This window comes from Lactuca virosa, chromosome 2, assembly GCF_052849685.1.
Source record: "Lactuca virosa cultivar CGN04683 chromosome 2, Lactuca_virosa_CGN04683_v6, whole genome shotgun sequence".
In the NCBI taxonomy this organism is placed as follows: domain Eukaryota; kingdom Viridiplantae; phylum Streptophyta; class Magnoliopsida; order Asterales; family Asteraceae; genus Lactuca; species Lactuca virosa.
Window position 1 is genome coordinate 146,263,373 of NC_136427.1, and position 72,089 is coordinate 146,335,461.

General features: G+C 40.9%; 1 protein-coding gene and 1 non-coding gene across 2 annotated transcripts; both read left to right on the forward strand.

Moving 5' to 3' along the window:
• The first annotated feature begins 38,907 nt into the window (after nucleotides 1–38,907).
• Nucleotides 38,908–43,483, forward strand: LOC145159563 (AUGMIN subunit 4-like). Its single transcript, XM_079078569.1, has 15 exons — nucleotides 38,908–39,081; nucleotides 39,172–39,340; nucleotides 39,421–39,468; nucleotides 39,650–39,766; nucleotides 39,830–40,069; nucleotides 40,172–40,268; nucleotides 40,837–40,885; nucleotides 40,956–41,049; nucleotides 41,146–41,217; nucleotides 41,302–41,360; nucleotides 41,433–41,501; nucleotides 41,576–41,627; nucleotides 41,753–41,830; nucleotides 41,895–41,976; nucleotides 43,134–43,483. The coding sequence occupies exons 2-14, from the start codon at nucleotides 39,212–39,214 to the stop codon at nucleotides 41,961–41,963; spliced, it is 1,173 nt and encodes a 390-aa protein (XP_078934695.1). The 5' UTR covers nucleotides 38,908–39,081; nucleotides 39,172–39,211; the 3' UTR covers nucleotides 41,964–41,976; nucleotides 43,134–43,483.
• Nucleotides 43,484–44,170: 687 nt separating this feature from the next.
• On the forward strand, nucleotides 44,171–44,273 carry LOC145161889 (U6 spliceosomal RNA). The gene has a single exon (XR_013738749.1). It is a non-coding gene; the product is annotated as a U6 spliceosomal RNA (small nuclear RNA).
• The last annotated feature ends 27,816 nt before the right edge of the window (nucleotides 44,274–72,089 follow it).

The window sequence follows — 72,089 nt, forward strand, 5'->3', positions numbered from 1 at the left end:
AACATATCATTCTTTTCAACGGTGAGGCCTTTAGCAGAACTCGGTCACTAACACGTAATTCCAAGGGTTTGCGTCGCTTATCTATGTAGCTCTTTTGTCGGTTTCGAGATGCTTCCAGCCTTTCCCGAATTTGTACTAAGTCATAAGTGATAACGTCTCCTCGGAGCGCTACATAGGGCCTGCTTTAGTGTTTCTCGTTTGATTAGATCGGTAGGGAGCATATGGGTTCGGTTTACGCGACTAGACTTATTCGGATGGTAGAACCTTCACTCGCACTCCTGGGTAGCCTTGTCCCGAAGTTCCTGGTAGGACTCGTACCTGGTCCATCTATCTTTAACTTGCGCATATAGGTCGTATGTAATTAAGGTTGGTAAGACGGTTGGATGGGTGACTCTGCCCCAAGTCCACAACCAGACAAGGAATAGGAAATAGGACGGAAACACACATCCAATGTCTGTAGAATCTTAATTATATATTATCCTCGCGTATACCCTTAGTAGTGATAGACTAACCGTATTCGTCCCAAGCTTCTGTGCTTGAACCTTATTTGCTGCATGCATGACATTCCCGAAGGGTCTTCTGGAAATACTTGTGGAAAGGTTTCGGAAGGTATAATACTCCTCTAGTGAGTGTTTTGGGGTTTCACAGCGAGAGATGACCCAGAGGTCCGCATCGAATTTGTGTTTATGAAAGACGAGGGTTTCGATATTCAGTGGGTTAGGTGAAGGGTCTTTTTGTAGCCGTTTAATCGGGAAGGTGAGGACTATACCAATCGAAATCGAATGACGACAACCGATTCTTTTAAGTAAAACATGTGTTAAGTTGTATTCGTTAGAGTGATAGTGCATCCTGTGTTTTTTTTCAGTGTGTTCCGTTTTGATCGATGTTATTGTTACTACAAATGATTCATACCACAGCAGCTAGCACTGGTAGTAAGTGTGTTCTAATAGCTAGTAATGATACTTTATATCATGATCCCCGACAGGTCACTCTATGATCGAGTGGTATATGCAAGTCGTATGTAATTTGGTATTGATGAAATCGTCGAGTGAGTGGCTCTACCCTAACCCCACTACTAGACATGGAACAGGAGTCAGGACAGAATTATTCGCTTTAAGTTCGTAGTATTTTGATTATAATTAACCCTGATGTATACATCAAGTCATCGCAGCTCACTGGTAATGATCCTAAGGTCATATATGAGTGTCTTTGATTTGATTGAACGAGAGAGTATTTTAACTACTTTTTGAAAGATGGTAATTTTAGCAAACATACCAAATTCATTACAGACATATGGTACTTAAACATTTTTGTTGTTGGAAACATTACAAAAGTCCTAATAAGGTTCCTTGTTGCTCCTGCTGGTTTGTTTGTCACGCTCCTCCTGCTCCCCCGTCATTCCTCTCAGTTGGACAGTCTCTCTTGAAGTGTCCCATTTCACCGCGTAGGTGGCATACCGGACTTACACTGGTATTGGTGATTGAAGCGATGTGCGGGGTCTGGGTCCTGTAGAAGCAGGCAGTATGTCCGTTCTTGTTGCAGTTTCTACAGTGCGGCACCCGACAAACCTCATTGTGATGGTAGCCACACTTGTTACACTTTGGAAGTGTTCCCATATATTGTATGACCGGTGCTTGAGTAACAGACGATGTGGCTAGTGTCGAGGCATGAGTCGTGACTGCTGTTGTAATTACAGGGACAACCACGGATTGTTGTCTTGTAGGCGTTTTTGAGATAGGTTGCGCTTCTTTTTGTCCCAAAACTCTCGTTTCTTGCTCTTAGGTTTGTGGCCTGATGCGCCTTCATTGTTGGACACCCGTTGGTGTTCTTGACTTTTACTGCGGTTAGCATTACCGACACCGCCTTTGTCACCGTTGGCGTTGTTAGCATTGAGTTGCGCCATGACGTCTGTCACAGCTGTCGTGACTACAGCTTGAAAAGTAGCAGAGTCTATCTGTAGGATTGTTGCCTTGCTTGTTGGCTGGTTACCTTCTTGTGAATACATAACCCTGTTGCATGGGGAGAAACGATTTCGTGAGTGGGGATGATTATCTCTATTTATATCCTTACCATTTATATACACATATATAAATTTCGCACTTTACTGAACTATTCTCTACGTTTCTGCTAACGTTCCTGAGACGGAGTTATGGTAGTGGGTAGAAGTAGGTTTTGTACGGGCGTTAAGTTTTACCCATCCTAGGATTATGTTTGTCCAAACACACTTAGCTGAGGAATTATGATGGGATCCGGTGCATTAGTGCTGGTATGATAGTACCCTATAGGCCTACGAAAAAGGCACCTTTCAACTATGAGGTTTAAAAAGGTGAGATGATAATGAGTCTTGAATAAGGGCTTATACGTCGTGAGTTATCTCAAATATTTTATCTTAGTTCTAAGTGTATCGTGTTCCGATTTTTATGGTGTTCTGAAAACGATTCATAATAAGAGTCTATATGTAATAAACTTATGAATTTTTAGTAGTATTGCTCCCAATGAAATAATACGCATGCCCATTTCATTGGTATGATTCTAGTATATTTAGTTTTTAGGGAAAGGTTTTGAGCCTGATGCAGGTCTACACCACATCATTGCAAGGAAAAGTTTGGACCGCAAATAAATCTCTCGACTAGTGTAATCACTAACTCGCAGGGTCGGGCCTACACATGGAGGGGAGTAGCACTAACACATACTCATAGACCTAATCTAAAAGGTCTTGTGAGTAAAATGAACTCCGCTCACGACAATACGTCCCCAGTGGTGCTTGAAACGAAGCCGATGCGTCCTGTAGTTCTGCCAACCTATGCTCGGCTGCGACCACTCTCTCTTCGAGAGTCGACTGTCTATCCTGACGCTCTCTTGCCTTCGCCTGAGTGGCGACAAGGTCCTTAATGAGTCGGACTCTTAAATAGCAGTCTCCTTCTAAGTCTCGAGTTTGTGAGATGGTAGCGTCTGTAGTAGCACGCAGTTCCCGAACTCGATTCGCAGTCTCCCTGTTTTGGTCCCCGATGGTTGAGGTTACTGCAACCTTGTTGGTCCCCAAATGGCAATTGTTGTTGCTGATGGCGGCTCCACCCCTCGATCAATGCTGCCCAACGGGACACAACTTCGATGTAGTCGAAACGGTTCGCGAGAGCCCTGGCTATGTAAGGAGAGTTGTCGACCTCTGGCTCCACTTCCGACTCTTTTCCTAATCACCCATTAACTCTCCGAGTTTGGAAAGTAGGGGTCTCCTGGTAAGTAAAATCCTGCCATGATGTCCATGCGAGAATAGGGGTGAGGTAAAATCATATTCCTAGAAATACTTATAGGGGTTTGATCCTCCTTAGTTACTTCTATAATGACATGGTGCATACCCGTTACATATAACAAAAGATATGATAGAACTTCGAATAAGTGATCATACTCCAAAACCACAACCAAACAAGGAACATGAAGTAAAGTGATGATCACAGATTCTAAGTCTATGATATCTAAGTTATATATAACTTTAGCGTATCCACTTAGTGATTGTAGATCTACTAGCAAGAATCTGTTTAGTTTTCACATAAGTTATAGTACCACAAAATACTCGTATAGTATTTTAAATGTTATGTTTGGTTCTTAACGATTTTCTGGTATGGGTGTTGGTAAGTTGATAGACTTGTTGTCTACTATGACTATCCCCCGGCACATACTAGTCACTTCTCGGACGAATATAGTTGATCAGGCTATATTCCTCCCAGACTTGATTGCATATCCCAGGGCATATTCACATTGCACAACTCCTCTATTTTTAACTTTTGTGTTTTCCTTAGACGTGACACTATACCGGTATGCATGTATGTACTTATACTTTTAACAAGAAACTATTTATTTCTAAAAGTATAGTTATTTGAAAATGTTTAATCAGAGACTTTAGTCCCAATGCATTTATAGTTTGTATATCTTATGTGGTTCGATATACTTAGTTCACTATAAACAATGCTCTGATACAAATTTGTCACACCCCCAAACCAAGGATGTCGGAAACGTCCGGGGGTGGAGGACTTCATGTATAGTATCACAACAACGAGTAAAATAGTGTTCAAAGTAAATACAACCATCATAAATATAATTGAAAAAGTTACACCATAGTATGTGTTTACATGTTTCAAATCAATTACACTATGATGACAAAATGAAATGTTTGACGATTTAACGTCCCATCCTCAAAAGCTGTTGATTTCCTGTTTCACTGATTTCCTGAGAATACAAGTAGTTTTGAAAGAGTGTCAACAATTAAGTTGGTGAGTTCATAAGAGTTTTATTTGAGAAAGAAGCCGTTTTCCTTGTAAAAGCGATAGAGTATGGTTCCAGAAAATTCAATATTTTCTTTATTAAGTGTGAAATGAACGCTCCTATGTTATGCAATAATGTACCCTAGAAAGACCTGTAGATTCCTTCTATAATCACCCAGTGTATATAAGTTATATAAAATTTAAATTAAATAAACCGTCGAATATAATGGGTCTGCCCTAGGTCCACAACCAAACAAGGAACAGGAAATAAGGTGGGCCCACCAATTCTAAGTCGATTGCGACTAAATTTTTATATAACTCTAACATGTACACTTAGAAAATTATAGTTGAAGTATAACAATTCTAGATGAAACGTAGTTTTAATATCATGAAAGCCATTTAGAGTAAACCTGGTACTTTGTCATGTATACTTCAAGAAAAATCCCTTATTTTCCTTATAAAAAGTTATGTAGCCTTAAATCCCAATACCGAGAATATGTGTGTGTGTTTTGTACTTATAAAGTTGATAATAGTAATATGTTTCCAAAGAAAATCTAATATTTTCCTTATAAAATTCATGTAGTCCTAAATCCCAAGACCGAGAATATGTGTGTGTTTTGTACTTATAACGTGTTTGTAGTTTTAAATATATAAAACCCCTTTTTAAAGTAGAATTTTCCCTGTAAACTTGAAAGATTGTTAACTCCCTATGTGAGTCGTTATAACCATACTATAACGAGAATTAACCTGCAACAACGTTTTTCAGACGTCAAGATCCTATGACTCTTGTCACCCGTAGACCTGCAGGTCCGGCTGTAGCTAGCAGCGAGGTGTGGGGTGTCAATCCCAATATAGATCTATACACAATTATCACGCTCTCCCTACAAGAGACTATGGTTATAACTTACAGGAATTTTAACCCGTACTCTATGAGTACAATGGAAGAATTGTCTCACAACTTACGTTAACTAGTTTACATATAGTTTGAGTATAAAACCTCTTCCGTGATGGAAGTGAAATCACCATTTATAAAATAAATTAGTGATATGAAATCCATAGACTATTACTTTTATAGTTTATCATGTAGTATATGAAAAACCCATTTGTTTTGAGAGTAAAACCTTTTTCATGTAGTATGCTTTTATCGTAAAATCTATAAACTATACTTATTGTAGTTTATTATACGTGTTCTGATGCGACATCGACCTCCGGCAAGTCTTCTGGTCTTCTGCTGCGGCGGAGATCTGACATCACAGTGCAAACTCGTTAGAGCCGACCCAGGGACTGTGCCCCGGGAGCGGACTCCGACGGTCAAGTTAGATCAGCTAGAAGATATGAGATGGTCCTCCATAGCTGGAGAGAACCATCTTGGTGCTAGTGGTGGTGTATGGTGGATGACGGCGGCGGGTGGCGGCTGAGCCACCCGGCCGTAGTATAGTGGCGGCTGAGCCCCCAGGGAAGGATCCAGTGGCGGCTGAACCACTTGGGGAAGAGTCCCCCTTCAAGGAGGAGGCACTATTCTATTTATAGTGGACAATTAGGTCAAGGGGAATTGGGGCAGGCCTTGGGCCAGCCCAATTCAGGCCCAACTAGCAAGGAGTTGGGCAAGGCCGCCCGGAGGCGCCGGGCGGGGCTGGCGGGTGCGCACCAGGAAGGGATGGTAAGGGAGTGCCAGGCGAGGGAGCGCCTGGCCGGGCCGGCAGGAGAGTCCCCAGCAGGGCTGGCAAGGGAGTCCCCAGCAAGGCTCGCAAGGGAACGCCAGGCAGGGCCGGCGGGAGAGTCCCCAGCAAGGCTGGCAAGGGAGCGCCAGGCGGGGCTGGCGCACCGGAGCTGTCTAGGCCATGCTAGTGGACCATATATCATCAAGTCCCCCTAGTCTGATGTTATTGGTGCACGGCCAATGACATCGGACTGGACTAAGTCGTATAAACCAACAGGAGAGTCCCCAGCGAGGCTGGCAAGGGAGTCCCCGACAAGGTTGGCAGGAGCGCGCCAGGCCAGGCTGGCGCGCTAGAGCAGTCTGGGCCATGCTAATGGACCATATATCATCAAGTCCCCCCAGTCTGATGCGATTGGGTTGCTGACAATCGAATCGGACTAGATAAAGCACCAAAGCATTTAAATAATAAAAAGAAATGACCGAACCTCGCCCACGAGAGTCGTGGGGTTGTGCGAAGAGCCAAACATTGCATGTGCAGCTTGATCTGACTTGATACTCCTTCGTTGAGAGGAGTGAAAGGCTGCTAAAGAGTGTTACGCGACATTGATGTCAATAAAATGTCGGGTCGGGGTAGCTAAGAAGCGTAACCTCGCCATACAGTCCCTGAGACTGTTATCCGACGTGATTGTTGTGGTAGCCATGCGAGATGGGATGTCACCAGTAACCATCTACATAGTCTGCATCAATAACCGTCTTGAGGGTCTTTCTTGCTCGGGCTACACCTAGCTGGATTCCCCCCCCCCCGTCTGATGTGGGTAACGTAGGTAGCCGTGTCAGACTATGTTGTCAAACCAATAAACCGTAAGGTTGTTGACCATAATATAAGTGGAAGGGATTCCGAGAGCTGTGTGATTAGGTTGCTAGCGAGGGTAACATAGCGAGACTATTGTCGATAGCTAGACAACAGAATTCTTGAGGAACAGGTAGTGAGGCCATAGGTAAGAAACATGCAGTGAGACTGTTGCCGAGAGCCAGGCAGCAAAGGTGCTAAGGGATAAGCGGTGAGGCCAGAGGTATGGGTTGCGCAGCAAGACCGTTTCCGAGGGCCAGGAAACAGAGGTGCTTTGGGATACGCGACGAGGCTACAGGTAGGGTTGCACAGCAAGACCGTTTCCGAGAGCCAGGAAATAGAGGTGCTTTGGGGTACACGACGAGGCTACAGGTAAAGTTGCATAGCAAGACCGTTTCCGGGAGCCAGGAAGCAGACATGCTGTAAGGTAGTAGGCATCAGGGCCGATGCCGGGATGACCTCCTTGCTGGAGAGTAACCTCACTATAGCAGGTTGTAATGTGGATAACACTTCATCGATCGTCCGAGCACAAAGAGAACCATGATGACTGTGAGAGAGGAAGCACCAAGATCATGGTGTTAGTCATGGAATAAGCTTGTGATGCGCGACTTATGAGAATAGCTCGGGCTTAGCAGCCAGCGAACATGGAGATGTCATGCTGGAAAGCATCGTATAACAGATCGGGTTTGGCTGCTAACGATCGTAGATAGATCACGCAAGAGAGCATCGCGTGGAATGGATCAGGCTTGGATCCCAGCGATCGTAGATAAATCACGCGGGAGAGCATCGCCCGGAATGGATCGGGCTTGGCTGCCGGCGATCGTAGATAAATCACGCGGGAGAGCATAGCGCGGAATGGATCGGGCTTGGCTGCCGGCGATCGTAGATAAATCATGCGGGAGAGCATCGCGTGGAATGGTCGGAGCATGTTGCTATAATGGAGTCGGGCTAAGAAGCCAGGCGACTCGAGGCAAAGGTACTGAACCTCGCATGAGGAGCCTGCCGCTATAATGGATTCGGGCTGATAAGCCAGGCGACTCGGGGCGAGGGTACTGAACCTCGCGTGCGGAGCTTGCCGCTATAATGGAGTCGGGCCGAGAAGCCAGGCGACTCGGGGCGAGGATACTGAACCTCGCATGCAGAGCTTGTTGGATTAATGTCTAAGTCCATAACTATATTTGGTATGTACTTGACCCGACCCGGCATGGTCCATTTGGGTTGCACTTCACCGACACAATTTATATGGATAGTCTTTTGAGAATAGTATATTTATGATTTATATTAATATATTATAAGTTCTAATATATTAATATATAATCATATTATTTAATTAGTATTGATCAAGAATTAATTTATAATTAATTAAGTGATCAAAAGGAACTAATTAAATATGGACTCTTATATATATATATATATATATATATATATATATATATATATATATATATATATATATATATATATATATATATATATATATATATAGTGGGCCAAGTTCATTTAGGTTGGGCTAAGTCTTCATGGATAATCCATGGAGCTTTAACCCATGGATCCTAGGAAATGAAAGGTCATGGGTATTAGGGTTTAACCCTAATCCTCCATAATATATAAAGGGGTCCTTGGCTCACAAAATTGGCACAAGTGTGTGAAAATAAGAGTGGGCCGATTTTAGTGTGCATACATATTCTCTCAAGTTCTTCCAAGGTGTTTTGGTGATTTGTGATTCCATTTGAGGCTTCCACACTATTGGGGCTAAGCTCTTAAAGCTTGAAGACAACAAGCTACATCAAAATGTATGTCATCTAACTAGAACTTTGTAGTATATGTGCTTCATAATATGCTAGTTAGGATGAAACCTTGGAATAGTTAATATTTGCATGTATAATAGAGAAAACATAGATCCAAGGTTTATAGGGTTGCATGTACACCATAGGAGTGTTAGAATGCTCAAAACCCAACAGTGGTACCAGAGCCTGGTTGTTTTCTGTTATATTGATGCAAATGTTTTATTTTCAAGTTGGAAAAAAAAGGAAAAAAAACATGACGTTTGTCAAATTTTAAGATAATTACTTGTTTTTGTGAAAAACTAATTATTTGTAAAATTTGAATCATTTGCTATATGAGTTGAATTAGGTCAAATTTAGTAAAAGATAAAATGATATGATTATTTTATTAGTTTTAAAAGTTTGATCTAAAGAGTTTTTTGAAACCTCCATAAGTTATGGATATCAAAAGGTTTTTAAAAAAATTGATTCAAAGTTTTTTATGGAGTTACAAAACTTGGTCTTAATGTTTTAAAGAATTCCATAACTTGTTCTTAAGTTATGGAACATGAAAAGTTTCATCATAAAACAAGTATTTAACTCCATAAGTTATGGAATCCAAAAGTTTTCAAGAGTTACAAAACTTGCCCTCAAGTTTTGGAATTTGGAAAAAGTTTTTTATGATAAAAAAAGAATTGAATTCTAAAACTCTTGGGTTCATAACTTAAACAATTAATTAAGTGGTTTTAATTTTGAATTTAATAATTGGAATTATGATATTTTTATTGAATAATTCAATTAACTCTTATGGACTTTATTAATAGATAATTAAAGTGTTTAATTAAAAGAGAATTAATAATTCCATAATGACATGGTTTAAATTTAATTAAATTAAGAATATAGTTTAATTAATAGATTAAACCACCAAGTATTTTAAATGTCTAAAATACACCCTTATACTATTATAATATTAAAAGTTTAATATATTATATGTATAAGAGCAAGTCGTCTTACCATTAGTAGGCCTCATTCACGAAGCCGGTCTATAAGGGAGGTATAAGGTTACTGCCTATAAAATGGCAGTTTAATGGGTGTCCACTCTCACTCACCGCTTCCTTGACCGGTGGAGGGTCGTTAGCCGAACAGGTAGGACAAGGACTATAATTCTCCCTTCATTATAAGTATAATGATAAATACTAAGTAACTAAACACTTATAAATTCTCAATCTTAGTTACTTAGGAAAATGTGAATAAGGTGCTAATCCATGAAATTACACTTTGCACTTTGTTTAAGCTGTTAGTGGAGCGTGTGTGGTTAACCGGCACACTAACCTGGACTTAACAAGGTAGGCAAATGGTAACTTAATGTTTATCATAGTATCGTTGGAGCGTGTGTGGTTAACCGGCACATCGATTGAGGGGTAAATATTAAGGGTACCAAGTATATTTGCATGGTTACTTCACACCTTGTTTTGTGATCCTCGACATCCCAGTCACAAAACCTGAAGGGCACACTCGAGATTGAAACATTACATTGAAAAGTTCAATGAATCTCAAAAGAATCTAGGAGTTTCAAAACCTAATAATACATTTCGTTTATCTTGGTGGAAATTGGTGAATCGTCATTCACCTACCTTCAAATATTGTATAGCTTGGATTACGACATCCCTCTTCCAAGTTATAAAATAGTTTGTTGGGTCCTAGCCTTAATATATCATATTTGGGTGTTATATTAAGGACTTAAATCAACTTTACGTGAATTTCTCCCATTGTTGATGTCTGGTTTAGACAACAATGATCTTCCCAAACCAAGCTTTCCTAATGAATATGACTTCCCGAGTTTGGCTCATGGAAGTCATACTTCTCTTCCTCCACCTCCTCCAATTATTCTCCATAACCTACAAGTTCAAGGTTACTCAAGCCCTAATGGCAAGCAAGGTCTATGTGTGATCACATCTTAGAGATGAAGTCACATATTGACAAGCCGGGAGAGTTAGGTGTCAAAGTCTTGAGAAAGTTGGATGTTCAATCACTTTCTAAGTCACATAGTGAGTTCCTTTGGGACTACTATGAAACAGACTATGACATGAACCTTAATGATCATATCTATTTGCTTGGTGCTGCTGAATTAGCAATGATTTGGAACGATAGTAAAGCAAATTTGATTAGAAGATCAACTTCCCAAAAACTTTATGGACAGTGACAATGGTGACACTGGAAATCCAGAAAAAGCATTCTCTTTCCAATGGAAAGGGATTGGCCATAGTCAACCCGGTTGACCAAATGGTAAAGAGAAAGGCTAAGTCTGAGATAGTCCCATTACCAAAGGGTCCATATGTTTATTTTGCCAAAGGAAGGGGCGTTGATTGCAAAGCTGCCAAATTTACCTAAGGATGTTAAAGTCAATAAGTTTGACTCTACATCAGGTAGAGCCCATTATCTAACTCTGTTAAGTTCTATTATGAGATCCTCATTACATGATGTGACTGGGTCACATGTTGATGTTTTAAGAATCAAAGAATAGAGAGAAATCTTAAAGGAAGTATATGTTGATTCTGATCGCGAAGGTGGATTTCGATCGCATCAGAATTTTGAGCAGTTGCTTAAGAAGTTATGATATATTGCTAAGGAATAGATAACAATAATTTTCCATGTGGATTGTAAGGATAAGTTTTTCCGCAAAGTTTTAAAATAAAAGAAAATTGTTTAATTTTATTTATTTGAAGTATCCTTACAATGACATTTGTGGAAAATTATTGCTTATATGATTCCACTTACAGCAATATTGGAAAATGGATTTGATTCTTTCATTTGTGGTATTGTCTAAATTTACCAAATCAGGAAAGTTCCTCATCACCCAAGTTTCAATTGGACCGAAACTTGGAATCATGCAAGTTGAATAGTATGATAAATGAGAACTTTCAAGCATTGAAAAATCAAGACTAATTACTTGTTCACATGGATGTGTGAGTCAAGTGAAGGACTAAAGGGATCGAGTACACATTCTTGTGCACTGGTCTTGTCCACCACAAAGCTCGTTAAGACTATTTGATTTACTAAAGTTTAGTACATATGGTTATACTTACAAGTTTAAGTATAATTCTGAAACATTGGAAAAGTCTCAATGTATGGCAGAAAGATAAAAGTTTCTCAAATCTGAAAAGATGGGAGAGTACTTTAGTATCATGTTTGTGATCATCTTAATGATTTAGAAATCATATCACAATTAGTCCTCTAAAGGTCATCTTAGTGCATTCTTATGACTAAGAAGAGGAGTCATGAATTGTTGAAATGGTTAGATCAGGAAGATGAGTCATACTTCGTTCCAAAACAATTCTTAGAGTCATACTCCAAGATTGTAACTTGAGTGACATATCTTAAAGAAAGGTTTAAAACACTTGTCAAATGTAAGAGTAAAAGTGTCCTACTCTTGTACATTTGAAATTGGTAAGTTGTGATGTTTTGGATTAAACAAAGACCAACTAAGGCCAATTGTGTGAAGTGTTTGTCTTGATAAAGAATCGGCACTATCTCTTGAATATTTGGAAAGATAGTCTTATATGTCAAGAGGATAGTGGGAGTCTTAAAGATCCTAAAAAGAATTTCAAGAAATAATCAAGAATAAAACCTGAGGTTCTTCACTAGCACACGACATGAGGTTTATAACCTATCGTGTTGACATATTTTGTGCCCATTCCAGTTAAAGTTGGCTTTGCATAGGAGTTCTGAAAGTTCTCAATTGGTTGCATAACAACTTGGAAGCAATGGCAGGCCCTGTACTTCCAGGTGGCAAGAAATTAAGATTGCATAAGTTCAGTCCATATGAGTTTGGATTTGTCATTATCCTTGTCTTGTGACTATGGTTTTGACGATTCACATGGATAAGAACACATACACCATAAAATCTAAGGGTCATAAGGTTTCTCTCCGATTCATGAAAATGATGGTGAGGAAACACTTCCACCAAGTAGATTTGAAGCAGATGGCAAAAGGTCTAAACAATTGAGACTATGATTACGGCATCCCATTTCATAGTTCTAAAATTTTTTAGACACACATGCATGCTATCTAAGGAAAGGTGTATGATTTTGATAAAGTTTTATCAAAGCATCTCGTATCAGAAATCTGAACTTTGGTAAGAAAGGCAATAAAGTATTGATTTCTAGAAGTCCAGCTGATTTCTGAGTACATGTCAAAGCTAGTGGGAGCATAAGTGTTATGCTAATAATCATCATGTTAGTGGGAGCATGATAATTATTGTTAGTGTTTCAAGTTAACAATGTTAATTATAGAAAACAAAAGTTTCAATTCGTGAGGCTGAAGGGATTGAAAAAGTTGTTTTGCTATAATTAAGGGAGATGATATACTTCATTTCAGTTCTAAAGGCTTAGATTGAGACCTTAATCATCTTTAGTCAAGAATATATATATGAATTTCATGTTGGATTGGTTCAACTTAAGGAAATTCTATATATTGCGTTCTCAAAATTCGATTATGATTACGGCATCCCTCTTCATAGTCAAATTTTGAAAACATGGCAAATAAAAATATTGTAGCAAAAGACTGGTCTAGAATCATGTCTTTATGTGATACATCATGAATCGTGTACCATTTGCTTTGGGTACAGGATCGATTGCATGTGCTATAATATTTGTCATTTCTAAATTCTTCCAAATGCCTAGAGGCATTAAGAAGGGAAAAGGTCTAGAATTGGATATGACTAAAATGATTAAGCAATTGTCGAGGACAATCTGAGGTTTACCAAAGATTGGTTGCTCAGGGACAGTTGGAAGTATAGTGTTAATTTTGGAAGGGCCATATTGACATATTCTGAAAAGAGGCATCTCTTATTCAGAAGTGATAGTCAAAATGAGAATATGGAGTTGTCTCCATAGGTGGAAGTTATCTGTGTAAGATTAGAAAACTTAATGCAAGAAGCATGTCCAAAGCAATGTACTTTGAATATGAGACTTAGTTTCCATGGAGTTGATCTCCATTGGAATACCTTATAATGACTGTTGACAAGTCTTTGTGACTTTGTACATATTCATTACAGGAGGGTCAGTGCATATAAGTTTAAAATCTAAACAGATTTCGATAAATGATAGGAATTTGAAATTCTCACTTTTTTCGATAAGGATTTGGGAGTGTGAAATTAGAATCATTGAAATTATGTTCAATTGGTTTATTTCACAAAGTAAGGATCATAGACAAACATAGAGTGCATACTTGGTGTATGGCAAAGCTATTGTTTAAGAAAAACATAGTGTACATGCTTGGAGCATGGGACAACTAGTGTTTTTAATTCAAGTATAAAGTTGATAAAACCGAAACAATGAATAATGAGTAATCAGTATGGTGATAAATAAAAGTGTTTATTTATATTCATAGGGTTTGATACCATATTTGATTCATTTATTCTTGTGTTTCACTTTGCATGTTTTGACTTCCAGAATAACTAAGTCCAAGTTGGTGGACAAAGTGGTGCTACAACACTCATGAGTGCTCATAAGTTCTGAGTATTGGATTCAACCCACGCTCATTTGAATCACTTCATGGATTTTATCACGAGTGATCATGAGACGATAATATCTTATATTCTTAAAACCTAGAGATATGAGTTGTTACTATGAGTTGGTTATAAATTGATTGCACGAAAACGTATTGGTAACTCGATGTTATAAAACGTGCCTTTGTGTATGATTCAACAAGTAGTAGAACAAGCCATATGAGTCAAAGTTTATCCATTCCTTTTACCTTTGGGATAAAAGCGATATCTGTGGGCCCCTCGATGATTTAGAGATGACACATGTGAGTGCTTGGCCAAGCCAGGACTGATTTGATTTGTTCAATCAGTCAGTCATCATAAATCGGAAATCGGGAAACAACAAATGGACAGAGAGAATGATTATAATCCATGTCTCAGTCCATATGATATCTAGAATGGAGGAATATATGATCCCTTATCTAATGGACAAGTCATTGACAAGGTCAGAGTTCGACAACGGCTTTAAGAGCTACGATTGCCAGTTAGGTTTTGAAGTCATACTCAATAACAGTTTTAGACTTATCCAAGTGGGAGACTGTTGGATTAATGTCTAAGTCCATAACTATATTTGGTATGTACTTGACCCGACCCGGCATGGTCCATTTGGGTTGCACTTCACCGACACAATTTATATGGATAGTCTTTTGAGAATAGTATATTTACGATTTATATTAATATATTATAAGTTCTAATATATTAATATATAATCATATTATTTAATTAGTATTGATCAAGAATTAATTTATAATTAATTAAGTGATCAAAAGGAACTAATTAAATATATATATATATATATATATATATGTGTGTGTGTGTGTAGTGGGCCAAGTTCATTTAGGTTGGGCTAAGTCTTCATAGATAGTCCATGGAGCTTTAACCCATGGATCCTAGGAAATGAAAGGTCATGGGTATTAGGGTTTAACCCTAATCCTCCATAATATATAAAGGGGTCCTTGGCTCACAAAATTGGCACAAGTGTGTGAAAATAAGAGTGGGCCGATTTTAGTGTGCATACATATTCTCTCAAGTTCTTCCAAGGTGTTTTGGTGATTTGTGATTCCATTTGAGGCTTCCACACTATTGGGGCTAAGCTCTTAAAGCTTGAAGACATCAAGCTACATCAAAAGGTATGTCATCTAACTAGAACTTTGTAGTATATGTGCTTCATAATATGCTAGTTAGGATGAAACCTTGGAATAGTTAATATTTGCATGTATAATAGAGAAAACATAGATCCAAGGTTTATAGGGTTGCATGTACACCATAGGAGTGTTAGAATGCTCAAAACCCAACAGAGCTTGCCGCTATAATGGAGTCGGGCTGAGAAGCCAGGCGACTTGAGGCGAGGGTACTGAACCTCGCATGCGGAGCTTGCCGCTATAATCGAGTCGGGCTGAGAAGCCAGGCGACTCGAGGCGAGGGTACTGAACCTCGCATGCAGAGCTTTGCCGCTATAATGGAGTCGGGCCGAGAAGCCAGGCGAGTCGGGGCGAGGGTACTGAACCTCGCATGCGAAGCTTGCCGCTATAATGGAGTCGGGCTGAGAAGCCAGGCGACTCGAGGCGAGAGTACTGAACCTCGCATGATTGGGCGTAGCACCTTGCAGTCTATGCATCTAGCTCATGTGATCAGTCTGGGTTAAAGTGGAATAGTACCTGATGATTTGCTGCATCGCTGGTCGTACTAATAATTGATGCCTCGGTGCCTTGGCTGTTTGCGGAGAGCTATGTGGCGATGCTACTTAGAGCTTGATAAATGAGCATCACGACCACTGAGGATTGGGCAACGAGATTGTCGAGAGCTGGACTACGAGGCTGCTTTTTCAATCCGGAATACCAATGTCACCTCGGGGATACACCATCATTCATGGTGTCAGTTCTTTATGTACTTTAACTCTGCCTCTTCGGAATGAAAATCACTTCTGTATAGTGTCATGCCCACCCTACTCCCCTCCCCCCCCCCCTTTTTCTTTCTTAGAGGAGGCGAGGAATGAAAACGATGGATGCATAGTTGCAGGAAATTGGTCGACACAGCTACTGAGAAAAGCTAAGCGACCCAAGTACTAACAAAAACTGGGCAGCGCGACTGGCGGGAGTCGGTCAACATGAATGGTGAGGGTGAGTAGCAAGACTACCTGCAGTTGGTCAACACGACTGCTGATAGCCGAGCAACACGGTTGCTGAGGATTGTTTCGAAATACTTCACGAATAGTAGGAGCTACTACTTTTTCCCTCTTTTTGTTCTTCTTTTTTATTTATTTATTGGACCTACTTAGGAATAATCAACCCAATTATTTGTTGGACCACTTGATTGAAATCCATAGAAGTCCAAGTTGAATATTACAACCCATTTGTAATTAATCTGCACAAGACAAATGTTTAAGAGCCCAATATTTCAATTATTGGCCCATGTGAATTTTTCTTCCTTTTGAGACGTACACAAAGCACCATGGGCCCAAAATGCTTTATGATCCGTTTTGAGGGAAAAACCCTTCAGCCGCGTCTCGCTCTCATACTGTCAAAATGGAGCCGCCAAAGAGAGGACACCTTTGACTCGCCATTGAAGACTCCTTGTTGGAGGGTGTCGTTTGTAGAGAGGGTCGGAGGCAGCACCAATCGTCGGTGGCGCTTTGGATCAGGTCGTCGGCATATGCTGTTGAAGGTACCTCATCGGGGCCAGCGAAGTCGTGCCTTTGGAGGTGGGTATTTTCTCGTCGGAAGACGATGGCTGTAGTCCCTAGCGGGGTCGACGGACTTGATCGGCGACGCTGATTAGCTAGGTCGACAGGCTGTAGCGTGGCGGTGATGGTTTTAGTGGTTCCCCCCCTGGAGGGCGTCTGCCGTGGAAGATTGACGGTGGTCTTGGGGTTCTCGTCAGGCGTCGTCATGGATGATCTGGGATTGCCGGTGATGATGACGCTATTTCGAGGGTTCTTTAGCAGCATCAGAGGTTCACAGGTGGATGTCGGAGTTGGAGATGAAGGCTAACGTCAGGGATTCTTTCGGTTAGCTGGGTGTGACCGACGATGGCGTCGGGTAGCGCTTCCGGTGAGAGCTAGTCCGGCCAGAAGAGATGGCAGTGGTAGCTGGTTTTCTTGAGGAAGGAGATGGTCCAGGTGAGTCCTATGTGGATATATTTGGTGTGTTTTTCCTTTCTCTGAATATTGTATATACTGTATATACTATCCCTCCTCTTCCTTTTTTTTTGTTTTCCAACTTGAGGTGATAGGGATGAAGACTGTCGTCGGGGGCACCTCAACGGGGTTAGAAGCTACCGGTAGGTCGAGATGATGGTTGCAGGCAGCGATTAATCAACGCAAGTAGCTTTGGTTGATGGGTTTGTGATCTGCTAGCTAGGAAGCGCAGGAGGAGATCAACAGATGGTGACGGAACAGCAGGTTGTTGGAGACGTCCTGAGTTCATCGATTGACGGTGGTTTAGTTCCAGCGAGAGAAGCTCGGGTTTCGGGAAGTCTTTGGCTGCCTGGGAAAATGTGCTGACCCGGTGGGTCCCGACTGTTTTGTTTTTTCTGTATATAAGGGATTGGACCAGATGGGGTCCAGCTTTGTTTCTGACTTTTGTAGACAGCTCTGTCATTTGTCTTGTCATTAGTCTGGCATTAGTCTGGTGCACTGTGCACCTTTACCCCCCTTTTTTTTGTTACTGTCGGCAGTAGATAGACACGACATACACCATTTTTGATGTATTTGAGTGATTTGTCATGAATGTGAGCTGTAAAGATGATTTTCTCTGTATACACACTTTTTTTTGTATGCATTTTTCTTATCACTTTTGTAGGAGCCACTTTCCGTCTCTTTGTTTTCTCTTTTCTTTATATATATATATATATATATATATATATATATATATATATATATATATATATATATATATATATATATATATATATGTATATATAACCATTAATTAAAATGGTAAAACTATGAAGTGAAAATAACTTTTACTAGTTACAGCACAACTTAAAGAAATTTGTACATTTAGATTGATTACTAAAATTAACCTTTGATAATATGACATCTGAAAGATGGTAAAAACTCATAAGAATTCTCTTCCTTTTCAAAACTACCGAAGATAGATGGAAAGGCATAAATTAAATGAAGTTTCTGAAAAGCTATGACCTGAGGGTGGGTTAAGACCCATCAAAACTTCTCTTCCCTTCTCTTTTTCCTTTTAAATTGCCTTGTAAAATATACAAGCCCTACAGTTATGTGTACAAATAACTGTTACAGGGATGGGATAGCACAAAGAATCATAGCTAAAGACGATTTTTGATAATATGTGAACTGAATATGAAACAAAAACTCTTAAAAACTTCTTTTCTTCCCACTTGCTGGACAAATCCCATATTAAAAGTGAAAAAACAGATCTGAGGTGGGATGTTGCTCATAAAACTTCTTTTTCTTCAGCTTGCTCAACAAGCTATCAAGATATGAGCAAAGAGCAGATCTGGAGGAAATTTTCGTTTTTCTCCTCTAAACTTCTAAAGAAAAAACACCAAAAATATAAAAAGTGGTGTAAAAATTCGAGTTTTATCCTGATTTTATGAACTGAAAAATGTGAGTGACAACTCATAAAACTTCTTTTCTTCTAAAACAAACCCCCAAGATATAAACAAAAAACAGATCTAAGAAAGTTTTTGCTTTTTTGGGAAGTATTTGAGTGAAGAAAATCATGTAGATCCATAGATCTGAACTAAACACGAAATGGATCTAACAAAGTTTTGTCCTCACTAAACCTTCTTTACTCTTTAGCTTGCTCAACAGATCTGAAAATATTTTGTTTTCCATCTCTAAGCTTCTTAGAGGAAGCATCAGATAAACAACTTGAATGAAGTTGTACATGAGAAATCCAAAACCGATTTTCTTGAGAATGAACAAACAAAAGAAATAAAGACTTGTAAAATGTTGTTTGTTCTTCAACTTGGTGAATAAAATTCGAAAATATGAACAAAGATGGGGAAAAACTCATAGAAATCTCTTTTCTCCCCAACTTTCTGAATAATCCAACAAAGATGGATCTGATAAAATCTTTTAACTTGAGAATTGCTCAAACAAACTAAAACAAGGCATATTTAGATATCTGAGCAAGAACAAGGTAGATCTAATGATCTGAGCAAAAAAACTCAACAGATCTTGAGATCTAAGCTTCAAGATAAAACAGATCTACAGATCTGAACTGAAAATGGAGTAGATCTTGGCAAGAGCCAAACGGATCTGAACAAATGGTCTTAAATATGAACGGATCTGGTCAAACCTGAGCTGAAGCACAGCAGATCTGAACAGATCTAGGCAAGAACAAGATGATTTCTGCTCGTTCGAGTCCGGGATGGCGCCAAATGATACGACATCGACCTCCGACGATTCCTCTAGTCTTCTGCTGCGGCGGAGATCTGACATCACAGTGCAAACTCGTTAGAGCCGACCCAGGGACTGTGCCCCGGGAGCGGACTCCGACGGTCAAGTTATATCAGCTAGAAGATCTGAGATGGTCCTCCATAGCTGGAGAGAACCATCTTGGTGCTAGTGGTGGTGTATGGTGGCTGACGGCGGCGGGTGGCGGCTGAGCTACCCGGCCGGAGTATAGTGGCGGCTGAGCCCCCAGGGAAGGATCCAGTGGCGGCTGAACCACTTGGGGAAGAGTCCCCCTTCAAGGAGGAGGCACTATTCTATTTATAGTGGACAATTAGGTCAAGGGGAATTGGGGCAGGCCTTGGGCCAGCCCAATTCAGGCCCAACTAGCAAGGAGCTGGGCAAGGCCGCCCGGAGGCGCCGGGCGGGGCTGGCGGGCGCGCCCCAGGCAGGGCTGGCGGGTGCGCACCAGGAAGGGATGGTAAGGGAGTGCCAGGCGAGGGAGCGCCTGGCCGGGCCGGCAGGAGAGTCCCCAGCAGGTCTGGCAAGGGAGTCCCCAGCAAGGCTCGCAAGGAAACGCCAGGCAGAGCCGGCGGGAGAGTCCCCAGCAAGGCTGGCAAGGGAGCGCCATGCAGGGCTGGCGCGCCGGAGCTGTCTAGGCCATGCTAGTGGACCATATATCATCATGTTCGAAATTAATGGAAAACCTTATCATGAATGACTACCTTTTGTTTATAATGATGAACTAACAAGAAATACATTCAACATTTAGAAACTTATTGTTATGCACTTTGCTCAACATACTACAAAGTGTTGTTAATATTGTAGGCTATGTAACTAGTTTTTAACCTTTCTACAGTGTTTTAAAAACATCATAGAAAAATCATACGAAGTCGAAAACTAAATCTGTAAACTCTGAGAGTTTAGAACATGTGTATAGTTTATTCATAATTTTTATTATGATTTTTAGAATTCTATAACTTGTGTCAAAATGTTCATATTCACAGACTGGTCCGAATTCGTTTCTGAAATGATAGGCAGTTTTGTAAAAATCACCATAAATTGTAGAAACATCATATGGAGATGTGCAAGTAGTCATTTTAAAGGTATGAACCTGAAATATTTTCATATTAAACAGTTTTGAAAGATATTAAGTTTAATATGGTCAAAACAGTCCGTGAATAAGACTCAATTTTTCTGATGAAAGCTGTTGTTTGAGTTTAGTTAAGTTTTTGGTATTTTTAACTTGTATTCCACCCTAAAACTTGAAGAAAACATGAAAATGTAGGGGTATGAACTCACCTTGAGTGATCCCTTAGGATAGATGATGAAGAGAATAAGTTTCCAAGTCAATAACACTTGGGAGTTGCTTGAAGATTTGAAGATTCTATGAACAAATATGATGATTTGGGTGAAAGAGTGTAATATAATCAAGTGAAATATGAAATTACTTACCCAAAAGTGAAGTAGAATGCTCAAGAAAAGCCTTGAATTTCGAGTTTAGAGAGAAAAAGTGAGAGAGGGAGAAATGGGTTTGTCTTTTGGTGGAAGAGTGAGTAATGTGGGAGTAGTGATGAAGATCTTCAGCCCTTGAATTAAGATCTTTGCTGGAGAAAGAGGGTGAAAGGACAAATAGTTGACTATGTGGGAAGGAATAGTGACTGAGTATGGTCATAAAGTGGGTATGGGAGGTTGCTTGTGTCATAACTTTATGGTAAAGTCAACACTCTACCTTAAAATCTAACCCAATAGATTTTATTCTTGGACAAGGATTTCCCCCCAAAATATGATTAATTTATGAATATTTAGGGTCTTATATCCCAAAATATGAGTTTGGGTGAAAATCCCGCGTTAAAATCACGAAAAACGAGCTTAAAACGAAGTCGGGGTTGAAAACCGGGTAATAGGGGCGAAACTGTGAAAATCCGAGTTCAGGGCCGAAGGTTCGGTCGTTGGGTGCTTAGAACCGAGAGGAGAGTTTGGTTGATAGATGAGGACCGAGAGGAGGGTTCGGTCGAAGTCTCGCAGGCGAAGCCATCAGATGGAACCGAAAGCAAAAGCAGGCGAGAAGCGAAGGGTAGTTCGGTCCGAAGGGACCTTCGGTCCTCCAAGGTTCGGGTTCGGTCCATGGCAGGTTCGGTTCTTTAAGCTAGTTTCGGTCCAGGAGGCTTCTTAGGGTTTCGCTCCTTAGGGTTTCGCCTCTAAGAGGTTTCGGTTCCTAAGAGGTTTCGGTTCTATATGGCTGATTTTCCGTTTATCTTCCCGTTTCGAGTTGTTTTTGACTAAATTAAGGGTCGGGATGCCACGAGTGATTATAAAAAGTTGAGAGAGATTTTGAGAGAGATTTGGGAGAGATTTCACATACTTGGAGAGATTTAGATAGAGCGAGAGAGATTGAGAGAGGCTTTGTTTGCGACCTTTGCGAGTGTTTTAACTTCGAAATGGAAGGTTTGTAAACCCCGTTTTGCCTTGTTATGAGCGTTATACGCCCCCGAAGGGTATGTATTAATGTTTTATTGAGTTGTTCCATTAGTTACACTGATTTGGGTTTAGATTTTCTGAACACAGGCAGACTTAAAGTGATACTTGCATTACGATGGTGTGTTGTACAATAGTAAGCACGATGTAAACCCTAATATACAAAGGTTATTTGAGTTGACCGGTTTGACTTGTTGACTTTATTTGACTTTGACTTGACCAGAAATTGACGGTTGTCACACCTTCCTACAGGTCATGCATCTCTCTACGTACCAAGCTACGTCTCGCTTCATGCATGGCCACCAGTAATCGGGTCGAAGATCCTTGTACATCTTCGTCGCCCCTGGATGGATGGGGAACCGAGACTTGTGGGCCTCATCCCTCAACACCTGCCATACTCCTCCCCATTACGGTACCCGGCCCCTCCCATGCAGGGTCAACAATCCTCGACTATCGTAATCAAACGAAGACACTCGACCAACTATCCTCTCGCACTTTTGGCGCTCCTCCTTCAGGCCCTCAACCTGTGCCTCCCTAATCTGCTCCAGCAGTGGAGTGGTCACTGTCATCCTCAAACAGATATCTTGAATCAGAGCCGCCACCGCCTAGCGGCTCAAGGCGTCGGCCACTACGTTGGCCTTGCCCGGGTGATAAAGGATCTCACAGTCGTAATCCTTTACTACATCTAACCACCGACGCTGCCTCATGTTCAGATTCGGCTGATCCATGAGGTATCTCAAACTCTCATGGTCCGTGTAAATGGTACATCGGACCCCATAAAGATAATGACGCCAAATCTTGAGGGCAAACACCACGGACCCCAGCTCCAAATCATGCGTCGGGTAGTTAACCTCGTGAGGCTTCAATTGTCTCGAGGCATAAGCTATCACATGCCCCCGCTGCATCAACACAGACCGAAGAGGCTGATTGGTTTTAGGATCAATGACACTTGGGTATATCTTGATAATAGACTTTGCAGTCTTCATTGAGGGAAAGTCCTTTGCCACTTGATCTTCCAAAAATAACTTGAAATGTGTCGCCTTGGGTTCATTTGACGGATTTGCAAAAGGAGCCTTAGATAACTCTGTAAGATCAACCCTGGTCCAAGAGTGGAAGTCATGAGCATCTTTGTACAGTTCAGTATTGCCACTCTTTCTTCTCACGATCCACATATTTAGAGTGTCGTGGAATCCCCATGAGATGATCCCTGACCTATCACCATATACGTCCCTAAAGCGATTTTCTCCAAGATCCGTAAAGGTGATGTTTGGTTGACCCCCGGGAGCATTCTGATCCGAGCTCCTTTTGAACAAAAACTGACCCTTCTCAGCAGACTTTGCCAGTTTAGCACGTTTTAACGCCACGACATTCGGAGCCTGCGCTGGTTCTTTGTCAAAACGATCGACAACCGTGGTTGTTCTTGTAGGTGGTGGAACTATGGGAGCATCTTTATTGGGAAGATAGACCCTTGGCTCATCGACAGATGACTTAAATTTATCACCAAGTTCTTCTTCCAGCTTCTTCTTCAAATCATAATAGTTGGCGGTCAACAAACCAAAATGCGTCTGAAGATCAGTGATCTGCTTCGTCTTCAAAGCTTTATCTTCAAGAAGATCAGCAACTTGAATATTGAGCTTGGCGTTCTCAGTTTGAAGGTCTGCAATCTTGATATCAAGCTCGATATTTTTCTGATTCAGCACACCGATCTCCTTCTGAAGTCCAAGGATTGTAGGATTCTCTTCTCCAGAGCTGCCATCCCCAATAGATATTCCTTTACCACGTGAGGGAGGCATTGTGAATTATTCTTCAGCCAAATGCATGGCTAGCCTCACAGAAGCAGCGTCATGATCTGGCCTGGGAGGAGAGAAACCTGTGAGGAAGTAGGAACCACCATCTTCATAGAAGGTGCTAGGACCTTCACTGACAGGTTCAGATGAAACGATAGCGGGAGTGGTTGTTGGTGGAGTTGAAAAACCTTGAAATACACCCGAATCAGGAATTCCCTGTCTAGGGTCAAGTCTTCTTCTCTTTATTGGAGGTTAAAAGGCCTGCGTTGTTGTGCGATCACTCTCCAATGGCTCAGATGTAGGTGAAACAACATCAAGGGGAGGAATCCTTGACACTGTCACCATAGGAATTGTTGTTTCCGTCATTGGATTGGTAGAAGGAGGCGTGGCTTTGAGAACGTCTTCAGTCTCCCTTATCTCCGTTGCTGGATGAGCAACTTCATCAATATTGTCAAGTATCATGTTGAGGGTTTCACCGGTTATGAAGTCTTCATTGCTACCAAAATTTAAAGGAATTTTATCCTTATCGAACCCAGTAAGATCGAGGTCTTCATATAAATCAGTCTCTGTTCCGCTTTTTGAAGACCCCTCATTATAGTCACTTTGGACCTGAACAAATGTCAGTTCATGTTCCTCAGCTACTTGTGCATTAGGAGCTGGAATTTCTTCTTCTTCAGCATGATCTGACACTGTAATAACATCATCTTCCGAAATGACTCGCTCAGAAGAAGTGGGCTCAGAAGAAACTTTGTCTGACATTCCATGAGACTCGGAAGATTCATTTAACTCAGCAAATCTTCCGAACTTCACAAGAGGATGCAATCCTTGGAAGACGACCTTGACCTTGCGATTCTGCTTAATGAGGCCAACAGTGTGGGGACCTAACGACTTCATATCTAGGGTTTCTCCCTCTTTGACCATCTCTGGGAACTGAATGTCGATGAACAGTTGGATGAACCTGGGATACATCAAGAAAGTATCCCGGTGGATTGCGTTGATGTTAACTACGAACTCATCCAATATGAACTTTGAGAAGTTGAAGTGGATCCCTGCAGCTAGTGAAACAATTGCCCCAGTGTTCCTCAGAGATATTTCATCAGCACCTGACCTTCTGCCCGAGATACAGCTCACAAAGACATGAGCTAGAAATCTCCAGTATGGAGGCAGAAGCTTCTTCACAGTAGGAGGAAAGATGCCTTCGTACCCCATCTTCTTGAGAATCTTCTGCACATCCTCAATCCTGATATCAGTGGGAAAATCAGGTTGATCATCAATCATAAGTGCTTCTCTGACAAACTGCTCAGTAATCACCATCTGGCAACCCTTCACAGTAGCATTGACAGTAACTGCACCATCGTCATCTCTAGTCATCTTAGCAGTCTGCCAGAACTCCCTGATAATTCTTTGGTTGACCACTGGGTTCACAGTAATGGCAGAAGCTAGGCAGCATTCTCGCAGTCTGTGGATCATCGATCTGAATTCTCCATGAACTGCAGGAGGATCTGCCAGGATGATGGCCAGGTTGTGCATGTCAGCAAACTTCAAACTTGCCATTGGTCTGCACTAAAACAAGCCAAGTAAGAAAACAAGTATATTTGAGCAATTAAAGTTTTTAAGTTTTCTTAATTAATCAATTTAATTTTGGCCCCTTTTTAAAATAAAATTATTTTGACCAAAAAAATTGGAGTTTACGGTCAAAAATTGGAGTTTACGGTCAAAAGTGGTCAAAGGGGGTTTACGGTCAAAATTGGGTTTACGGCCGTAAACCCATGGTCGTAAGCTCCTGGCCGTAAACGGAGTTTACGGTCGTAAACTCCTGGCCGTAAACGCCGACGAACTTAAAACTTCGATTAAACCCCCAATATCAGTCGATTCGATGAACAGAATGCATTCCCATGGTCGGTTTCAGCATACCTTTAAGATGAACGGAACGATTTTGCAAAAAACACACAATTTTTTTTCGAGATGAGAGAGAGTATGGGAGGGTTTACGGCCGGAAGAGAAGAAAATGAGGTGGGAAGGGCTTCCGGCTGTAACCTCCACCTTCTATACCCTGTTCAAAATTTACCTGTCCTCCACACAGTATAAGGCACAGTCCAAATCTCAGATGATTTATCAAAAATAAAACTTTTTGAGGATTTAAAAATAAAATAAAATAAACTAAAAAATAAAATAATTTCTAAAATTTAAGAATTTAAACAAAATTAAATTTTTGACAATTATAAAAAATAAAATAAAATGAGATAAAATAAATGCAGACTAAAATTTATCTCAAAAATCACTGAAAATAATTTTTGTGACACTGGGATCAAAGTTGTTAGACAGCCTTAATCCACTTGTCGGTACCTTTATCTTCATGTCTTTGTCTGGTCGATCGCCGGTATTGTGGTCCACTTAAACACGAAAGTTTTATAATAAATTTGGACAGTCTAAGTAGGACAAGACATTTCGATCCTTAATTCTTGATAAAATTTCTTAGGGACCATTTAGCTGACGACGACCAACGATATTGTTGTCCACCTAAATTGAGCAGCGAGATCTACAGACAATCTGTAAGTGTTCAATTTTAATTGTACTAGAACATGTTTCCCGCTTCCTGAAATGCTCCAGTAATCAAGGACTTCCAGAATACTCCTTACATCGGGTGAGCAGACAATCATTAAGAGAGAAGATAGATTTAGAATGCATATGCTATACACCCAGGTCGGATCTATTCCAATCACACAGAGGGTGAAGCATATGACTAACTGAAGTTTTAGAGGGGTTGAGAAAAAGAATGATGCATATACTGTGTACCAGGTCGGATTATAAGTCACGCAAAGGAGACAGTATATGGCTAACAGACAGAAAGAATTGCATAGATAGAAGATGCAGAGAAATAGATTTGCATATGTCACAGTCCAGGTCGGATCTCTCGATCATGCAGAGGAGGCAACATATGACTAACAGACAGAGAGAAAGAAAACAATTTTCTACAGACCTAATTTATCGGAATTCACCAGTCACCCCATCAATACCGGAATTAAGGACATAATCCGCACATCGAGGAAAAGTTAATCCACAGTTCCAGATACGAGTTCTTTTAATGTGACCAGTAGATTCCCATGTATATCTCCCTGCTCAACCTATCCAAACGTCGTATTGTCAGGCTAAACGGATTTAACTAGATCAAGATTTGTCAAGACTAAGAATTCCTTAAGTTCAGATCTGCCTAGTCAAGTCCATCTAGATTCTTTCGTGTCTACCAGCGCATCGAACACAGAGCGTAGACAATTTAATTTCTGGTACGTTACGCAGACTCAGATTGCCTGTTATCACTTGATAATTTCATTTCCCAGTACAACATCTACAAGCAAATGTGGATTTTTGTAATTTTTTAATTTTTTTTGTTTGGTTTTTTTGTTTATTTCTCCCCCTAAATTTGTGCATGGGTGAGAATGAAATCACTAAAATGCGCAAATTTAAACTAATCTAACCTATAACAAAAAATTTAATCCTCAAAACGAATCATTTTCAAAAATCCCACAAGCACATCGAATCGAGCTTTGTTAAAAGGCTTGGTGAACAGATCCGCCACATTATTAGCAGTGGGAACCTGTTCCAGCCGGATGAGCGAGCGCTCATAACAGTCTCTGATAAAATGAATTTTGATATCAATGTGCTTGGTTTTGGAATGTTGGACAAGATTTTTAGCAATTTGAATCGCTGCCTCATTATCACAGAAGATTGGGGTTTCTAGATAGTTCAAACCGTAATCCAACAGTTGATGTTGGATCCAGATAACTTGAGAGCAACAAGCAGATACAGCAACGTATTCCGCTTCTGCTGTTGAGGTTGAGACGGTATGTTGTTTCTTGCACTGCCATGACACCAGCCTATCGCCAAGAAATTGGCACCCTCCTGATGTAGATTTCCTGTCAAGCTCACAGCCTCCATAATTACTGTCAGCAAAAGCATATAAATCACATTCAGAATTCTTCAGATACCAAAGACCCAATTTTGGGCTGCCTTTGATATACTGAAAAATCCTTTTGACAGCAATAAGATGTGAAAGTTTAGGATTAGCCTGATAACCTGCGCATTGACAAACTGCAAACATGATGTCTGGACGGCTTGCAGTAAGATACATCAACGATCCGATCATCGATCTGTAGTGTATCTGATCTACGGACTCGCCATCAGTATCTGGATTCAGAAGAGGTCTTTCGGCCATTGGCGTCGAGGCAGGTTTTGCGTCTTGAAACCCGAACTTCTCAAGAATATCCTCCACATACTTAGCTTGATGGAGCAGGATTCCAGTTGAATTTTTTTTACCTGAAGCCTCAGAAACATGGTAATCTCTCCCAATGAACTCATCTCAAACCGCTTTTTCATCACGCCTTCAAACTCTTTACATAGCTGTGGACTGGTAGACCCGAAGATAATGTCGTCAACGTAGATCTGGACTAGAATCTGATCATTACCAACATGCTTGATGAACAAAGTTTGATCGATAGTGCCACGAGAGTATCCATGCTCGAGCAAGTGCTTTGTGAGAGTCGCATACCACGCTCGAGGAGCTTGATGTAACCCATACAATGCCTTGTCCAACTTGTAGACATGATTAGGAAGCTTGGAGTTAACGAACACAGGAGACTGATCAACGTAGATTTCTTCCTTCACCTTTCCATACAAGAAGGCTGTCTTGACATCCATTTGGTAAACCGTGAAGTTCATGTAAGAAGCATATGCAAGGAAGATACGAATAGCCTCCAAGCGAGCCACTGGAGCATAAACCTCAGTATAATCAAGACCCTCGACTTGTCGAAACCCGCGAACCACCAATCTTGCTTTATTGCGCACTATAACACCAGAATCATCCTGCTTGTTTCGATAGACCCAGCGTGTGTCAAGAGACCTTTTGCCCTTTGGTAACTCAACCAATTTCCAAACCTCGAGCTTTTCAAATTGATTTAGCTCTTCATGCATAACATCTACCCAGCTGGGCTCATTCAAAGCCATTTCAACATTCTTGGGCTCTATTTGAGAGATAAAGCAAGAATAGAGACACGTACTGAGATCTCCACTCTGACTTCTGGTTTTAACTCCATCGCCCAGCTGACCAATGATGTTTTAGATCAGATGATCGCGTTGAATTCTAGAAGGTATGTCTTGGTTGATATCATTGAGTGAAACAGGAAGAGTGTGAATGTTGAAACCTCCATCATTTGCTGATTGATCCGCATTAGATGAATCTGCTACAAACTCATTAGCAATTGCTTCAGGAAAGAGTAGTTCCATAAACGTTGGACTAACAGCGGAAGCATCTCTAGACATGAACTCTCTTTAAACTGGGGTAAGAGGTGTAGCGCCAGCATCAGGAGTATTATTTCGAACTGGAGACTCTGGACTACCAAGTCGAACAGATGACTCCCCCTCAGGTGGAGCAGAGGACTCCCCCTCAAGCGGTACTGTTGGAGGTCTGTAAACAACTTCTTCGTCTTCGTCTTCAGAAACAATCTTCGAACCAGAGGAGGACCCACATGAACCATCTGAAGACACATTTAAGGATTTGAAAAGCGATATGTAATCAAATAACCCGTCGGGACCCACTCGAGCGTCCGTTTCATTCTCCTCCAACCAGCGCACGTCATAGGATTCGACAATCTGCTTAGTCTTCTTGTTGTAAACCCTATATGCGGTGCGCGCCGCATACCCTACGAAATAACAATCATCGGCTTTCGCATTGAACTTTGGGTTGGATTCCAAGTGAAGAAGGGTGCAAGGGCAGCCAAATACACAGAAATGACTGACTGAAGGCTTGTGACCGTATAGAATCTCGTACGGTGTCTTCATCTGAGCTTTGTTGATTAAAACACGATTCTGCACGTAGCAAGCCGTGTTAATCGCCTCGGCCCAAAAGAAAACTGGTAATTTAGAATCACATAGCATCGTCCTTACAACGTCTTTTAAAGTTCTATTTCTCCTTTCAGCAACACCGTTTTGTTGAGGCGTGTGAGCAGAGCTGTATTGACGCACGATTCCCTTTTCTGCGCAAAAATGATCAAGAACTGCATTCTTGAATTCAGTTCCATTATTAGTATGAAGCGCCTTCACCTGGTTGTTTGTTTGGTTCTCAATCATCACTATGAACTTCTTTATCAGATCAGCAACCCCAGCTTTGTTGGATAAGAAGAAGACCCACGTAAAACAAGAGAAATCATCGATCACAACTAGACAGTACGAACTTCTGTTGATGCTCAGGACGTTGACCAGACCAAATAAGTCCATATGCAATAATTGGAGCACATGACTGATTGAGTTAACCTGTTTTGGCAGGTGTGGTTTTCTATGATGTTTACCTAGGGCGCATGACACACACTTCTCAAAAGTGATAAAATCTCTGACAGATAAGCCTCAGACCATCTCATTCTTTGCAAGACGATTTAGGTTTTTGGCGTTAGCATGACCGAGTCGTCGGTGCCACAACATTGCGTTTTGTTCGGAGACCTTTGAAAATAGGCAAGTGACTTGTTCAAGAATGTTGCTATTCATATCGATAATTTAACCATTCCTATCCCGCTTAGATTTGACAAGAATCCACTCTTCCGGGATGACAATGCCTGGCTTGAGAATCATGCACTATTTGTCGGTAAAATGGGTAGAATAGCCTTTGTCGCAAATTTGGGAAACACTCAACAAGCTGTGCTTTAACTCGGGAGCAAAGTTAACATTCTCAAAACTTAGCACTCCATTTGTAACGGTTCCTCTCTGAGTGATCTTGCCACCATCTCCGCCCGCGAAGGAAACATACCCCCCATTAAAAGATTGAATGTCGCTCAATTGGGAGATGTCTCCTGTCATATGTCGGGAGCAGCCGTTGTCGACGTACCAAGGAAGGACGACAGTCCTCCGCAACTTTCCCTGCAAAATGAGCGGGATCATTTAGATTTGGGAACCCAGGTCATCACTGTCCTGGGTTGGCTTTTCACTTTCTCTGATTTATCTTTTAAAGTTTTCAATTTTGAATCCTCATTTCTAATCATTTCAGAGGATGATGATGATTGATTGGAAATTAATTTGGGCATCCAATGATATTTAGGTTTTCTAACAGTCTCAGGTGGTTTTGAAATATGTTTCTTACTAGTTTGCGCTGAACCTCTGGATGGTCTACCAGAAGTGGTTGAAGATCCAGAGCTGCTCTTTGACGAAACCGATCTTGGCGGAGCCTTGTTCGGTTTTGGCAAACAATTTGGGACTTTGTTATTAAAAACCTTTTTATTTTTTTGAAAAACAACCCTTTTTCTGCTTCGATCATCCTTCCAATCATCATCTCGAGAGCGAGTTCTTGAGTAATTTCTAATTAAAGACCTTCCTCTAGATTCGCTCTCTCCTCTTGGCGACATATAGTTCACAAACATTCTATTTTGACAATTCCTAGCTATATGTCCACCAATACCACAATTGAAACAAATCTGTTTATTATTATTGGAACTGGCACTACATTTCTCAGATTTATTTTCTTGACTGACACTCTTACTCTTCTCAGAAGAATATGTATGAGAAACAAGTTGTGAGATAAGTGAGGGTGCATCAGATGGTGTGACTTGTGGAATTGTGTGTTTTCATTAGAAGCACAAGCATCAGGATTATCAAACAATTCATCAAACATTTCAAAGAAATTAAATTCAACAGGAGCAGATGTGGAGGCATCACAAAAAACATTGTCATTTTGAACATCAGAAGCAAAAGATTTTTCATTTGAAATAAAAACATCAGAAACAGATTCTCCAACTTCTTGCTTTGCCTGATCTAAAGATTGATCTGCAGGGGAAGTAGAAACGTTAGTACTTTCAACATTAATAAATCCTCCTGAAACGAAACCAGATGGCTTGCCATAAACCATGAATGGTTCGTTGGCAACCTCATCTTTAGACAAGGGTTAATACTGATATGTGTGATTAAAAGGATGAGGTACACTATCATATCCTAAACCCTTTTGCTGGTTTCGTTTGAACTGCATGCAATGATCAATCATGTTGGCAACTACCTCGCTTGATCCATCAAATTTTCTAAAATCAAAATTTGTAGTTTCAAATTGTCTCTTTGATGTATGAAGCTCAGTAATTAACTCATCATTTTGTCTCTTAATATAATCATAAAGTTCACATTTTTCACTGTATTCTGTCTGAATTCTCTTAAAGTCCTTAATTTTTGTTTCTAACTGGGCCTTTAAGGGTTTTTGTCCTTTTCTAAGTTGATACCCCTCATATCTAAGATCCTCTACTTCTCTACGTAATAATGCTATTTCGTCATGAAGAATTTTAACATAATCATTACATGCCTGAGAACAAGTAGGTAAATTTACCTCACGTTTCTTGGGCTCGGAAGTAGAAGACACCATCAGAGCAAACTGCAGCTCCATCATTTCTGCTTCAGGATCAGCTGCATCATTCTTCAGGGGAGCATCATCATTGATTTGGGTTAGGTGAGCATTTTCAGGTCCTGAAATATTCAGATCCTGAATCTGGTCCTCCCAGTCAAATGACTGAGCAACCATAGCAGTCTCACCATTGACCGCATCACCTCCACGACTGTTTCCAATCGCAACCATTGTCCTGTTATTGTTCATCCTTCGATCAGGTTTCGGGCACTCACGAGCAAAATGACCCGGCTCGTGACAGTTGAAACATCGCAGCATTCCCTTGTTGAACCCTACCTTCTTATCAACATTCATCCCCCAGTTATTTTTCCCTGTCTTCTTAGCAAACTGCTTTGCCCTGAACACTGCCATAGCAATTTGCCATGTGATATCCATCTCTTCCACATCTTCTGGATGAATCTGATCCAGATCAGCAAATGACAACTGAGGTGGAAGCTCTCCAGCTACAAAGGCATTATAGCAGTTAACAAGTCCTGTAGCTAGAGCCAGATTTTCATCACTCTCCTTTATGTTTGAGGAAGAGGCTACAACTGGCACATTCGGGGAGGGAACAGCTTGTGGAGTGACGAATGGCTGGCGTTGAGGGTGAGGCATGGATGACGCAGCAGTGAAGGTTTGAATTTGAGGTTGTTGAGCAGCAAACCCTTGACTTGGAGAAGAGATGATTGATGAAAGAGCATTGTTAGAGGAAATTCCGAGGTTGGCAGTCGAATATGAATTCACATAGTTAATCTCTCGTTGTTTATCATCAATATCACAAGCTTTGATGATCGCCATTGTTTCAGCAAGAGAGAGGTGATTCAGATCCTTGGTCTTCTTAATCACAACAACATTCATGTCCCATGACCTTGGAAGAGCATTTAGTAACTTTTTGTTTATCTCGGACTTGGTCAAGTAGATCCCAGATATGTTCATATCAGTGGTAAGAGTTGTGAATCGCTGCAGCTGTGCCTCCAGAGTTTCTCCAGGAATGTAGTTGAACATATTGAATTTCTGTCTCAACATGTCCTGGCGACTTTCCTTCATGTCTGCATTTCCTTCATACACTTCAATCAGGGCTTCCCACAAATCCTTAGCTGAAGTATACTCTCTGAAACCTTGAGCTATATCAGGAGATAAAGTCATGGTCATAGTGGCTAAAGCCCTTTCCTGTTCTTCAACTTTCTCAAATTCTTCGTCTGTGTAGTTTTCAACAGCTTTGTCAATCACTTGTCCTCCAACTGTCATTGTAATTCTGACAGGACCTTTGATGATGCTTCTCCAGACTTTTAAATCTTTCATTTTAATGTACTTTTCAATCCGGTATTTCCATTCAGGAAAACCATATGCAGACATCAGTCTTGGAATACGTGTGGTTGTACCCATGACAGTATCCAGTTCATGAAAATGGGTTTGACTTTGAGAATCCATCAGAAATTAAAGCAAAATAATATCAGAAATGAGTTTACGGTTGACGTGTTTACGGCCGTAAACTGAGTTTACGGTCAGGTGTTTACGGCCGGGGTGATTACGGTCTAACTGTTTACGGTTATTGAAGATTAGTTTACGGTTAATGAAGATGTTAAGTTTACGGTCCAAGAACACAGTTTACGGTTGATGAATGTTCTTGAGTTTACGGTCGTAAGCTGGGTTTACGGCCGTAATCTCTAGGCAGTAAACTCCCAGAAATTGCGTTTTTGGAGTAGATTCAATCCCTTTAACAACGAAAACACCAAAACCAATCTCGAACAGTAAAGAATATCAGTTTAAACAGCCGAAAACTCGATTGAATGAAGCTTTGACACCGGTTTTGCTCTGATACCAATTGTAAGGTCCTAAAACGGATCTTTACCAATGATTAAGGCAATCAAACAATCACAAGCAATCAGAATAAGAGTAGAAGAAGAAGAGAAATCGATCAATCAAGCTTGCACACGTTTATTACTGAAAATGTCTAGTACAACTCGATATACTGGCCGTGAACTCTATTGTATCAACAACCTTACAATGACCTACAACTCCTCTATTTATACTAGACTTGGGCCGCAAACAGGGTTTACGGCCGTAAACTCACTCTATGACCGTAAACTTCTAAACAACCCACAAAATGACATTAAAGACTCAAATGAACAAGTACAATGAAATCCTAGACCAAACCATTAACTGGACCCTTCAGCGAACCTGACGGTCGTATCATCTGCTATCTCAACGTCAAGTGGACAATCCAGCTCCCCCGGAGCTCTGCTAAATCGCTTACTAAGTGCAAGCGACACAAATGATCGGCTAGCCCCCGAATCAAACAATACCATAGCTGAAATGTCGTTCACTAGGAACGACCCTATAAACAACACATAAACATGAGTAATAATCAAAAGTAATAAAGAGAAGATGGAGAAAAATACATACCAGCAACCAAATCAGGAGTTGCTCGTGCCTCCTCTGCTGTCAACTGGAAGGCTCTGCTCTTCGCCACCGGCGCCTCAGCACGACCCTGGCGGCCGTCGGTAATCCTCAAAGTAGCAGGGGCGGGTCCCGACACCTTCCCTACTGCTGCTATACTCGGACACTGGAACCTCTTGTGGCCCCTCTGATTGCACTGAAAGCAAATCAGATCGGATGTTGTGGTGGTAGTGGTAGTAGCTGTAGAATCCCTACTTATATGCCCTGTCCGACCGCACTTGAAGCAACCAGAACTCCCTGCCTTGCACACACCATCGTGCAACCTGCCACACTTGCCACACCGACTGTGGCTCTGCTATCCCCTAGACCTGTGATCAGACACCTTGGGCTTCTTGCCTGAACCTGCTGCGCCAGACACCACCTCTGGCTTCCTCTTCCTCTCCATCTCTAGTTCAATCTCCCTTTCACGAGCCCTCACAATCATGTCCTCCAGCGTCTTGCAGCTGGAGCTGCTCACAAACTGGCGGATATCACTCCGCAACATCTCATGATATCGGGCCTTCTTCATCTCCTCGTCCTCCATATACTGCGGTACGAGAAGGGCCCTCTCCCTAAACTTAGCGGTAATCTCCGCCACGGTCTCTGTCGTCTGCTGGAGGTCCTGAAACTCCCTAGCAAGCCGCTGCACCTCGATGACAGGTGCAAACTCGGCCCAGAACCTAGTCGTTAAATCACTCCAGGTCATCGCATCCAACACAGTGTCGTCTCCAATGGCTCTCCCGACCTCCTCCCACCAATCTCGTTCCCTGTCCTTCAGAAGACAGGATGCTAGTCTGACCTTGTCCCCCTCGGGGCATCTGCTGGTGCGGAACGCGTTGGCGACATCCACCAACAATCCGGTACTCGCAATGGGGTCCCGAGCCCCATGGTAGTCGGGAGCTCCACATGCTCTGAACTCCCTGAAAGTCAAAGTGCGCAATCCCATCATAGCCGCTATCTCAGTACGGAACGCGCTCAGCTTCTCATCCAGAAGCTCTAAGATACCCTCCTTGACCGACCCAAAAACCAGAGGAGTCTGGTCTAGTATGCTGCGTGTGACCTCCGAGGAGATAAACTCCCTGGTCTGCTCATCTAACTGCCCGGCTCCAGAGCCCGAGCCTGATCCCTCTCCCGCACCCGAGCTACCCACTGCTGGTCTAGAGCGCAAAACCACCATTCTGAAACACATCATAACAACATCAGATACTAAAATAACTGGAGGGATCACATACACTACAAGTTTCCTGGTCTTATCTCAACCTTCCTTGATTCGAGTACGGATCATCTGCTTTTAGTAGTACGGGCCCATACTACCTTCCACGTCTATCCGTACTTTCCTCGAGAACTGCCTCGACTCCACCAAGTCCCTTCTACTACTACTACTACTGATCTCATACTAAACTTTTCCTAGGCTTGCCCTAGGGTAATCACCAACCCACTCTTCGCCATCAGCTACATAAGAAGTCCTAATCTTGCATGCTGTTCTAATAAAGATGATAATCATAACATAACATAAACTTGTATAGGTAATTTGGGAGTACTTACTTGAGCTCGGCTGATTGCATGCACCACACCCTTTTCTCTTTTTAAAGTTCTTTTCTATTTTCAAAATCCTTTTGTAAAAATGGTTTCTCTTTTGAAAATTTCATACTACTTCCTTAGTTTGAGTTCAGACACCCCCGAAAGTGTGCCCGAATCCCTCAAACCAAGGCTCTGATACCAACTTGTAACATCCCAAAAATACTAGCCGAAAATTTCATTTTCAAAATCATTTAACAAACATAAATGTTATCGCCATAGAATAAAATCATGAAACGTGTATCTCAAAATCTCATAAAAACTGTTATCATATCACAATCTCATATAAAATATCAGAGTAAACTCTCAGTCTAAGAAAAACTGTGGTGTGTGTCATGCCATCATCCCGAGCCCTTTCCCTTGCTAGCTGAAGTACCTGAAACCAAAACTGAAACTGTAAGCACGAAGCTTAGTGAGCTCCCCCAAACTACCACATACCATACAATAACACATATAACAGATACTGGGCCTTGCCCACTGCATCGGGCCCCGCCCGACATCGGACCGAAGTCCGACATAAATTGGGCCCCGCCCTCTGCATCGGGCCTCGCCTGGCATCAGACCAAAGTCCAGAATAACTTGGGCCCCGCCCACTGCAACGGGTCCCGCCCCGCATCGGACCGAAGTCCGGAATAAACTGAACATAACATAAGCATGAACATATAACATAATCACATATACTGCATCGGGCTTGCCCGACATCGGACCGGAGTCCGGAACATATACACATAACATAAACATGCATGAATCACGAAGATATCAATCATACATAACTACTTCTCGGGACCACCCCGACATCGGACCGAAGTCCAGAACTACTACCATCTAAACAGGTCGACATTGTGGCCGTAGACCCGTTCCTACTGGAAGGAAACTCACCTCTCAACTGACTGCTGAAAAAACTCGTGCAAAGGTGACAATGTCTGCTGCTCCAACTATTCCCCGGCTATAATGACCAAATAAACATTTAGTCAAAAACTGATAACTCTGCCATGAGTAAAATGACCATTTTACCCCTCTGATCTATTTTGGGCCATGACCTAGGCCCAATCCTTTCTAGTCCTTACTAAGGCCCATTAAGTCCCCAAATGGCCCAATTTTTTGAATTGGGCCCAACTCTTCAAATGGGCTTTCCTCCCAAGCCCACTAATCCTTGGGCCCTTAACTGACTTCTAAAGGCCCATCACAACCCATTAACACTATGTCCAAAACTTGGCCCAAACTGAGGCCCAATAACAAAAGTCCACTGACTGAGCGTACGTTGAGCGTACTCATCTGTACGCTGTGCGTACTGCTTGAATGGCTTGTACGCCGCGCGTACTGGCGTGTACGCCCAGCATACTCTCCTGTTAAACCAGATCGTCCAAACTACAGATCTGAGTCCAATACTTCGTCCTAGCCCATAAAGTCGATCACTTGGTGGCTTGCAAGCCACCAAATGAGCCCAACACTAAAAATGACAAAGAACCATCATGGAGATGGCTAGATCTCTTGCATGGCTTCATAAAAGCCTCAAAGCTTGCAACTTTACAACTAAAGGAACACATTGAGCTTCAAGGGTGGCAACCCTAAGCTCAAAGTCGAAGTTGCATGATCAAGATCCAATCTTTGGACCTAAAAAGGTCCAAATCTTCCAAAACCTAGATCTATGATTCAAGAAGGAAAGATAGGAGCTTTATACCTCCCTTGAGTGCCCAAAGGTGAACTTGTTCCAGATCCTTGAGCTCAAGATACTCAAGTGCTTCTTCCTTCAATCTTGTTTCACTTCTTCCAAGCCCTTCTTCACCAAAATAAACTTCAAAGGTCAAGCACACAAAGAAATAGAGCAAAGGACGAACTACGGTTTTCTAAGACTGAGGGACAGGGGAGGAGGCCAAAGGGGTGGCTATAATGGGGTTTATATATGTCTTAAACCCTAAAAATTAGGGTTTGGCATTTGCCCGCGTACGCTGGGCGTACCTCATGGTACGCTGCGCGTACGCCCCTGACTCCCGCGCATCCAATGTGACTACTACGCCCTGCGTACACCGGGTTACGCCCCGCGTACGACTTATGGCAGCCCACTCCTTGGTCCAATCCTCTAGGGTCCATTCCAACAAGGGCCATTGCCCAAACCTTAGTCCACAACCAATATTAATTTGCATAATTAATCAATACCTCGAGAGACGGATGTTACAAATTAAGGACCAATAGTAAGGGATACAGGCTGAGGTGGTTCCTCATTTTCTATCTCTTCTATTATAATCCTTCCAGGACCATTTGGGGACATGAAATAGGTAAGAAATGTTGTTTGTCCGTGCTTTGTGTACACTTTTATTAGTTTGTTCTCACTCACATATTTTGATAGGTTACCCACATCATCATCATTACCTAGAGCTCTTAGTCCAAAATCCAAACCCTCACTGTGCAAACGGAAATGGTAATAGATGACAGGTGGAACAACATACCCTAAATCTAACATGATGATATACACAAATAACTTGTATTACTCTCAAATGACGGTAATGTGGAATATAGTTGAAAAGACAAAATTACCCTCACATGGAGGGCACATGCTACACTAAACATAAAGAAATAGACGAGAGCTAAGTCCAGGGACCAAAACCACAAGAAGTTTTACATTTTGAACCAACCTTACAACTTGAAAACATTTTGAACCTTATTCATATTCTTTGGGTAACACGTGGACCAATTTTAGAGTTTTGTCTATAAAATCCTCAAAAAAAATGTTTCAAAAACTATTTTTAAATATACCCAAACATTTTTTTTTTAAATAATTTCAATAAGCTTTCGTTCGTATGCTTCGCCGGCCAAGAAAATACAAAACATCCTCCATTCTTCTCCCGTCGCCTCCTCAGGCGATTCCCGATTACTCGTCGCCCACTTCCATCGCCGGATACCGTCGCACCCAACAGCACCGGCGACGTCGCACACCACAGATTCGATTCAGGTGCTTTCGTTCAACTGTGCCTACTCTCGATTTTCCTTTTCCCCCCTGTTGAAAACATTTTTAAATAAGCTTAGCAAAACACCCTCTTAGACGGTGTGGTTAGATTTTGAAAAAACAAAAGAAAGCAAAAATGGCGAAAGGAGGAGGCGGGCAAAACCTTCCAGCAGATATAACCCAGTTGATCGACCAATTGGAGCGTCACTGTTTAGCTCCCGATGGATCTCTCGTCTCCAAATCTGTATACAACGATCTCCAACTTGTACGATCCATTCTACTCTCATTGTTCGTTGCAATTTCTCTCGATTTTGGTTTATTTTACTCTGTTGATTCACGTTTCAGGCGCGAGAGGAAATGTCCAGAGAAAGACTACGTTATTTGGAAGCCATGGTAATTTCTTGCTACCTTACATCTTTCAAATTAGGGTTTTTATGTGTGGTAATGGGACTTAAACGCCTCATGCCTATACGGCTGACTGTTCATTTGATGATTATAATATTATTTGGGGAATTACTAGGGTTTAGAGATTGTTTGAGGGAAATTTTATCGGTGTTAGTGATTTAAAATGTAGGCTATATACTGTGAAGCAATTGGTATGGTTGAAGATCATCAACAGGCTGTTTCAGTAGCCAATCTTGGAGGCATTCGAGACACCCACTCCAATCTTGGGCTAAAGAATTCTCCTGAGGTCTGATTTCAAATCTTTTAGGGTTTCAACATTTCAAATGTGTTTAATTTGATATTGTTTCAGGTATATGAGGCACTTGAACATCGATTAGTTGTTGCAGAAGCTGCTCAGAGACTGAGACTTCCTTTAATTTCAAAAGATGGCGAGGTTCATGAAGAAGAAATAGAGAAATGGAGTGGATTTTCAAGTAACTACACAAACATTACCCCTGAATCTACAGTTGGTGGTGTTCCTAATCGCTTTCTTGGAATAACACCTGCTTATTTATGGCAAACTCAGGTCCAACATGCACCATTACCTATGGTAATTTCACTTCATCATGTCTTTTTTTTTTTTTTTTTTTTTTCCCCTTATTAGTAAAAGTTAAGGGCTTATTGTTTTATAATGTTTGATCAATTGTTGTAGGATGTGGGAGAATACCAAATGCCACTTCTTCGTGAGATTGAGATCCGTTTAAAGGCTAAATGTGACAAGTTGGCTGATGCTTTTATTGATGATTTGGGTTAGTTTGCATTTACACCACACAAATATGAATCTAAATACTTTTAATGTTCATTTTATATGATATAGTGGATGTATAAGGATAAATTAATCAAATTTAGGACATATGTATAATCTTTGTTTATTGATTTTCAATCATATTAGTTTGAGTAAATTACACGAATAGTCCCTATGGTTTGGGGTAATTTGCACGTTTGGTCCCTAACTTATTTTTTTAACTCGGAAGGTCCCTACTGTTTGTTTTTGTTGCACGCTTGGTCTCTGTCTTACCTAAAAAGACTATTTTGCCCTTGATTTTTTAATTTATTTAAATAAATACACCCCCAACCTCACTTCCACCTCACCTTACCTTACCTTTACCTATCGCACCTTATTTAAATAAATTAAAAAATCAAGGGCAAAATAGTCTTTTTAAGTATGACAGAGACCAAACGCACAACAAAAACAAACGGTAGGGACCTTCTGAGTTAAAAAAATAAGTTAGGGACCGAACGTGCAAATTACCCCAAACCATAGGGACCATTCGTGTAATTTACTCTATCAGTTTATTGAAGAATCTTGTGTTACAGATTCATCAACAACAGGAAGTCAAAATTCAACTGCTCGGCTTCCAGAAAGGTCTGTAATTTTCATTTGCTTTTTATTTTTCATATTAATTATGGAATAATATTAATTCTTTAAAAAACAGGGTAAAGTTAATGATTGAGGAGATTGAAAGAGAAGAAACAGCTTTACGTGAAGATCTATATTCAGCTGACAGAAAGTTTGCAGAATATTACAATGTATTTATTTATTATTTAATAACTATAAATATTTCATTTGTAAATTGTAATCTTTATATTTTTATTGGCTTACTTGAATTCACATTTATTTGAAAGGTGTTGGAGCAGATACTTGGTGTGCTTATTAAGCTTGTGAAAGATTTGAAGTTACAACATCAACATAAATACGTGAGCACATGATATGATTTTTTATTTTTATTTTTATTTTTATTTTATAATAAACTAAATCTATATGAAAATTTTATTTTGTAGGATGAACTGCAGAAGACTTGGTTGTGCAAAAGGTGTGAAACCATGAGTGCCAAATTAAGGTTTGTGTTTTTACCTATCACTTTTGTTCAAAAGACGAAAATACCCTCCTCTCCTCATTTTGTTTTGTTCAGAGTTTTGGAGCATATTCTTCTGCTTGAGACTTATACACAGGAATCAGTCCCAGCACTGCATAAGATAAGGTATTGCCAATTGTGTTTTCTTAAATTGTTTTTCTCTTTGTGATTTTGAAAAGGGCGTTTTCGTAATTTTACAGGAAATATCTCGTTGAAGCCACAGAAGAAGCTTCACTTGCATACAACAAAGCTGTACTACGTTATTATTATTTCTTGCATCATTTTCATATTATCGTTTTTCACCCAAAATCTCTTGTATGTGCAAAAGACGATAATGCCCTCATGAATTGACACAATTATACTGATTTGTATTGTAGGTGACACGGCTTCGAGAGTATCAAGGTGTTGACCCCCATTTTGACACAATCGCAAGGCAATATCAAGAAATAGTGAAGGTATAGAATTTTGGTGAATTTAATTAATAAAATAAAAATGTTAAATATGATGTAATTTTTTCAGAAACTGGAGAATATGCAATGGACAATTCACCAAGTGGAAATGGATCTCAACCGATTACCCAGTTCTTGAAATGAATAATTCGGTAATTTGCTCAATCTTATTTATTATTATTTTTTTTCTAAATTAACTATTTTGATCTGGTCAAAATGGTAAATTTGGAAAAATGTTTGTAACTATTATATATTTTCCAGTCAAGCCATGAAAGTTTCAAACATTTTTCCAAATTAACTAGTTTGACCTATATATTATATTAGGTTTCATTGGTAATTGTAAATTGTAATTTTCTTATATCAGATTTGGAAAAATGTTTGTAACTATTATATATTTTCCAGTCAAGCCATGAAAGTTTCAAACATTTTTCCAAATTAACTAGTTTGACCTATATATTATATTAGGTTTCATTGGTAATTGTAAATTGTAATTTTCTTATATCAGATTTCATCTGTAATGTAATTGTTCAATCAGGTCAAATTAAATGGTTAATTTGGAAAATTATATATTTTTTTTCCAATCAAACAATAAACGTTAGACATTTTTCCAATATGATCAGGTCAAAATTGTGAATTTGGAAAAAGATTTCTCTTGCAAGTTGCAATTTTGGTTCATATTTGAGCTTTTGTAACGATTTTGGTCCTGTTTCTGTTAAATGGGTTTTTTTGGGGACCAAAATTGTAAAAATCAGCTATAGTCAGGGTTCAAGAATCTTCTGTTAGGAGCAATGAAGAGAAGTTTTTGGGACCAAAATTGCAAAAACTAGAAAATGGAATCTGCTCTTGGAGAATGTTTGGAATTGATAAAAAATAAAATATAGAGTAAATTACACGAATGGTCCCTATAGTTTGTGGTAATTTGCGCGCTTGGTTCCTAACTTATTTTTTTAACTCGGAAGGTCTACTGTTTGTTATTGTTACGTGCATGGTCCCTGTCTTACCTAAAAAAACTATTATTCAAATAGGAAAAAATGGTGGGATAGATAAGGTAAGGTGAGGGGGTAGGGTTGGGGGTGTGTATTTAAATAAATTAAAAAATCAAGGGCAAAATCGTCTTTTTAGGTAAGACAGGGACCAAGCGTGTAACAAAAACTAATAGTAGGGACCTTCCGAGTTAAAAAAATAAGTTAGGGACCAAACGGGCAAATTACCCTAAACCATAGGGAGCATTCGTGTAATTTACTCTAAAATATAACATGTTTTCCAATTTTGTATTCATCTTTGATGTTTTCTGTGTGGTTATCCTTAGGATTGAATCTTGCCGGAGCAACCGTGGATTCTGGTGGTGGAGCTCCGGCGATGATAGTGGTGGTAGTTGTGGGAGGTTTTGGTTTTTGCTTAGAAAGATATACCCATTTGAGTTGATGTTTGGAATATGGATTTGTGGGTTTTGTGTAAATGTGTGTAAAGAAACATGGAAGAAAGTAAAGAATTCAGATGGAGTGACATTGTTTAGAAAGAAAAAATGGGAAGAAAGAAAGAATATTTGTTGTGGGATTCACCATGGGAACCTTTGTTTAGTGTTGTGAAGTACGCATTCTCTTAATGTACTCTTGAGATATTTGATACAGTTGTAGAGAATAAGTTCTGTTTGTTGTGTATTCAAGATTTTCAAATGCAAAAGTGGATTTTTTAAAGTAGAAAAGCTTATTAAATTTGCATTATTTTTTATTTAAATAGTGTAATAGTCTTGATCCGAAATTGACATGAATAGTATTGTAGTCATTGTGTCACTGACTCATTGTTAAGATCGTGACCTAAGATTGTAGGTTGTACATAGGATGGTAAGATTATATAATGATATGATCCAAACAAATTTATTGTTTTGAATTTTGTCTGTCTAAACGTAAATTCTAAAGTTTTTCTTAACATTAGAAATTAATCTCACATATTAGGGATAATGACTTAGGAGGGTAATTAGGTTTCAAGTTTGTCTGTATTAGGTCACTAAGGTTTTTTTTGTGCGTATTAGACCAATATGGTTGTTATTACCGTTTAGAAATAGTCATTTTTACCGGTTTCTTCCTGTTTAACCGGTAAAAAGGACTATTTCTAACCGGTAATAACAACCATATTGGTCTAATACGCACAAAAAAACCTTAGTGACCTAATACGGACAAACTGGAAACCTAATTACCCTCCTAAGTCATTAACCCTAATTTTAAAGACATTGAGAATATATGACCATCAACAGTAAACTAGTTCGTTTAGAACTCGCGTCGTCCCATATCGACCAGAAGAAGAACCTGCTACTCCTCTATATGGCGAAGCTCTTCACCTATAGTCGTCCCTTCGGGGACATCCGATAAAATCGGAACGATACAGAGAAGATTAGCATGGCCCCTGCGCAAGGATGACACACACAAATCGAGAAATGGTCCAATTTTTTTAAAGCCATTCGTCGTCTTCTCTGAAACCCTAATTCCCTTTTCAAATGCTAATAGAGTTCAATTGCAATTCTTACGTTTTAGTAGATGAACTACTGAAGTCATGATCAGACAACATGTGGATTCCATGGTTAGATTGATCTTCTTGTTGATATCTTCAACCATTTGTGGCAAGTAAGGGTGATCTTTCTTTCTATAAAGTCTCCTTTAAGTTTTTTACTTTTCCTGTCACTAAGTTTCATGCTTTATAAACTTCCGTTTATATGTTGTATATAGTCTGTATGTGTTTGTTTATGTGTTGATTTTTTATTCATTTTGCAACTTCAGTTTCTTAGTTCATGTTGTGGTTTTGCTGTTTATAAAATAATTGATAATATGCATCATTTGCAAGTCCCTCTTGGTTTTACATTTCCATTTGTTATCAAATGTAGACATTGATGGGAGGTATCAAAGTGAGATTAAAAGTTGTTGACAAATACCGTGATTTAATGGTTGTTGACAAATACTGTTATTTTATGCATCATGTTTTGATTTCGTTGCAAATGATAAAAAAGTTTTTTCATAAAAGAAAATTGTATTATAGAAGAGGAAACTAATATCCGTGCATCATAAGGATTATATTTTAGATAGTTATATTTGAAGTTTATATATTCATTTTTAGTTCATCACATGTTTCAAACCTTATGTAACTTGTGAATAGGTAGCCATGCATTAAATTTGATTATAAATGCTAATAGTGCTAGTAGTCGTGCATCTTTTGGCCATGGATGGGTTAGTACATACGGTTAGACGTTTAGAAGTGTTTAAAAACACCCGAATCCGAACATCTGAAATTCGGATATATGATTTTTTTTTTCGGATTTGGATAATCATTTTACAATATTTTGGATATCCGATATCCGAAAAGTAAGGTGTTGTTTGTTTTTTTGGAGACAAAATGTCTGCAGTCTGCGGACCACATCTGCAGTAGAAGAGGTGGACCAAATGTCTGCAGTCTGCATGAAGAAGACTGTTTATTTTTTTAACGTCTGCATGTTGTTAAAATAAACTGAGATTTAGATATACCGTTTTTTTTAACATAAAAATATTACAAAAAACTAAAATTTTCATCAACTATAACTTAAGCAACTAAATAAAGCCTACAACTAATTCACAAATATAGTTTGGGGTGAGCAAAAACCGAATCGATAAAAAAAATCAGATAAAAACGCAACAAACTGAAAATAATAAACTGAAACCGATACAAAATTCGACGATGTGATGATTCCAAGGGCTAAAACTATGTTGGGATTCAATAATCAAAAAATTAAATGAACTTAGTTATTAATGTTGTGTAAATTATGATAACTGAAAAATAAAACTTCATTAAGATTTTTGATATTATATATATGAACTAATTAATTGATGATATTGTTTATATCCTAAATAACATAAAAAAAAGTTACCAGATTTATCTACTAAATGTAAACGTGCACAAAAATAAAAATATCTATAAAACTATATCAAAATTATTTGGATGAATATATTATCTGAATAGAAAAACATGTACATAATCATATACATAAACATTTAGGTTAATACATAATTATGATATAAAAAAAATAAATAAAGTAGCAAATACATATATAAAAAAGAAAGGAGGACAAAAGTATAAAAAATAAAAAACAACACTAATAATTACCAAAAAAAAATATTTTCGTTTTTAAAAGTTAAATACAAATTGTGGAAGAGGTAAGAAAAGAATAGAAGATGTTAGAAGATACAAGTTCATATCTGCGCCAAGAAAAGAACGCACATGATGCGGTCTTTTAAAAAACAAACAGTTTGCGAGACCAAATGTATGCGCGGCGTAGAACTACATCACATGAGCGTCGTAAATGAGTATTCATTTATATGGATCAAGCATTTCAACAGAACTACATCACATAAAAGAGTATTCATTTATGTTTAGCATCCTCTTAAACTGCTGACCTCTAACAAAACAAACAATAAATGAATTTTAGAGCAAACTGAAGTGACATTTTACTAAATATGAATGTAACAGTAAAAGTACCTTGTTATTCTTGGAATGAATGGGGAGCCACTTGCCGTTGTTGAGATCAAGATATTCCACCTAAGACGAAATATGGCTTTCTTTATTACCACTAGCCACAAAAAGTTTGTTGTTAACTGCAGCATCAGCAACATGGACGTTGTTTCAATATAAAGGTGGTCTTAAAACCCACTGATTTATTGTCGAGACGAATGATTCAACTACCAGTAAACAAAAATATGGTTATAATTTATAAGTTTTTATAATATGTAACAACTTAAGAAGATTAATAATCATTACCTTTGTTGCTGATCCGTATTTACTATATTCATTGGTCTGAATGGGATTCTAACATAATAAGATGGGTAATATGAATCTAGACATGCCAACCATGACCCATCCTATCTAGCAACAATGAACACTGAGTTGGAAAATTTTGAATGTTTTTTGCTTTGTAGCCTCTATTATCAGAATCTACTCCAACAGAGCATGATCCAGATTCCAAAACATCAATCTTGGTTTTGAGCTGTTGGGTTTCTAGTTTTGATTTATCCTGAGTATAGCCAAATCACATAAATTTATAGAAATAAGACAAATAAAATATCTAAGAAATTGTTTATGATTTTTAAGTGTACCAGTACTTTTTCTAGCAGATTGATGTTTGTAATCTGCTTTGAATGTGACCCCTTCAGCTCTTCAACTTCTTTCTATCAACTTTATGCAATAAAAATATAATCTTCATTAGACTAGATCACAAATAATGCATATTAGCTTTAACCATCATCATTCGAATTGAGTCTTCCACGGCCTCCTTAATTTCCATGATCTGCAAACAAAATATGTTGATCCCTAAAGGTTAAACCACAATTTCCATGATTGTGCGTGCCATTATGGAAAGAAAAATGAAAATGAGAACAAAAAAATTAAAAAAAAAACACAAAATCTCAAAATTACCTCACGTTCTTCTAAGCTTTTTAGAGAACTGTAGTATTAAGTATCATAAACTGTAACAACTTTCAACCTGCAATATTATCCAGATCGAATTCATAAGCACAAAACGAAGCAAATGAATAGATGAAGTAAACAAATCTAGGGAAAAATGGAGGTACAGAATAGGGTTTTTGGAGTCAAGATCTTTCAATTCCCGAGTTTGCCACCAGAAATCATAGAAATTAAACCCGAAAAGAATGCAACACTTATCGTCTACTTTAAGCAAAGAATAAGGTAGAAAGAAACAAACTCCTGTTAATGAATTTGCTTTGGAAGTGACGATGAAAAGGGGAAGAACGAACCCAAATGATGTAATTCTTGGGTGATGAAAGATCATCTGCACCAGAATTGAACTCTGTTGATGTCGGTTGATCGATTTATGAACCAAAAGATATAGTGGAAGAGAAACATGGGTTATTCACTACAATACAGTTTGGGGATTTGAATCTTGTGAAGAGTTTCTGGAAAGAGATCCATCGACGGTGGTAGCGATGAAGGCGATGACAAGTTGGACGTTTTGGGAAAGATAAATGGCACGGTGTGGTGAAGATGGAGTCAAAGGCGGTGGAGATGCTGGCTTTTTGTAACGACATGATTTTTCTAAACAAAATTTTCAAATTTAAAACTCATAAATCATGTCTCATCATTAATTCTCAAAAACAATCAACCAGTTTTCAATACAATTATTCAAATCCAGGATCCAGAAACATAGCTCCATATCAAGAGTGTGTGTACAATCACGCCGGTGACTTCCCGCGATCCTCGGAAGTATATGAAACACATAACACATAACACGGTAAGCACGAATGCTTAGTGAGTTCCCCAAAATACCACATACAACAATTCGCCACTCGAGGCTATACTCTGTAAGACCCTCCGGTCTATGTGTCTCAGCGGGACCCTCCAATCCCGTAGCTCGTTGGACCCTCTGGTCCGGTCTAGCTCGTTGGACCCTCCAGTCCGGTCTGATTGAGAACCCTCTGGCCTCATAGTTCGTTGGACCCTCCAGTCCGGTCTAAGAAACAATTAATATAGCATACAATACATATCACACAATCATGCATATCTCAAGCAAGCACATAAGACCCTCTGGTCACATATAACTACCACTCTAGGTAAAGTATAGTGAGAAGACTCACCTCGTAAGATAGCTAGTAAAAGTCTCGTGCCCAAAATCCTCGGTCTAGCCTCCGCCTATCACGAAATAATATTCTAATTAATATTCTACTCTTATCTCTAAAAAGTGGGTAGAAGACCATTCTACCCTTCCTGACCTCTTTCACTCATTTTGACCAAACCCTAGAGTCAACAGAAGTCAACTCCAGTCAACGGTCCAACTTTGACCAGACTCGTCGAGTGCACAAGGGAAACTCGTCGAGTTCCCTGGTTCCCTCAGGGACCCTATGAAGACCAACTATACACGTCGAGTAGGCCCGCCTACTCGTCGAGTCACAGCGTGCTCAGACTTATCGGGACAAACCCCAAGCGACTCGTCGAGTCAGCTCATGGAATCGGCGAGTGCATCCAGTCTATATTCCCATTCAGACGTTTTAGGGCAGATCTATCACTCCAAACTCTAGATCTAGGCTCCTTAGGCTCGAATGTCACGTAAAGCTTCGATCTTTACGTTCATGCATGGCATATTTGCTCCAATATGCCATTACAAGCTCCAAAGAAGGTTGAAAGTACATGAGCTTGCCTCAAGCTCAATAAAGCTTGACTCTTTGGGCTCTCAAGGCCTCCTATAGTCCAGATCTGAGGTCCCAACCTCAAACCATGCTCCAATAACTCAAGGACACAAGATGATTGGAAGAAAACCCTAAAAGCTCCCAAAAATGGGATCTAACAAACAAGAGGTCAAGATGAGAGCTTTATACCTCTGAATAGCAGCAAATGACAGAAGAATGCAAGATCCACAGCCTCCTCTTGATTAGATTCACCAACTGTTCCAATCTTTCCTCCAAAAAGCTCAAGAATGCACCAAATGGCCTCTCTCTCTCTCTCTATGCACGAAAAGGGCAGGTTAGGGTTTCTCTCTGGGGAAGGTGGCCGCAAAGGGAGGCTATAAGTGCCTTTAAATATGTGTCAAACCCAGGGATCTAGGATTTTCACTCCTAGCGCCTACTCGACGAGTCTACTCCCGGACTCGTCGAGTAGATCATTAAATCCACGTGGCCATCCCGTCTCTACTTGACGAGTTATAGCACCAACTCGTCGAGTAGGTCAATGATCCTCAAAAATAAATACTTAAAATAATATACTTGGGAATCCGGATGTTACAATTCTCCCCCACTAGAATCAGACTTCGCCCTCGAAGTCATGCTCCGCAAACAACTCTGGATGCTGCTCCCGTATCTCAGACTCCGACTCCCAAGTCAAATCGGACCCTCTCCAATGCTGCCACTGGACCTGAACCATGGGAACTTCCTTGTTCTTTAGAACCTTCACTTTCCGATCTAGGATCGCGATCGGCCTCTCAATGTAATTCAGGCTCGCATCCACCTGAATGTCCTCTAATGACACTACTGCCGTCTCATCAGCCACACACTTCTGCAACTGGTACACGTGGAAAGTGCTATGGATCTGGCTCAACTCCTCAGGTAGCTCCAGCTGATATGCTACCTTCCCTACCCTGGCAATCACCCTGAAAGGTCCAATGTATCGAGGCCCCAACTTGCCCCGCTTCCTAAACCGGATCACTCCTTTCCATGGGGAAACTTTCAGAAGCACAAAGTCTCCGACCTGGAATTCAAGCTCAGATCGCCGTCTGTCTGCGTAACTCTTCTAACGACTCTGGGCCGTTTGCAACCTCTGTCTGACCTGCTGGATCTGCTCGGTCGTCTTCAACACTATCTCAGTGCCACCCATAACTCTCTGTCCCACCTCTCCCCAACAGATAGGAGTCCGACACCTCCTCCCATAAAGGAGCTCGAATGGAGGCATACCAATGCTGGAATGGTGACTGTTATTGTAAGAAAACTCAGCCAAGGGTAAGTAGGTGTCCCAACTCCCTCCGAAATCCATAACACATGCACACAGCATGTCCTCCAGCGTCTGAATCGTTCGCTCGCTCTGTCCGTCTGTCTGTGGGTGGTAGGCGGTACTATAATGCAATCGCGTACCCAACTCCTCATGGAACTTCTTCCAGAATCTGGAAGTAAAACGCACATCCCGATCCGACACTATGGACGTCGGCACTCCATGCCGAGCTACCACCTCTCGCACATAAATCTCTGCCAGCCTCTCAGCAGAAGAACTCTCACTAATAGCAAGGAAATGAGCACTCTTCGTCAACCGATCCACAATCACCCAGATTGCGTCCACTCCACGCGCCGTTCTTGGTAATTTTGTGATAAAGTCCATCGAGATCTGCTCCCACTTCCACTGGGGAATCTCCAAAGACTGCAATGGACCATGTGGTTGCTGGTGCTCTGCCTTGACCCGACGGCAGGTCAAGCACCTCTCGACCACCCAAGCAACATCCCTCTTCATACAGGGCCACCAATAGTCTCTTTTCAGATCCAAATACATCTTAGTGGCCCCGAGATGGACCGAAAATCGCGAACTATGCGCCTCCTCCATCAGAGTGCTATGATCTCCGCCCGTATAAGGCACCCAAATCCAACCTCGAAAGGTCATAAGCCCCCGACTATCCGTCACAAGTTCGGATACTTGCCCAATCACCCGCTCCCTCTTGCGGTTCTCCGGTCTCACGGCCTCCGCCTGGGCCTCTCGAATGATATCCAATATCGGAGTCATCACCGTCATCCTCATACATATATCCCGAATCGGGGAACTCTCCGCCTTGCGACTCAGGGTATCGGCTACCACGTTAGCCTTGCCCGGGTGATACAGAATCTCACAGTCATAATCTTTCACCACGTCCAACCACCTCCTCTGGCGCATATTCAGTTTGGGCTAGTCCATCAGATACTTCAAGCTCTTGTGGTCCGTGTATATGGTACACCGAACCCCGTACAAGTAATGGCGCCAGATCTTGAGGGCGAACACCACTGCCCCCAACTCTAAATCATGGGTGGGATACCTCGTCTCATGAGGCTTCATCTGCCTCGATGCATATGCTATCACGTGCCCTCTCTGCATAAGCACTGCACCTAACCCCGATATAGATGCATCGCAGTAAACTACAAAGTCCTCCATTCCCTCAGGAAGAGCTAACACTGGAGCTTCGCACAATCTCTGACGAAGAGTCTCAAACGAGGTCTGCTGCTCGGGACCCCAAGTAAAAGCAATGCCCTTCCGGGTCAACTTGGTGAGAGGAACAACAATCTTAGAGAAATCTCTGATAAACCTTCGGTAGTAGCCGGCTGTCACACCCCCAAACCAGAACGGCGGAAACGTTCGGGGGCGGAGGATGTCATGTACAGTATCATAACAATTGAATAGTAAAGAAAGTACACACCACCATAATATAAATATATTTGAAAAGTTTGCATGATTGTATGTGTTACATGTTTAAATATCAAATACAATATGGTGATCCAAAATATGTTACTAATGCCAGCGCGTTAGTCTTCAAAAAGTAGTTGCTACCTGACTTAGCGTTTTCCTGAGAATACAAGTTATTTCAAAGAAAAAGTGTCAACAACAAAGTTGGTGAGTTCATAAGTAGTGTTTTGATAAAATGTATGCCATTCGAAAGTTCGTGTAGGTTTTCCAGAAAATCCGATATTTTCTAACAAATGTATGTAATGAGTATGGAAGATCGTTGTATAAACTGTGTGTATTTATACCGGGAAAATCCTATATTTTCCTAAATGAGATGCAGTCTTAAATGTCCAAGACCGTAACCTGTAAGCAAATATGACATGCTCAAAAGATGATGTATAGTCTTATTATAAAACAAAACTCCAAGAAGATTTGTATTTGAATGTGAAAAGAACTGTATTTGTTACTTTTCCCCATTAAAACGTAATACCATAATAATTGTCTATCCAGTGAGTTTTTATAACCGTACTATCATAGTTTGCCTGTAGCGACGTTCTTCAGGCGTCGAAATGAGATGACACTTGTCACCCCGAGGACTGTAGCTAGCAGTCAGGGCGCGGGATCATTAGTCCCGTATAGATCTATACACACTTGTCACGTTCTCCGGACGGGAGATTCTGGTTATAAACAGGAATTCTAGTGGTACCTTTAAAAGGTATATTGAAGATGAATGCCTCACGAATTCTCAATTAAGTCACGTATTAAAATGTATATGTTTGTTTCTGTAACGATTATCCTTTTTCATAATGATAATAAAGGCATAAAATGATTTGTATGTTCTTGTATGTATAAAGATGTCATAACGAAAGTGGTTACCCTAAATATGATGTAAACGTATAAATAGAGCTTATGATATTTATACTCATATTCCATTCCGTGAGGGTAAAGTAAAGTAAGATGTTTTGTATGTTAGACATGATCCATGTGATAGTTATTAAAAACAGTCTGAAATGTATAACGAAAGATAGATGTTTTCACACAGGATTAACCGTTTGTTTACTTGTATTCTCCCCCGTAAAGTGTTCAAAAGCATTTAAAATCAGTTAAAAGCGTAGAAATGGGGGTATGAACTCACTTGATTGAAGTGGTTGTTTTGAAGTAGTCGAGAGAAGAATCGAGCAAAACTTCGACTAGAGAGAGTTGAAATCTCGGGATTCTCGGGGATCTCGGGAGTGTAGAACTTCCTTCGGGACTCGAGTATGAAAAACTGGGGCTTCGGGAAGGCTTCTCGAGGTAATCACGCAGAGTAACGACACTTAGATGGAAAGAGATGAGCACCAAACCCGGCACCCTTAAGCTTCTATTTATAGGGGCTGATTTGGGGTCTCACGTCGTGAGTTTTGGATTGCTCACGTCGTGAGGCTTAGTCAGCATGATCCTCTTCGACAAGTTGACGTGGCTGACACTCTGGAACCCATCAGTCACGAGCTCACGTCGTGAGCATGGTTCCCTCACGTCGTGAGGCTGAGTCAGCCTCGGGTTTTGTGTCCCGAACTTGTAAAATCCACAACTTTTGCGTACGAGCTCCGATTTCGATGTTCTTTATATGCACGCATAGGTGTGAAAAGGCTCTACAACTCTCGTTTATACTCCGTTGGCTAATTTTGACTTTATTTTTATTATATTATTTTTAACAGGCCGGGCCTGGAAAAGTCCGTTTAAATTCCATAACTCCTTCATCTGATGTTTATTTTCGTCAGACTTTTTACTGTTGTACTCCTATTGTCGGGGTGTTCAACTTTCGTTTAGGTTGTGTCGGCTAAAGACCGCTCGATCTCTATTTCGAGTTTTTAGCTGTCTACTGCTAGGTCAGAAACTTCGAAAAATCATAACTTCCTCATACGAAGTCAGATTTGGGCGTTCTTTTTATGTATGTTTACGGTTTAATGATATCTACGATTTTCATTTAGATACTTAAGGCTAAAAAGTATTTTATCGGAATTTCGTATTTTACGCTTAACAGTGTTTTGTCGGTTTTGTTGCGGATCTTCGATTGGTCATAACTCCTTCGTTATAACTCGGATTTTAATGTTCTTTATGTTTTTGGAAACCTTGTTACGATATCAACCACTTAGTACACTCAAAGTGAGGCTTTCGAACATTTCATTTTTTTTTATGTTATTTCAATTAATTCAAAAAGGGATTACCACATTTGACTTTTAGTCAATACATTGTCTTGAAATATCGGGTTGTTACATCATCCCCCTGTTACAGGGAATTTCGTCCCGAAATTGATTACAAAGCAAAAGTTTATGAACTAGGGAAAAGATGCGGGTACTTTTGTTGCATCTGATCTTCTCGCTCCCAAGTGAATTCGGGTCCCCGCTTAGCATTCCAGCGAACCTTCACTATTGGTATGCGACTCTGTTTAGTTCGTTTGATTTCCATATCCATGATTTCGACGGGTTCTTCCACAAAGTTAAGATTTTCATTCAGCTCGATTTCCTCGAGTGGAATTACAAGGGTTTCGTCGGATAGACACCTCTTCAAGTTAGACACGTGAAACACCGGATGTACTTTGTTAAGTTCGATTGGAAGTTGGAGTCTATAAGCTACTGGACCAATCCTTGCAGTAATTTCGAAGGGTCCAATGTACCTTGGGTTTAGCTTTCCACGTTTTCCGAAGCGTATCATGCCCTTCCAGGGTGAGACCTTCAATAGAACGCGGTCACCAACCTGAAATTCCAAGGGTTTTCGCCTTTTGTCGGCATAGTTCTTTTGTCTATCTCGTGAGGCTTTCAGTCGCTCTCGAATTTGAACGATCTTTTCAGTCGTTTCCCTTATGATTTCCGGACCAGTGAGAGTAGTATCAGGGACTAGAACTTTCGCCAACTGCGTGTCGCCCACCTCCGCCCAGCACAAAGGTGATATGCACTTTCGGCCGTAAAGGGCTTCGAATGGCGCAGTCTTGATGGTAGTTTGATAACTGTTGTTATAAGAGAACTCCACCAATGGCAAGTGGACGTCCCATGCTTTACCGAAATCTGTTACACATGCTCGCAACATGTCTTCTAGGGTTTGGATCGTTCTCTCACTCTGCTCGTCAGTTTGTGGGTGATAGGCTGTACTCATGTCAAGCCTAGTTCCCAACGCTTTCTGCAGCGTCTGGCAGAACCTTGAAGTGAATCTACTGTCTCGGTCCGAGATGATAGATATTGGTACTCCATGAAGTCGCACAATCTCTCGGATGTAGGTTCTTGTTAGTTTCTCCATCTTATCGGTCTCCTTGATAGGCAAGAAGTGGGCAGATTTGGTTAACCTGTCGACGATCACCCAAATGGTATCGTGACCACCCTGCGTCTTGGGTAGTTTGGTTATGAAGTCCATGGAAATCTGCTCCCACTTCCACTCAGGTATTTCGGGCTGATGGAGTAGACCTGAGGGCTTCTGATGTTCTACTTTGATCTTGGCGCAAGTCAAGCACTTGCCCACATAGGTAGCAATTTCTGCTTTCATGTTTGGCCACCAGTAGAGTTGCTTGAGATCCAGGTACATCTTATCTCAACCTGGGTGCACGGAGTATGGGGTCTTGTGTGCTTCGTCCATAACCATTTCTCTGAACCCACCGAACTTCGGTGTCCAGATTCGGTTCATGAGGTAACGAACTCCATCACCTTTGATCTCAAAATTCTTGTCCATCCCTCTAAGTGCTTCACCTGTCATGATTTCGGGTTTCAAGGCTCCCAATTGAGCTTCCTTGATTTGTGTTGACAGGTGTGAATGGATCGTCATAGTCAATGACTTCACTCTTCGGCCAAAGTACTCCTTACGACTAAGGGCATCTGCCACCACATTGGCTTTTCCTGGATGATAACGAATTTCGCATTCGTAGTCGTTAAGTAGCTCAATCCAATGTCTTTGCCTCATGTTAAGTTCCTTCTGATCGAATATGTGTTGAAGGCTTTTGTGGTCTGTGAAGATGGTGCACTTCGTACAGTATAGGTAGTGCCTCCAAATCTTCAGAGCGAACACCACTGCTCCAAGTTCTAAGTCGTGAGTGGTGTAGTTAACCTCATGTGTTTTCAGTTGCCGTGAGGCGTACACAATAACCTTTCCTTGCTGCATTAGCACACAACCCAACCCTTGATTGGAAGCATCGCAATATACTACGAAGTCTTCTGTCCCCTCTAGAAGGGACAAAATGGGTGCACTGCACAGGGCTTGCTTCAAGGTTTGGAATGCAGTATCTTTCTTTTCCCCCCAGTTGTAGGATACACCCTTCTGAGTCAGGGAGGTAAGAGGTTTTGCAATGCTGGAGAAGTTCTGTATGAACCTGCGATAATAGCAAGCAAGGCCTAGAAATTGGCGAATTTCGGTTGGCGTTGTTGGCGCAGACCAATTCTGGATAGCCTTGATCTTGGAAGGGTCCACGTGGATTCCCTCTTTGCTGACCACGTGACCTAGGAAGTCCACCTTCCTAATCCAAAATTCGCATTTTGAGAATTTTGCGTGAAGCTTCTCAGTTCTCAGCGTCTCTAAGACTTGTCTCAGGTGATGACCATGTTCCTCTTTACTTTTTGAATAAATGAGTATGTCATCTATGAATACTATCACAAATTTGTCCAGGAACGAACGACATACTCGATTCATTAAGTCCATGAACACGGCGGGTGCGTTGGTTAGTCCGAACGGCATCACTACGAATTTGTAGTGACCGTATCTGGTTCGGCAGGCCGTTTTAGGAACATCGCTCTCTAGGACTCTCAGCTGGTGATATCCCGATCTCAGATCGATCTTGGAAAAGTAGTTTGCTCCTTGGAGTTGATCGAACAAATCGTCTATTCGTGGTAGGGGGTACCGGTTCTTAATGGTAAGTTTGTTGAGTTCCCGATAGTCGATGCACATTCTGAATGATCCGTCTTTCTTTTTCACGAAAAGCACTGGTGCTCCCCAAGGTGAGAAGCTTGGTCGGATGAATCCTTTGCTGAGTAATTCATTCAGTTGACTGGATAGTTCTTGCATCTCTGTTGGGGCTAAGCGATAGGGCGTTTTGGCCACAGGGGTGGCTCCAGGAATTAAGTCGATTCTGAATTCGACTTGTCTCGCAGGCGGTACTCCTGGAAGATCCTCAGGAAAGACATCAGGAAAGTCACAGACGTCAGGCACGCCCTTGAAGTCTTCTATTCCTCGATTCACATCCACAACATGTGCCAAGAACGCGTGGCACTCCTTGCGTAGATATTTTTGAGCCTTGATGCAAGAGATGATACGAAGAGGGGTGCTAGGTTTGTCGCCATAAATAACGAGGGCTTCGCCATTTGGCAGATTAAGGCGAACGACCTTATCGTAACATAAAATGTCTGCACGATGAGAACTTAGCCAATCCATGCCTATGATGACGTCGAAACTTTTTATTGAGACTGGCATGAGGTTGATTGGAAAGGAATTATTGTTTAATGAGAGGGTACAGTTTAAGTATATTTCCTTAGTGCTTTCTGTTTTCCTGTTAGCCATTTCTACTATAAAAGTTTCATTTAATGATTGAGGGATTTGTTTGAGTAGGTTTTTAAAACTATGACTCACAAAACTCCTCTCCGCTCCACTATCAAATAACATACAGACATATGAGTTATTGAGGAGAAACGTACCCGTAACAACAGTGGGGTCCGCAACGGCTTCCTCCTGGCCCATTGCGAATACTCGGCCACTTCCACCCGTATTCCCATTGTTCGCTTTCGGGCAGTCCCTTCGATAGTGTCCCGTTGCTCCACACTCGTAACAAGCACGACCTATTCCCACATTTGCGGCTGGAGCGGTTGGTTGGGTTGGTTCCTTGCAGAAGCGGACAGTGTGTCCCTTCCGGTTGCACTTGGTGCAATGCATCTCACGGCAGGGTCCGTGGTGATGAAAGTTGCACCTATTGCACTTCAGCAGATTGCCGATGTACGGCTTTATTGGTGCGGGGGTGGTAGGGACAGTAACAGCGTGAGCTGTCACTAACTGTTGCCTCTTGGGGTTCTCTTACGGGGCTTGACCCTTTCTCTTGTTCCAGGGTTTCCTTCGGTCCTCTACCTCATTCGGAGGGTCAGCAGTAACTGTGATAGTGCCCTGTTTAACCCCGTGATCGATTAGTCGTTGAGCCAGGCGCTTTGCGCTGTTGAATGTGACTGGATTGGAAGCCAAAACATGCCCTTGAATCTGGGGGTGACAACCCCCAGATGTATCTTTCCACTTTCTTCTGCTCCGGGTTGACCATTCCCGGGCATAGGGCTGACAAATCACTGAACCTGGCCGTATAGGCGGCTAGGTCAGAACCAACCATTTTCAAGTTCCATAATTCCTGTTCCAGTTTTTGAATTTCGCCCCTCGGGCAGTATTCTTCTAACAGTAGGACCTTCAAGTCCTCCCAGCTCATGGCGTTGGCGACTGGAAGAGATACGGATTTCACATGGCCCTTCCACCATGTGAGGGCTCGGTCCGTGAAGGTACAAGCAGCAAACTTGACCTTGCTTATTTCTTGGCATGAACAGATTTCAAAGACCGTCTCGGTCTTTTCAAACCATTGCATAAGTGCAATGACTCCTCCAGTGTCGTTGAACATTTTTGGTTTGGCGTTCGAGAATTCTTTGTAGGTGCATTCCCTAACATGACCATGACCAGTGCCATGGTTCTGATGATTGGTACTACTCCCGCTCCCTCCGGCTCCATTAGAGTTTATTTGGGATAGCGCAGCTGCTACTGCTGCGGTGATGGCAGCCTGTACCATAGCGGGATCGTAAGTTGGAGGTGGTGGTGGCGGGGTTGGTGTCGTATTTCGGCGTGCTGACCTACGAGGAGGCATCGTGCTGAAACAAAGTTAATGGAAGACAATAAGTCTCACATGTTTGAAAGTTGTGTGTTAATGAGTTAACCATTTTCAACATTTCATGAATTGGGTTTGACATAAACAAGGTTCTCGATTTTGATTCATAATTAGAGTTTATAGATAACTTATGAATTCTAGTGGTAGGCAAAGAATTAACACACAAAAAGAGTACTTCCTTATATATTAAACATATATTGGGTTACATTTTGGAGTCAGGAAAATTTTCGACCTTTCTAAAGGTCTCCGATTGCAAAAGTTAGAGAAAAGTAAGACTTTTAGTCGAGATCCTATTCTATAACAAAATTTTGGGGGGTCGGGCAAGTACTACTTGCGATGTGGTTTGCGCTTGGAGCTTGACTCCGTGTCTGAGTGCTTGGCCCGCATGAGACGCCTGTCAAAGGTGGCTTGCTGCTCCCTCATTTCTCTTATCTCAGAGAGGGCTGTGTTTAGTTGGTCTTGGAGTGTGTCGGTGTGGAGTTGGGCATCCTCCTGCACCCTGTCCAGGCGATGGATATCGACTGCGTTACCTTGTACCTCTACGTCGGTTTCGCGAATCCGGTTCGCTTGAACTCCTGATTGGTAGGACTGGTTGGCTATTTTGCCCACCATGACTGGGAGAGCCCGGTCAGCTGAACTTCCACCACTGACGTCGTAGAAGTCCCGACACATGCCGTAGGGAGGGCGCAATCGTTGCTGTTGACTCCAATGGTGAATGTGACTTCCCCAGACGAGAGTTGGTCCCTGAAAACCTCTTCGAACCGCAGGAGGTTGGACGGCAGGTGGATTGATTATTTCTGGTTCCGAGTCTGTCCCATCCGAGCCTTCCTCTTCCTCCTCCTCTATGGGTTCCTCATCCTCTTCTGGGTCGTCTTCCTCCCATCCCCCGTTGCCTTGATTGGGGTAGTAGGGGTCTCCTGGTAGGTGGAATCTCGCCATAGTGTCTATACGAGAATAGGGTTAAGGATTTACTATAAACTAAAGCACATACTGAAGTATCAAAGTTTAAACTTATTGCATTTACCAAATACTCCTATAGTATTCTAAATGTTATGTTTGATTCAAAGAGGTTATGTTTGGTAAGTTTTAGACTTGTTGTCCACTGCAGCTACTCCCTGGCATACGTTAGTCGGCTCTCGGACAAATATAGTTGATCAGGCTATATTCATCCCAGTTCCAATTACATATCTCAAGGCATAACTGTAGTGCACAACTCATCTATAATACTTCTATATTGTTTTCATCATGATACTGACCCTGTTAGATGATGTATGCATGTATACTTTATAAAAATTTCATTTTAAAAGTATAACTCTCACTCAGAGTGTTTTTGCCCAGCTGTGTTTATAGTTGTATATAAAAAATAAATGGTTTTGATATACTTAGTTCACTATAAACAATGCTCTGATACCAATCTGTCACACCCCCAAACCAGAACGGCGGAAACGTGCGGGGGCGGAGGACGTCATGTACAATATCATAACAATTGAATAGTAAAGAAAGTACACACCACCATAATATAAATATATTTGAAAAGTTTGCATAATTGTATGTGTTACATGTTTAAATATCAAATACAATATGGTGATCCAAAATATGTTACTAATGCCAGCGCGTTAGTCTTCAAAAAGTAGTTGCTACCTGACTTAGCGTTTTCCTGAGAATACAAGTTATTTCAAAGAAAAAGTGTCAACAACAAAGTTGGTGAGTTCATAAGTAGTGTTTTGATAAAATGTATGCCATTCGAAAGTTTGTGTAGGTTTTCCAGAAAATCCGATATTTTCTAACAAATGTATGTAATGAGTATGAAAGATCGTTGTATAAACTGTGTGTATTTGTACCGGGAAAATCCTATATTTTCCTGAATGAGATGCAGTCTTAAATGTCCAAGACCGTAACCTGTAAGCAAATATGACATGCTCAAAAGATGATGTATAGTCTTATTATAAAACAAAACTCCAAGAAGATTTGTATTTGAATGTGAAAAGAACTGTATTTGTTACTTTTCCCCATTAAAACGTAATACCATAATAATTGTCTATTCAGTGAATTTTTATAACCGTACTATCATAGTTTGCCTGTAGCGACATTCTTCAGGCGTCGAAATGAGATGACACTTGTCACCCCGAGGACTGTAGCTAGCAGTCAGGGCGCGGGATCATTAGTCCCGTATAGATCTATACACACTTGTCACGTTCTCCGGACGGGAGATTCTGGTTATAAACAGGACTTCTAGTGGTACCTTTAAAAGGTATATTGAAGATGAATGCCTCACGAATTCTCAATTAAGTCACGTATTAAAATGTATATGTTTGTTTCTGTAACGATTATCCTTTTTCATAATGATAATAAAGGCATAAAATGATTTGTATGTTCTTGTATGTATAAAGATGTCATAACGAAAGTGGTTACCCTAAATATGATGTAAACGTATAAATAGAGCTTATGCTATTTATACTCATATTCCATTCCGTGAGGGTAAAGTAAAGTAAGATGTTTTGTATGTTAGACATGATCCATGTGATAGTTATTAAAAACAGTCTGAAATGTATAACGAAAGATAGATGTTTTCACACAGGATTAACCGTTTGTTTACTTGTATTCTCCCCCGTAAAGTGTTCAAAAGCATTTAAAATCAGTTAAAAGCGTAGAAATGGGGGTATGAACTCACTTGATTGAAGTGGTTGTTTTGAAGTAGCCGAGAGAAGAATCGAGCAGAACTTCGACTAGAGAGAGTTGAAATCTCGGGATTCTCGGGGATCTCGGGAGTGTAGAACTTCCTTCGGGACTCGAGTATGAAAAACCGGGGCTTCGGGAAGGCTTCTCGAGGTAATCACGCAGAGTAACGACACTTAGATGGAAAGAGATGAGCACCAAACCCGACACCCTTAAGCTTCTATTTATAGGGGCTGATTTGGGGTCTCACGTCGTGAGTTTTGGATTGCTCACGTCGTGAGGCTTAGTCAGCATGATCCTCTTCAACGAGTTGACGTGGCTGACACTCTGGAACCCATCAGTCACGAGCTCACGTCGTGAGCATGGTTCCCTCACGTCGTGAGGCTGAGTCAGCCTCGGGTTTTGTGTCCCGAATTTGTAAAATCCGTAACTTTCGCGTACGAGCTCCGATTTCGACGTTCTTTATATGCACGCGTAGGTGTGAAAAGGCTCTACAACTCTCGTTTAGACTCCGTCGGCTAATTTTGACTTTATTTTTATTATATTATTTTTAACAGGCCGGGCCTGGAAAAGTCCGTTTAAATTCCATAACTCCTTCATCTGATGTCCATTTTCGTTAGACTTTTTACTGTTGTACTCCTATTGTCGGGGTCTTCAACTTTCGTTTAGGTTGTGTCGGCTAGAGACCGCTCGATCTCTGTTTCGAGTTTTTAGCTGTCTACTGCTAGGTCAGAAACTTCGAAAAATCATAACTTCCTCATACGAAGTCAGATTTGGGCGTTCTTTTTATGTATGTTTACGGTTTAATGATATCTACGACTTTCATTTAGATAGTTAAGGCTAAAAAGTATTTTATCGGAATTTCGTACTTTACGCTTAACAGTGTTTTGTCGGTTTTGTTGCAGATCTTCGATTGGTCATAACTCCTTCGTTATAACTCGGATTTTAATGTTCTTTATGTTTTTGGAAACCTTGTTACGATATCTACAACTTAGTGCACTCAAAGTGAGACTTTCGAATATTTCATTTTTTTGATGTTATTTCAATTAATTCAAAAAGGGATTACCACATTTGACTTTTAGTCAATACATTGTCTTGAAATATCGGGTTGTTACACCGGCCAACCCCAGAAAACTCCTGATCTCGGTGGGGGATCTCGGCACCTCCCAACTCATAACCGCCTCAATCTTGGCCGGGTCGACCAAAATCCCATTCTGATTTACGAGGTGTCCCAGGAACTGGACCTCTCGTAACCAGAAATCATACTTGGAGAATTTGGCATAAAGCCTCTCCGATCTCAATACGCCGAGAACCTCTCTCAAATGCTCCTCATGCTGCTCTCTAGACCTCGAATACACCAAAATATCGTCGATGAACACGATCACCGAACGATCCAACATAGGCCTGCATACCCGGTTCATGAGATCCATGAACGCTGCTGGTGCATTGGTGAGCCCGAAAGGCATCACCACGAACTCGTAACGCCCATAACGAGTCCTAAATGCTGTCTTCTAAATATCCTCCTCACGAACCCTCATTTGGTGATAACCAGACCTCAAATCGATCTTGGAAAACCAAGATGCACCCTGAAACTGATCGAACAGATCGTCGATCCTCGGGAGTGGATAACGGTTCTTGACCGTCAGCTTGTTCAACTCCCGGTAATCAATGCACATCCGGTGCGAACCATCCTTTTTATTGACAAAAAAGATTGGTGCTCCCCACGGCGAACTACTTGGCCAGATAAATCCCTTTCCTAACAGCTCCTGAAGCTGCGAGAATAACTCCTGCATCTCTGGCGGCGCAAGGCGATAGGGTGCCTTGGCGATAGGTGCCGCCCCCGGAAGTAAATCAATACGAAACTCCACCTGCCTCTCGGGAGGCACACCTGGTAACTCCTCAGGGAAAACGTCCGGAAACTCGTTGACTACTAGAACCTCAACGACAGTACTTGGTCTCTCCGTAGCATCCCGCATATCTGACACATACGCCACAAAACCCATGCAACCCTGCTGCAAGCTCTGCCTCGCTCGAGCAGCCAAACAAAATACTGACCCAGATCGGGTGCCCTCACCGAATACTGTAAGTACTTCCCCACTAGGGTTTCGGATGGTCACCAGCTGACGCTCACAGTCGATCATGGCTCTGAATCGGCTCAACCAGTCCATGTCCACGATGACACAGACATCCCCCATCGCAATATGTACCAAATCTGTCGGAAACTCGACTCCAAAAATCTCAAGCACACATCCTCGGATCACATCAGTCGCAAAAATAGCACGCTCATCAGCTATGAAAACTCTCAAAGGTCGACTCAACGCCTCATTTCGGATACTGATGTGGCGACTAAACGCTAGTGATACGAAGGATCGACTCGCACCTGAGTCAAACAACACCAAATCAGGCACATAACTTACAAGAAAAGTACCTAAACATATCACAAATAAGCACCATATATAAACAAAAGAATAAGCAAAAGATCACATACCAGCCACAACATCGGGTGCTGCGCAGACCTCCTCCGCTGTCAACTAGAAGGCTCTCCCGTGACCCTTCGGCGCCTCGGCCTTCACATGCCGACTCTCTGTAGGTCGAGTAGAAGAAGGCGCAGATCCCTGCGCTGATCCCTGAAGCAACTGCGGGCACTCGGCCTTCCTATGGCCAGTCTGGTTGCAATGGAAGCAAACCAAAAATCCCTTGGGGCAATCCCTCGCGATATGCCCCTCCTTCCCGCACTTGTAACACACACTTGCTCTGCACACCCCATCATGGCTATTGCCGCACTTCCCACAAGTGCGGCCCTTCTGACCTCCCGATCTCGAATCAGCGGGCTTTGCCCGCTTGGCCGTCGGCTGAGACTGTGCCGGTCGCCTATCCCTCCTCCGAGACTCCGCCTCCTCCCTGGCCTGAGTCTCTAGCTCAATCTCCCTCTTCTGAGCATTTGCCTGGAGCCCGGAAAATGTTCGGTATGTCGAGTTCGCCACGAACTCGCGAATGTCTCTCCTCAGAATGCTCAGATATCGGCTCATACGTGCCTGCTCAGTAGACACGTGCTCAGGGCAAAACAACGCCCTCTCATGAAACATCTGTGTGATCACAGTCACAGACTCATGTCCCTGCTTGAGGGACAGGAACTCCTGGGCCAACCGTTCCCTCTCTACCGGGGGAACGTACTCTTCTCGAAACATAGCGGTGAACCTCTCCCAAGTCACCGCAGTAAGCTCAACAGTAGTAAAGTCAGCTGTCACAAACTTCCACCAGTCCTTCGCTCCCAAGCGAAGCAGGTTCAGCGCGAACCGTACCCTCAGATGCTCCGGACAAGAACATGTGTAGAAGCATCCCTCAATGTCAGAGATCCATCTCATCGCGACTATCGGATCCTGAGTCCCATCAAACTCTGGTGGCTTCGTGTTGCTGAACTCCCGGTACAGCAACGAGTCACCCCCCTGTGGCCTAGCAGCGGCAACGGCTGCGGTGGCCGCAACAATAGCAACATCACTAAGAGCAGCGTACCGCTCGTCAAATGTCTCAATAAGCGTGGTCTTGATAGACCCAAACATCTCTGGTATCTCAGCTCGAATGGCTGCAACCACCTCATCATGAATCATCCTGCGAATCTCATCATCGCTAACACCGCTTCTCTCTGGAGTGTGGCGCGTACCCACCATGATATCTCTGAAACACAACACAAAAGAAATCAGAGACTCGCTCGAGCATTCTCGCACTCAATCACTCCACCTTACTTGCTCCTTAGTACCCTAAGGATTCTTACTTGGGCTGCTCCCTGATCCAGTGTTTCCAGTAGTACGGGCCCCATACTACCTTCCACACCACATCAGTTTTCACCCCAAGTCCTCCTCCTAGGATTCTAGTTCACAAGTACCCTATATCTCGTTGAGCGCAGGCTACCACCCAGTAGACCTCGCATAAGCTCCTCTCTGCTACCTACTCACACTCGGAGAAATTCACAGTAGCAGTAACTCCTAGGCTAAGGCATCACAAATCAGGCCCACTCTAGTCCTAAATATGAATACCTAGCCTACTCTAGCATGCATAATACATCTCATAACACATAATGTAAGGGTATTTTGGGAAATCACCGTTCGGGCGCTGGCTGATTGTACACACTGCTCTTTTCCGCTTTTTCTGGAAATCTTTTACTCTTTTTAGAAAAATTGTTTCTTCTTGAAAACGTTTCTCAAATCCTCAGTTTGAGTCTAGATATGCCCGAAGGTGTATCCGAATCCCTCAAACCAAGGCTCTGATACCAACTTGTAACGACATGATTTTTCAAAACAAAATTTTCAAATTTAAAACTCATAAATCATATGTCTCATCATTAATTCTCAAAAACAACCAACCAGTTTTCAATACAATTATTCAAATCCAGGATCCACAAACATAGCTCCATATCAAGAGTGTGTGTACAATCACGCCGGTGCCTTCCCGCGATCCTCGGAAGTACCTGAAACACATAACACATAACACGGTAAGCACAAATGCTTAGTGAGTTCCCCAAAATACCACATACAACAATTCGCCACTCGAGGCTATACTCTGTAAGACCCTCCGGTCTATGTGTCTCAGCGGGACCCTCCAGTCCCGTAGCTCGTTGGACCCTCTGGTCCGGTCTAGCTCGTTGGACCCTCCAGTCCGGTCTGATTGAGAACCCTCTGGCCTCATAGTTCGTTGGACCCTCCATTCCGGTCTAAGCAACAATTAATATAGCATACATTACATATCACACAATCATGCATATCTCAAGCAAGCACATAAGACCCTATGGTCACATATAACTACCACTCTAGGTAAAGTATAGTGAGAAGACTCACCTCGTAAGATAGCTAGTAAAAGTCTCATGCCCGAAATCCTCGGTCTAGCCTCCGCCTATTACGAAATAATATTCTAATTAATATTCTACTCTTATCTCTAAAAAGTGGGTAGAAGACCATTCTACCCTTCCTGACCTCTTTCACTCATTTTGACCAAACCCTAGAGTCAACATAAGTCAACTCCAGTCAACGGTCCAACTTTGACCAGACTCGTCGAGTGCACAAGGGAAACTCGTTGAGTTCCCTGGTTCCCTCAGGGAACCTATGAAGACCAACTCTACACATCGAGTAGGCCCGCCTACTCGTCGAGTCACAGCGTGCTCAGACTTATCGGGACAAACCCCAAGCGACTCGTCGAGTCAGCTCATGGACTCGGTGAGTGCATCCAATCTATATTCCCATTCAGACGTTTTAGGGCAGATCTATCACTCCAAACTCTAGATCTAGGCTCCCTAGGCTCGAATGTCACGTAAAGCTTCGATCTTTACGTTCATGCATGGCATATTTGCTCCAATATGCCATTACAAGCTCCAAAGAAGGTTGAAAGTACACGAGCTTGCCTCAAGCTCAATAAAGCTTGACTCTTTGGGCTCTCAAGGCCTCCTATAGTCCAGATCTGAGGTCCCAACCTCAAACCATGCTCCAATAACTCAAGGACACAAGATGATTGGAAGAAAACCCTAAAAGCTCCCAAAAATGGGATCTAACAAACAAGAGGTAAAGATGAGAGCTTTTATACCTCTGAATAGCAGCAAATGACAGAAGAATGCAAGATCCACAGCCTCCTCTTGATTAGATTCACCAACTCCTCCAATATTTCCTCCAAAAAGCTCAAGAATGCACCAAATGGCCTCTCTCTCTATGCACAAAAACGGCAAGTTAGGGTTTCTCTCTGGGGAAGGTGGCCGCAAAGGGAGGCTATAAGTGCCTTTAAATAGGTCTGAAACCTGGGGATCTAGGGTTTTCACTCCCAACGCCTACTCGACGAGTCTACTCCCGGACTCGTCGAGTAGATCATTAAATCCACGTGGCCATCGCGTCTCTACTCGGCGAGTTATAGCACCAACTCGTCGAGTAGGTCAATGATCCTAAAAAATAAATACTTAAAATAATATACCTGGGAATCCGGATGTTACACTTTTTCTAATGGTTTCCATTGGCTTTTTCTAATTTTATATTGTTTTATTTATCTAGAGTCATTGGAACGTTCTCCAACCAATGACTCAGATAAATAAAACAATATAAAATTGAGAAGCACCATTGACCAGTCATTGACGAAATTGTTAACAAAAATTGACCAAGGATAAAATTCGACAAATCATAGAAAGATATAAAGTCCAAGGGCTAAAGTGAAAAGGACCTCTTTTTACTGTTCAAAGGGGGTTCTAAATTTATATGTATATAAAATTGTTGAAGGTAACAGTGTGTTTTCGATGCATAAAAAGCTTTTATTTAATGCAGTTGTTTATATTTGATTAAATACTCTTTATTTTTAGAGAAAATGATAAATTTAGCCAAATATATTAATTACTTTGTGGAAAATAGCAAAAAAATTGAAATTGAAAATTTGGCCACCGAAATCGCAGATGGGAATGGTCTATCTGCGATTTTCACATCCCATCTGCGAATGTACAAGTGGCTAAAGCACAGACGTGCTTTAGCCACTTGTACATTCGCAGATGGGGTATTTTTTTGGTATATATATAGGGTTTACCAGGCTAAAATCACAGATGGACTGTGTCCATCTACGATTTTCTCTCTCTTTGATCTGCGATTTTATGTTTTTTTTATTTTTTTTATTTTTTTTTACTATGAAATCAATGGGTTTGACTATGAAATAACCTTATTATATATAAACTTTTGTAGAAAATTACCAGTTTACTTGTCATTTCTTTAGGAAATTTCTTTAAAATTTCTCTAAAAAAATGATTGAATATTTGGTTTGTCTTGTAACTGGTGGAAGATGGCAAGTTATTGAAACAAATCTGGAATACGTATGTCCACAGGGAGGTATTTCTGATTTTGCTTTGATATTTTCTGAGTATATTAGTTATAGTGATTTTGTATCTTTGGTGAGAAGCAAAATTGGTTTGTTAGACAAATATAGAATTAGTCTTCGTTTCCATTATCCTGAACTGAATTATTATATAGCCATAGTTGAAGACATTGATGTTAGAATGTTGATAAATATAATCAAATATAGTGGAGGAAGGGCTATGAAAGTGTTTGTGGTGGTTGATGAAGGAGATGAGGTTAATGAGGCTGGTTAGAGTGGAAATCAACCTGTTGGTAATTTATGCAGCTATAAAGGGAGCAACGATCCGATAGGTACTTTCAATACTCCTAGTGTACCTCAATTTCACAGTGTTGCTGAAAATGTTAATGTTACTTATTCACCTATTCACTATGTGGATCCTGAGAATTACAAGTATGTTGGTGATGATGATGTTGGTACATATCTTAATAACGTGGGTGGTCGTTGTGTTGATGTTCGTGAACAAGAAGTTAAAGTTATAAATAGGCGTGTAGTAGATAAAAGTAAAAAGAAAAAATTATGCGTCAAAAAGATGAAAAAAGCATGTTTACGGGGATTATGTTGATGTTGCTGATGTAGCTTTAGATATAACCGACTTAGAAAGCAATTCAGATGGAGATGAGTTGGGTGATTGTAACGCTCGTAGATCCGGGCTAGTCAATTTAGAGACAATGAGCATCAAAAATGAGTTTTTGATGGAAGATTATTTAGAAGGAGTAATCTTAACCAAGTTGTAGAATATGTCACAAGGTTTCCGTACATATAAAGAATGCCGAAATCCGGGTTATAACGAAGAAGTTATGGCCCGTCGAAGTTTCGCGACAAAACCGGCACGACACTACGCGACGTAAATAGTGAATTTACTATAGAGGACTTTTTGGCCTTAGTGATCTAAACAAAAGTTGTAGTATACTTTAAACCGAGAGCGTGCATAAAAAGAACGCCCAAATCTGATTTCGTATGAGGAAGTTATGATTTTTCTAAGATTTGGCCTAGCAATGCACGACCCGAAACTCGAATTTTAGATCGAGCGTTTTTTATCCAACGCGACCTAAATGAGAATTGAAGATCTCATTAATAGGAACTCAACGACAAAAAGACAGACGAAAACGGAGTCCGTATGTAGAAGTTATGAATTTTACGCGGACATTTAACAGTGTAGTCACCTTCTACTGTTAAATTTAAGATCGGTCGAGAACTATCCGACGGAGTCAAAAGGAAAGTTGTTGATCTTATTTTTACCTACGCGTGGATATAAAGAACGTCAAAAAAGGAGCTCGTATGCGAAAGCTACGGATTTTAGAAGTCGGAAGTGTGCTGTGCGAAAATGGGTGATGTGACACAATCTTGGTCATTGCTTTCTCCCCAAGTCTTGCCACCAGATGGTGACATGTGGCCCCAAGTTCAGCCATATTTCACCCTATAAATAGAACCTCTCCCACCCTCATTTTCTTCACACCTTTCCCATTATTTCTTCTCTCTACACTCTCTCTAAACTTCCCAAAAACTCCCCTAGCGCTAGAAGAAAGCCCCAGAGCGCTCGACGGCTCCGAGAAGAAGAGCTTTCGGCTCGGAAGTCCTGCCCCTGCAGAGCCCGTCTTCTAGCCAAACCCCCTCGTAGGTAAGATACGCCTACCTAATTTTTAATATAGCTTTTATTTAAATATAGTAACGTTATTAGGACCTTATAATAATTATTTGAGCTATTATTATGGGTTATATAAGTGTCGTTATAATATCTTTTTAACTACTCGCAGTATGGGGAATCTGGTTTAAAGGGCCGCATAGGGTTGTTGGATTTCAGAAGTGCTATATGCCAAAATGGTCTTGTCCTCCGGTGTTTTATGTCTGACCCCTGTCTGTACATAGTGGTTGGAAAATATTGTTTAAACGCTTATATAATAATAAGAATGCTAAGACTAATAATTAGTCACAGTAAATATTAGACTAAAATTTAGCGATAATAATGCTAGGTTTCGTCGAAGGAAAATAGAATCGTTAAAAGTGAAGTGCTGCCCGAGGTTGGAATCATCACTTTAACAAGTGAGTGCATAGTTACTTTCATCTTACACATAGATATGAAGTATTTTATATAAATTACGTGCTATGTGTGCATATTATCTTTATACTTGTTATCAATGCTGGATGAAAGATTTTATACATGTTTTAAATAATTTAAACTGTATATGTATTTTATATCTACGAATATGTTGGGTAAAACATGGGTAGATGAATGATGAGAGATGAAAGATGATATGAGTGAACATTGGCAGCTATAGACTTAGTGCCTAACAAATAACATCAACAACTATGGACTTAGTGCCTATTGAATAAACGTTGGTAGCTATGGACTTAGTACCTGTTAGATAAACATTGGTAGCTATGGACTTAGTACCTATTAGATAAACACTGGTAGCTATGGATTTAGTAACCGATGAATGAACTTTAGCAGCTATGGAATTAGTGATTTACGAACGAGCATTGGCAGTTATGGACTTAGTGCCTGTCATATAAACCCTGGAAGCAATGGACTTCGGAATGAACGAATGCAGGATAAATGACTCTTAGGGTAGACCTTAAGAGTAAGGAAGATAATGGGGATGGGTAATTGGTTTGATTGTTTGATGTTTAAACATAATAATTAAATTATTGTGGGTTGAAAACCCTATGTACTCACCAGGTTTCCCATCCTAACCCACTCAAGCTTATTTGTATCACATGTATCGATATGAAGTTACATTACACTGAGAGATTAAAGAGATGTAGATCACTAGTGTAAATGAATGTAAGTTCTGTTTATGCTTATGTTTCTGTATTGATGATGACATCCCAAATGTTTTAAAATGAACAAAAATACATTTCTTCGGAAATGATTTGATAACGCATTTATCATGTTTTTCTGGGAACAAATTCCGCAACATTTTTTTATTAAAAGAGGTACTATGATTTTTATAAAGCATAAACAAAATCGGTCTTTTCTGGCCGTGAAACTGGGGATGTCACAGTGATGAAGTTAAAGCTAAGTTTCCCGATAACCTTTTTTACGGTATGCCCCCTCTACCAGCATGTCCAGTTGATATTAATGAATATATATCCCAACATAGATAGTAGATATCAATCTTCAAAAGATTGAATGTGAGAGTATATTTAAGAACAAAGAACTTTTAAAGTGGGCTATTGGTAAAAAATGTCTTCGAGAAGGTTTTCAGACGAGGACAAGTAGATCCACCAAATCAAGGTATGAGGTTGTGTGTGTTTCGAAAAATTGTTTTTGGTTACTAAGAGCAAAAGCAGTTAAAAATTCTGATGGACTTTTCCAAGTGAATAAATGTGTTGATGTACACACATGTTCTTCAACAATTTTGCAAACTAATCATCGACAAGAAAACAAATATGTTTTGGGTGAATATATTGCTGATGTTTTGGGTGAATATATTGCTGATGTTTTGGTTGAAGATTATAGTAGAGTTTATCGGGAAAAAAAGATATTATTAATGATATGAATGCTCAATTAAATATCCATATCTCATACCATCAGGCATGACGTGCGAAGCAATATGCATTGTTGTTGTTAAGGGGTACGAAAGAGGATTCTTTTACCAAACTTTCGGCTTATTTCCACAATTTGGTCAAACATAATCCGGGTACGGTGACACATATTAAAACAGATGGTGATGATCGCTTTGAGTTTTTGTACGTCGTACTTGGTTGTTCGGTAGTATTTTAATATTTTATTATTTTTTTTATTTTTATTTTGGTGTATTTGAATAGATATACAATGTATTGTAGGTACGCGCTTTTGTCAATTTTTGTAAACCGACCCTTGTAGTAGATGAAGCCACCTAAAGGGCGTGTTCAAAGGTACCATGTTACTTGCAGTTACTAAGGACGGACAAAACCAAATATTACCGGTTGCATATGGTATATGCAAAAATGAGTGTA

Bases quoted from the DNA above. Each gene is read 5' to 3' on its own strand.
- LOC145159563 (XM_079078569.1), top strand. From the start codon at position 39,212: ATGGCGAAAGGAGGAGGCGGGCAAAACCTTCCAGCAGATATAACCCAG. The intron at 40,070-40,171 runs GTAATTTCACTT...CAATTGTTGTAG, and splicing joins AACATGCACCATTACCTATG to GATGTGGGAGAATACCAAAT. The intron at 41,628-41,752 runs GTACTACGTTAT...TTTGTATTGTAG, and splicing joins CACTTGCATACAACAAAGCT to GTGACACGGCTTCGAGAGTA.